The sequence below is a fragment of the Nilaparvata lugens genome, chromosome 14 (assembly GCF_014356525.2).
Source record: "Nilaparvata lugens isolate BPH chromosome 14, ASM1435652v1, whole genome shotgun sequence".
NCBI classification, from domain to species: Eukaryota; Metazoa; Arthropoda; class Insecta; order Hemiptera; family Delphacidae; genus Nilaparvata; species Nilaparvata lugens.
The window spans coordinates 5,122,284-5,194,372 of NC_052517.1; the positions used below are offsets into that span (position 1 = coordinate 5,122,284).

At 34.4% G+C, this 72,089-nt stretch overlaps 2 protein-coding genes and 2 long non-coding RNA genes across 4 annotated transcripts in view; 3 read left to right on the forward strand and 1 right to left on the reverse strand.

Annotated features, from left to right (window-relative positions):
- Positions 1 to 3,273: 3,273 nt before the first annotated feature.
- LOC120354166 lies at positions 3,274 to 7,968 on the forward strand. The gene is made up of 3 exons (XR_005572870.1): positions 3,274 to 3,397; positions 4,724 to 4,996; positions 7,815 to 7,968. It is a non-coding gene; the product is annotated as an uncharacterized LOC120354166 (long non-coding RNA).
- Positions 7,969 to 8,879: 911 nt separating this feature from the next.
- Positions 8,880 to 57,906, forward strand: LOC111049652 (tyrosine-protein phosphatase non-receptor type 4). Its single transcript, XM_039440595.1, has 16 exons — positions 8,880 to 9,052; positions 13,487 to 13,615; positions 15,832 to 16,045; positions 20,633 to 20,841; positions 22,785 to 22,937; positions 26,456 to 26,697; positions 29,938 to 30,132; positions 32,343 to 32,484; positions 33,457 to 33,621; positions 38,014 to 38,131; positions 41,103 to 41,357; positions 46,236 to 46,352; positions 49,059 to 49,324; positions 52,406 to 52,690; positions 53,831 to 53,948; positions 57,171 to 57,906. The coding sequence occupies exons 1-15, from the start codon at positions 8,906 to 8,908 to the stop codon at positions 53,927 to 53,929; spliced, it is 2,736 nt and encodes a 911-aa protein (XP_039296529.1). The 5' UTR covers positions 8,880 to 8,905; the 3' UTR covers positions 53,930 to 53,948; positions 57,171 to 57,906.
- Positions 26,768 to 47,427, reverse strand: LOC120354167. The gene is made up of 3 exons (XR_005572871.1): positions 47,415 to 47,427; positions 36,683 to 36,684; positions 26,768 to 26,893 (listed from the first exon to the last, which is right to left on the reverse strand). It is a non-coding gene; the product is annotated as an uncharacterized LOC120354167 (long non-coding RNA).
- Positions 57,907 to 68,330: 10,424 nt separating the features above from the next.
- The window catches only part of LOC111058366 (nascent polypeptide-associated complex subunit alpha), a gene marked incomplete at its 5' end in the record, with an annotated part of 7,981 nt that continues 4,222 nt past the window's right edge, over positions 68,331 to 72,089 (forward strand). Inside the window, 2 exons of the mRNA XM_039441146.1 lie at positions 68,331 to 68,574; positions 71,432 to 71,571. Of these exons, the coding sequence (XP_039297080.1) occupies positions 68,331 to 68,574; positions 71,432 to 71,571 (384 nt within the window). The remainder of the gene's footprint in view (positions 68,575 to 71,431; positions 71,572 to 72,089) is intronic.

The window sequence follows — 72,089 nt, forward strand, 5'->3', positions numbered from 1 at the left end:
AAAAAACCACAGATTTATTGATAATTAGAAAGACCGGTTTCGGTTATTACACCATTGTCAATTTCTGATAAACTTTTTATTCATAGTTAAATCATGTGAATAGTTATTTGTGCAACTAGTGCGCAAAGTGTCAGTTTGTTGCACCGAAAGAAACGTTTACGCCCGAGCCGTAGGCGAGGGCGGAATGGTTTCTTGAGTGCAGCAGAGGAACTTTGCGCACGTATTTCACATTAAGTTTTTCCTACAGTTACCATTGAATATGAAAAGTGGGTAATTATGGGTAAAATTGCCTGAAATGCATCAAATGTTTTTCTGTGTAATTTTATTATTGATAAAAACCTTAATCCTAAAATCCTAAAGTCCTCGTTGTCGTTGGTTATAATATATAATGAATAATAATTAGCGCGTTGTGCTTGGTTGCACCTCTGCTCACTATAGCAGCCACAGCAGTCACTGTTACCAACTTCATTTTGATTTTGCTGCACTGTTGCTCCATATAACCTACTAAGTATTTTGCGTTGCCATGTTGCAAATCTGGAGTGCAGAAAAATTTTTCCCGCACTAGAGCGGAAAAGTGATTCTTTGCGTTCTGTAATCAGTGCAGCAATGGCCACTTTTCAACGTAACTGTAGGAAAAATATATTTTCTTTATTACAAATAAAGTCAATTTTTAATTACGGTGGTCCCTTGCGGTGAACGGGATATCTGTTAGTAATAAATAAATTCATAACAATATTAATTTTATTCATACATAATATAGTGAGGTCTACGTTTTAATAGCAGGGGAGAAAGATAGGAGAACAACGTTGCCGATCCTCTGTCTTGTCAATGCCTCCCAGCTGATACAGATTTAACACTTTGCACAGAGATTGTGGAATTTCTCCATATTAAGGTGAAATAGAAAGATGTTGTCAATTCCACAAACTTCCACAAAATTGACAAACTTTGTGGAATTGACAACATCTTTTTATTTCACCTTGATACAGGTTTATTGATGTAATATGAACGGTTCATTATCGTTTAAAATAATCAATTATATTAAGCAAGAAATTTCTCTTTCCAATGATTTCATAATGATTTTTCATATTAAGATGAATTAATTTGTTAAATAATATTAGTTCTACATCGTTAAAAGACGATCTGGCAATAGAGCAAAGCGAGAAAGAGATAGCGCTATCCGCTTTGTTGAATGATAGACAAGGATAGCAATACCATTGCCAATCAAACATCACCATTATAACGTGGACCTCACTATAGAATATTGTCTAAGAATACAACGAATTCATTGAAAAGATACATACTACATGTTTCAACAGCTATGGTGTCATGAAGTTCCCTAAAATCTTATATATAGCAATACCATTGCTGATCAAACACTGCCATTATAACGTGGACCTCACTATAGTAATAAATAAATTCATATCAATATTAACCTTCCGGCAGTCGCGCTGTTGTAAAAAGTACAACAGTGTCAGTTTTTTTGCTGCACAAAACTATTGAATGGGGTGGTGTCAGTGAATGAGTCACCTATGCATTCCAAAACTTTGCCCCCATCACTCCACTAAGTTGCAGTATCAACCGAGCAATGGTTCAGTCTTTAGGTGCCATTTAGTCGCCACAGTGCATGAGATAGGGAAAGACTGTATACGGGGACTGTAAACGAACCAATAACACAGAATGGATGGCTTTGCTTGATGTACCTCATTGGGCTATGAATGGTAATCATCCAAATGTTCATAGGCGTAAAATAATCCAAGAAGATGAAAAAAGTAATTATACAATCAATATTTTTTGACAGTAAACAGAGTACATAACACTTGGAAAATTGGATGTTGTACAAAATACAACACGCGACTGCTCGTGTGATTGAGTAGGGCGCGACTGCCGGAAGGTTAAAAAAATACTTCAAAATTAAATTAAATCAATCACAATTAATTAGAAAATTCCAAACTTTGAAACAACTATAAAATATAGTTTAAAGACAAAAACCCTGAGAGACAAAAGATATAATCGTCGTGATGTTCAAAGGAATCTGTGGACAAAGATTGTTGCATAAATAGGATCTGAAGGTAATATTATTGTAATCAATAACACTAATTTAGTAGATATTTGATTATTCAATGCGTAACTGCTCGTGTGATTGAGTAAGACGCGACTACCGGAAGGTTAATTCTATTCATTTCTATATATTCTGTACTAAATTTATAACGTAAACTTCACTAAATTATAGTAAAAATAATAATTAGGCTCACATCTTTCTTCTTTTTTTCTTTCGACTTTCCACTGTCATTTGATTTTCTGGCATCTTGTTCAGAATACACGGCCGGTAAGCAGACCAGGTTCTTTTCGGGGTGTTTTGTTCTTATATGTCTCACTAGAGGATTTGTGTCATTCTTCTCATATGTGAGTATATCTCCACAAGCTCTACAACACACTTGCATTTATGCAGAATTGGTTGTGAAATTTTGTCGCCGAGTTTTATTTAGTCTGAAAAACACCAAAAATATAAATAGTGAGATGTTATACGTTATCAAGTTGGTATAGTTTGATTAAAACTAATAGGAAAGTGTAGGCCTGATGTATATTCACTATACCGTGCTCAGACACTAATTTTATATGATTAGAATCAAATTAAACAAGTTCAATGAGTAAGAATACTTTTGAAATCAATTTTAAATTAAATTAACAAAGTAAAACGCTTCAAACTTACCATTTTCCAAATGTATGTTGTGTTTATAGCTCGAGTAGAATCTTGTCGTGGTTAGATAAACAATTTGCAGAAGGAATTGAAGTGGAGTTATTGAAAAAGTTCAAGTTAAACACCTGTAACTTATTTGATTCAGATGTGAAAATGATAAAATTTGTTGATGTGTGAGATTTCTGTTGAAAGCTTGAGGAAAATATCATTTTCTTTTGCGATCTTCATAAGAATATTCTATTTTATAATATTGAAACTGAGGATTGATTTATTTGACTGTAGCTTGAAGATAAAAAAAAGAAACATTATTGAAAACCCCGTCGATATACAACTATTTTTGATGACTTCAGACCAAATTCTTTCAATATGAATAAAAATTGAGAACTTTCACTGAAAATAACTAATTTTTGAACGGATTCATTACATTCTTATAATTTTAGTACCGGTAGTCTACCTTATAGTAGCCGCTACAGTTTAAATGATCAGTAAAAATTGACCTGAATTATTTGAATTTCGCGCTTCTTCGTCACCGGTCGCCATTTTCTTTACGACAAAATCGAACAAAATCAAGGTGGCATGTGAGCAGTGTTGATGTTTGTGTTCTTCCGATCGTTTGATATAGTTTTTACATTTTATACCAAAATATTATGAGTTTTTCATTATATTTTGATATTAAACTGCAAATATCATCACTATTTGGTAATTTTACAACTTTTTATTCATTTTAAAATCGTTGGAAGTGAGTTAGTATCGTTCACAACCTATCAAGTTTACAAGTGTGCTCATTAATTTTTGAAGTGGTTATGTCAACTCTGTTTTGGGAAAAGATATAAATAGTAAAGTCTGGGTCTCTGTGTTATAAAATTAAATCGTCCTCTCAGTTTTTTCAAGTGATTCACGTCTACAAATTAAATCTTGTTTACAATACTGCGTCCAAATTTTGGCCGATTGTGACAAATTTGAATGTCGAACTTTTGGTGTCAAGCTTTCATTGCAGATGTGTGGACATATGCTAATTAATCAAATTAGGTGCCGTGCCAAGATAATTTTAGTACGAGTTTAGCATTGAAACGCTTAAAATTGCCGTAAAAACGTTTTGCAAACAGTCGTTTAATTACTCTTATCAGTTTGTGAGGTTATCAAATTTCCTCTGGTTATTGTCATTCTCATATTCAGTGTTATCAATAATTATAGTGTATTCTTCAACTAAAATTAAAATTGTACAAGCTACTTGAAAATGCCACTTTTTACTACCGCGTTTAGAAAATATCTTTGATATTACGAGTGTCTTGATTTATCCTACATTAGTGAATTAAATGTTAGTCTTAGTATCTATTTCTATTTAATGTAGGTAAGCCATAAATCTATTTAAAATATCGTTACTATACCAGCTACTCTCCAAAAATGTCTCTATCTTTTAATAGAGAGTTAGTGGTAAGGATATTTTGAATATTCTTTCCGAAGAATGGACATTGATATGTCCAAAGCTCCGCCAATTTATGTAGATGCATAACAATATTATCCTTAGTTATTACAAATAGCTTTTTTCGTATCATATACAGTTCAATAATAATTTTCTTAGTCTATATTATGTAAATTCATGTATAATTTTGCTGTATTGTAAGCTATTTTATATAAGTGTAGGTTATAGGCCAGTAAATATTGTAATCTACATAAATAAAGTAATCAATCAATCAATAACATGAATAATATAATTTTGTATTTGTATCCCAGAGCAATGACGTTTTTGGCTCATTACTGAGTTATTTATCTGGTCAAATATTTGTTCAAATATCTTTGATCGTCTATGGTTATAGATTAGTTGATAGTCTTCAATTAAAATTACATGATGTACAACAAAATTACTCGGTTACCTAATTAAGAATGCAACATTTCAAGTTAATCAGTTGAGTAATTGAGACGTGATGATGCGTCAAACATAATTTCCCTATCCCGTACACGCGTAAACGATTCCTTTCTTTATTATATTATAGATAATAAAACCATGATATCTCTTGTTTTCAGATTAAATCCACATAGAAAATGACGTATGAAACGCACTTCCATCCAACTCTATTCGTGAGAAATTTTACGACTCCTTCCAGTTACAATAATTCTGATTGTGATGATTCAACTAGATTGATTCTAGAAAATGATTACGCCGCATATGCCTTCCAGTGAATTTGAAATTATATTGTTGAATGTGTGACGGCGAATATCGCATAGTTGAAGTACTCATCCAAAGACAGCCGAGCTGAATTATTTGGATGTTGGGATGGTCTGATTATGTTTGGAAAGGTAAGAATCAATATTAAACCAGATTAATATTTACGTCATTAATACTAAACATTAATGTGTTTGCATTATCTTTGTTTAATTATTTCTGTACGTATTGAACTGTGTAGCATTAGTTGTCAATGTTTTTTATAATAATCATTGACATGTATGAAGGAAACCAGATTGACAATCTATTAATGAAGTAGAACATTGATTGAAGCCTTGCACACACCGGTGCGAGATGAGGTAACATATAGTGAGGTCCACGTTATAATGGCAGAATTTGATTAACATTGGTGTTGCTATCCTTGTCTATCATACCACAAAGCAGATAGCTCTATCATGTGCTGTATCAAATTATGGTGTTGTGTATCAAGTTTAGTTGATACTGTATCATATTGTCGGTGTGTCGAACACTATAGTGAGGTCCACGTTATAATGACAGTATTTGATCAACTTTGGTTTTGCTATCCTTGTCTATCATTCGACAAAGCCGGTGGTACTATCATTTTCTAGATCCACAACGATGACAATTATGTTTTTGACAGTGTAGAAATATAATTAACTAATGCAGAGAATCGGCATCGCTATTCTTCTATCTTCATCCACTGTCATTATAAGGTGGACCACACTATAATTGCTATAGTGAGGTCCACGTTATAATGGCAGTATCTGATTAACATTGGTGTTGCTATCCTTGTCTATCATTCAACAAAGCTATCATTCGATAGTAGTGACTTCCTTTTCTACCTACGCAACGTTGCAACAATGCAGAAATGTATTAATTGACACAATATTTTTTTTTCTCAATTATTATGAAAATTTATTATAAAATCATTAAACAATTTATATTCTTGCCAAATAAAATATAATTTATCAACAAGAATGAACCGAGTTAATATTACATCAGATATACTGGTATCAGCTATCCTCTATAGAAGGCAGTGGCAAGGCGGAGAATTGGCAACGCTGTTCCCCTGTATCTCTCCACTGCTATAACGTTTGTCACATTGTCGACGTTGCAGAGAAAGAAAAGGATAGTACCACCGACTTTGTCGGATGATAGACAAGGATAGCAGCAATAATGCTAGTGGCAATACAGAGAATCGGCAACGCTATAGTGAGGTCCACGTTATAATGACAGTATTTGATCAACTTTGGTTTTGCTATCCTTGTCTATCATTCGACAAAGTCGGTAGTACTATCCTTTTCTAGGTCCAACACGATGCTAATTATGTTTTCGACAGTGTAGAAATATAATTAATGCAGAGAATCGGCATCGCTATTCTTCTATCTTTATCCACTGCCATTATAACGTGGACCTCACTATAATTGAGTAACTGATTCACTGATTGACTCCCCAACTAACTGATTGATTGATTGATTTTATTGAATGATTTACCTTTCGACTAGCTGACTGACTTAGGACCGAATTCACCAAATTTTCGTTTTGGTTTGAGCGCCAGTTTATTCTAAATGAACAATAATAGTATAATAAGTCACAAGGACGGGAAGGGCCGTTTTGCAGGCGAGAATGATGTTTCTAGTCCAGGCGTTAACCGAGCACTGCAAAAGACATTCACGTCCAAGTAACTTACACATTTTTTGACATAATCTAGAAAAGAATAATTGAGAAACAGAAAACTACCTGCTTGTGCTGACATTACTACACTATTCTATAAACATAACCTAGTTTACAAGTTTCCAATCAGGAATTTCGTGATTGTAGTTCACAAAACTTCAACCTGGAGAGCTAAAGGCGGCTTTTGTACTATAGTTAGGCCCACGTTATAATGGCAGTGTGTGATTTGCAATGGTATTGCTATCTTTGTCTATCGTTCAACAAAGCAGATGGCGCTATCTCTTTCACGCATTGCGATGTTGCCACATCGTTTATCAACAATGTAGAAATTCAACTAATTGGCAAAATATTTAATCTCAATCATGAAAATTTTATTATCAGATCTTTAAAAAATATATTTTCTTGACAAATAAAATATGATGATACTATTTTCAACAATAATGAACAGTTAAATTGATCAGATATACCAGTATCAGCTGTTTGGGTGGCAAGGCTGAGATCTGGCAACCCTTTACTCCTATCTTCCTACACTGCCATTATAACGTGGACCTCACTATAGTAGTTTTGCTGTTCCAAATTCGGAACAAGAAACATACTCGACTGTAAAGAAAACATATGATTTTATTACAGTATAGTATGCTGCTTAGACCATTTATAAAGTAGACACGCTGGGAAGTCTAGCCTCTGAAGCCAACATCTACTGCCAAATCCACCCATCTTGACGTCACAACCAAGCTAAAACAATGCATTGTTCAACAACAATGTAAGTTAAACACCACAAACACTTACACAACAAACTGTTGTGACGTCAACGTGGGCGAATTTGGCAGTAGAGATGTTGGCTTCAACGACTTTTAGTATGGATATACAATTTGCCGTGTCTACTCTATAAATGGTCTAAGGTATGCTGTAACGAGAATCATATGTTTATTGTTATACAATCAGCTGTTTACCGGCTTGATTTCATGGATGTAAAATAGCTGAAATTGAATGAATATGATAAAAATCATATTACAAAATCAATTCAAAATCACCTGACTTAGAACCAACTGCCGCTCAAACCTAGTTTTCGTTTTTAGTGAATTTGAAACTTACTGACTGATTTTTCACTCCATTATTAATTTTCTGATTGGGTAATTCATTGAGAGCTTATCAAGGCGATCGTTGGGAGGGTCAAGGTGACGTTATTGATTCATCGACTGATTGATTGCTTGACCAATTGATTGATTTATTCACTGATTAATTGATTGATTGCAGAATGATTGAGAGCGTATCAAGGCGAGCATTAGGCGGCTCCAGTGGAACCTACAATGTCCGCGCCTCAGAGCTGGCTCGAGATAGGCTTAAAACCCTCACGGCTACCGTATTCTTCCTGGATGACACACAGCATACGTTTCAGCTTGAGGTCAGTATTTGAGAATTCATCTTCAAATAGTCATTAATTCATTATTAACTTTCTGTGTTAAGTCATAGAGAAAAATAGCATACGAAGATATTTCATGGTTTGTAGAATTCATTCAAAGTTTGGAAGTTTTGTATCAAATTATGGTGTTGTGTATCAAGTTGAGGTGATACTGTATCATTTGTGGTGATACTGTATCGTTTTGCGGTGATACTGTATCATTTTGTAGTTGTAGACCTCACTATAGTAGTTTTGCTGTTCCAAATTCGGAACAAGAAACATACTCGACTGTAAAGAAAACATATGATTTTATTACAGTATAGTATGCTGCTTAGACCATTTATAAAGTAGACACGCTGGGAAGTCTAGCCTCTGAAGCCAACATCTACTGCCAAATCCACCCATCTTGACGTCACAACCAAGCTAAAACAATGCATTGTTCAACAACAATGTAAGTTAAACACCACAAACACTTACACAACAAACTGTTGTGACGTCAACGTGGGCGAATTTGGCAGTAGAGATGTTGGCTTCAACGACTTTTAGTATGGATATACAATTTGCCGTGTCTACTCTATAAATGGTCTAAGGTATGCTGTAACGAGAATCATATGTTTATTGTTATACAATCAGCTGTTTACCGGCTTGATTTCATGGATGTAAAATAGCTGAAATTGAATGAATATGATAAAAATCATATTACAAAATCAATTCAAAATCACCTGACTTAGAACCAACTGCCGCTCAAACCTAGTTTTCGTTTTTAGTGAATTTGAAACTTACTGACTGATTTTTCACTCCATTATTAATTTTCTGATTGGGTAATTCATTGAGAGCTTATCAAGGCGATCGTTGGGAGGGTCAAGGTGACGTTATTGATTCATCGACTGATTGATTGCTTGACCAATTGATTGATTTATTCACTGATTAATTGATTGATTGCAGAATGATTGAGAGCGTATCAAGGCGAGCATTAGGCGGCTCCAGTGGAACCTACAATGTCCGCGCCTCAGAGCTGGCTCGAGATAGGCTTAAAACCCTCACGGCTACCGTATTCTTCCTGGATGACACACAGCATACGTTTCAGCTTGAGGTCAGTATTTGAGAATTCATCTTCAAATAGTCATTAATTCATTATTAACTTTCTGTGTTAAGTCATAGAGAAAAATAGCATACGAAGATATTTCATGGTTTGTAGAATTCATTCAAAGTTTGGAAGTTTTGTATCAAATTATGGTGTTGTGTATCAAGTTGAGGTGATACTGTATCATTTGTGGTGATACTGTATCGTTTTGCGGTGATACTGTATCATTTTGTAGTTGTAGAATTCATTAACATTTTGGAAGTTTTGTATCAAATTATGGTGTTGTTTATCAAGTTCAAGTGATACTGTATCATTTTGTAGTTGTAGAATTCATACAAAGTTTGGGAGTATTGTATCAAATTATGGTGTTGTTTATAAAGTTGAGATGATACTGTATCATTTATAGACCATAAATTATGGTGATATCATAGAGAAAAGATAGCATAAGAAGATATCCAATGGTTTGTAGAATTCATTCAATGTTTGGAAGTTTTGTATTAGTTATGGTGTTATGTATCAAGTTGAGGTGATACTGTATCATTTGTTGTGGTACGGTATCGTTTTGTGGTGATACTGTATCATTTATGGTGATACCATTGAGAATAGCATAAGAAGATATCCCATGTTATACGTCGTTTTGTTCCAAATTCCAATCCGATTTTTGTTAACTGAAGCCAACTTTTAAACTTTACACTTGTCTCAGTATCACGTTAAGCCGTCGGTCCCGGCTGCCTAAAAAGGAGTCGTTAGGTCATGTCAGAGGCCCTGAAATTGATCAGTTGCGACCTGAAAACTCTGACATCAGATCTGAGCCAGCCAGGTCACTCGATATTATTATTATTATTATTATTATTATTATTATTATTATTATTATTATAGTATCTAAAGAAATGGGTACGGTATCGTTTGTGGTGATACCATAGACAAAAGATAGCATACGAAGATATTACATGGTATAGGTCGTTCATGTTCCAAATCTTAAGCCGATTCTTTGTTAACTTAAGCTGGCTACTGTCTATTATTAGTGTGTTGTTGGGAGTGTAAGAGTGTAAGAAGGGCACAGTATGAGAGACTATCAGCGTCACATAGCTTCACCAAAAACAACTACTAGGACTATCGGCTTCAGTTAACACTCACATTTGCAACATAGACACCCTATACACTGTCTATTATTAGTGTGTTGTTGGGAGTGTAAGAAGGGCACAGTATGAGAGACTACCAGCGTCACATAGCTTCACCAAAAACAACTACTAGGACTATCGGCTTCAGTTAACACTCACATTTGCAACATAGACACCCTATACACTGTCTATTATTAGTGTGTTGTTGGGAGTGTAAGAGTGTAAGAAGGGCACAGTATGAGAGACTACCAGCATCACATAGCTTCACCAAAAACAACTACTAGGACTATCGGCTTCAGTTAACACTCACATTTGCAACATAGACACCCTATACACTGTCTATTATTAGTGTGTTGTTGGGAGTGTAAGAGTGTAAGAAGGGGGAGTGTAAGAGTGTAAGAAGGGCACAGTATGAGAGACTACCAGCGTCACATAGCTTCACCAAAAACAACTACTAGGACTATCGGCTTCAGTTAACACTCACATTTGCAACATAGACACCCTATACACTGTCTATTATTAGTGTGTTGTTGGGAGTGTAAGAGTGTAAGAGGGCACAGTATGAGAGACTACCAGCGTCACATAGCTTCACCAAAAACAACTACTAGACTATCGGCTTCAGTTAACACTCACATTTGCAACATAGACACCCTATACACTGTCTATTGTTAGTGTGTTGTTGGAGTGTAAGAGTGTAAGAAGGCACAGTATGAGAGACTACCAGCGTCACATAGCTTCACCAAAAACAACTACTAGGACTATCGGCTTCAGTTAACACTCACATTTGCAACATAGACACCCTATACACTGTCTATTGTTAGTGTGTTGTTGGGAGTGTAAGAGTGTAAGAAGGCACAGTATGAGAGACTACCAGCGTCACATAGCTTCACCAAAAACAACTACTAGGACTATCGGCTTCAGTAACACTCACATTTGCAACATAGACACCCTATACACTGTCTATTGTTAGTGTGTTGTTGGGAGTGTAAGAGTGTAAGAAGGGCACAGTATGAGAGACTACCAGCGTCACATAGCTTCACCAAAAACAACTACTAGGACTATCGGCTTCAGTTAACACTCACATTTGCAACATAGACACCCTATACACTGTCTATTATTAGTGTGTTGTTGGGAGTGTAAGAGTGTAAGAAGGGCACAATATGAGAGACTACCAGCGTCACATAGCTTCACCAAAAACAACTACTAGGACTTTCGGCTTCAGTTAACACTCACATTTGCAACATAGACACCCTATACACTGTCTATTATTAGTGTGTTGTTGGGAGTGTAAGAGTGTAAGAAGGATTAGTGTGTTGTTGGGAGTGTAAGAAGGGCACAGTATGAGAGACTACCAGCGTCACATAGCTTCACCAAAAACAACTACTAGGACTATCGGCTTCAGTTAACACTCACATTTGCAACATAGACACCCTATACTTTGTCTATTATTAGTGTGTTGTTGGGAGTGTAAGAGTGTAAGAAGGGCACAGTATGAGAGACTACCAGCGTCACATAGCTTCACCAAAAACAACTACTAGGACTATCGGCTTCAGTTAACACTCACATTTGCAACATAGACACCCTATACACTGTCTATTATTAGTGTGTTGTTGGGAGTGTAAGAAGGGCACAGTATGAGAGACTACCAGCGTCACATAGCTTCACCAAAAACAACTACTAGGACTATCGACTTCAGTTAACACTCACATTTGCAACATAGACACCCTATACACTGTCTATTATTAGTGTGTTGTTGGGAGTGTAAGAGTGTAAGAAGGGCACAGTATGAGAGACTACCAGCGTCACATAGCTTCACCAAAAACATCTACTAGGACTATCGGCTTCAGTTAACACTCACATTTGCAACATAGACACCCTATACACTGTCTATTATTAGTGTGTTGTTGGGAGTGTAAGAGTGTAAGAAGGGCACAGTATGAGAGACTACCAGCGTCACATAGCTTCACCAAAAACAACTACTAGGACTATCGGCTTCAGTTAACACTCACATTTGCAACATAGACACCCTATACACTGTCTATTATTAGTGTGTTGTTGGGAGTGTAAGAGTGTAATAAGGGCACAGTATGAGAGACTACCAGCGTCACATAGCTTCACCAAAAACAACTACTAGGACTATCAGCTTCAGTTGACAGTCAAATTTGCAACAAAACAGTCCTTCACCATGGCATATCACCATAGATGATACAGTATCAACACAACAAGATACAGTATCATCTCAACTTGATACACAACACCATAATTTGATACAAAACTTTCAAACTTTGAATGAATTCTACAAACCATGGTATATCTTATTATGCTATCTCTTCTCTATGATACAATCCTTAGCAGGAATGTAGGATAGAATGAAGGTAAAAAATCTGGTGTGGCGCACTCAAACTTTCCTTGCCGTTATGAAAATTGATCACACGAGGTCTGTTATCTCTTCATAGTGAATCATTTAATAGAATCAACAGTTGTCAATAGTTTGCAATTGGATAATCACATTTTCTAGATTTTCGAGTTTATTTTCAATTTTAGGTGAAAATGTTACTGAACATTAATTGTAGAGATTCTCATGCTCAATCTATTCTACTCGTAATTTTTGTTTAAATTGTATCTGATGCTTGATAATTAAGAATCTAAAATCAAACTTTGCATAGATGGGGCGGGACACCTGAAATTTCTACAGATATGGGACTTGTGGCAGTTGATAGAGCTTATCGATGATTATTTTAGGTATGAATTTGATCAAAATCGTTGGAGCCGTTTTCGAGAAAATCGCGAAAAACCCTGTTTTTGACAACATTTTCGCCATCTTGAATCGCATTTGATCGAAATTATTCGTGTCAGATCCTTATATTGTAAGGACCTTACGTTCCAAATTTCAAGTCATTCCGTTAATTGGGAGATGAGATATCGTGTACACAGACACACACACACACACACACACACACACACACACACACACACACACACACACACACACACACACACACACACACACACACACACACACACACACACACACACACATACACACACACACATATACAGACCAATACCCCAATACCCAAAAACCAGTTTTTTGGACTCAGGGGACCTTGAAACGTATAGAAATTTAGAAATTGGGGTAGCCTACCTTAATTTTTTTCGGAAAGCAATACCGTACTTTCTTACCTATGGTAATAGGGCAAGGAAAGTAAAAAGGTAAGCGTACTATTGTATATGTAAAAAGTATTTTTGATATAGATTAGTAATTTATCAATATTCTAAGTTAGAATTAAAACCTTAGGAGTAATTTATTATTGTGTTTCAGAAACGAGCCAAAGGACAGGTGCTTTTGGAAAATGTCTTCCAGCATCTAGAACTCATTGAAAAGGACTACTTTGGCTTGCAGTTCTCCGAGAATGGAGTACTACCAAGTCCGCCCAACTCTGATGTTATGGTAAGTGAAGATTTAGATTATACACCTATAGTGAGGTCCACGTTATAATGGCAGTATTTGACCAACATTGCTATCCTTGTCTATCATTCCACAAAGCAGATAGCGCTATCCTTTCCTAGCTCCGCAATGTTGCCAGATCAATTTCCAACAATGTATAAATATAATCAATCAACAGAATATCCAATCTTAATTATGGAAATGTATTAATAATCAGGGCAGCCCTTGGAAGACCTAGATTGTATCCCAGCAGGAATTTGTTTATTGAGTTTGGAGTATCAACAATACGGCAAGTGTTTTTCAAGAGCATAATTTTCCATATCAATAAAAATAGAGAAAGCCTTACGTTTAATGCGAACCCACACAATTTACGCCCAACAACTTATATAATAGATCATTTTTAGATTGACAGTCAATAAACGTCAGCTTCAGTATTTCATGGAATTCTTTGCAAATAAAATCCTAATTCATTTTATTACCAGTCCTTTTTCAAAAAAATTGAAAAATGAAATTGATAAATGGGTGAGAGCAAACATGTATTTCAATATTAATTTATTGCTTTTGTTGTTGTCAATGCTCTTTCTATTCTTCTTCATTCTATTTCTGTTAATTTTGTTTAATAGCTACTTAACTTTTTCAACTTGTACTCTTTTGCTCTTGTACATGTACATAATATTATATAATTACTTTAATTGAACTCACTTCTGGCGCTCAAGTGTTACTTTTGCCTGTAGAGCCAAAATTTTATTTTATTATTATTATTATTATTGATAGTTCCCTAATTTTTATGTATGTATTTTAGTTGAGTGCAGTAGCATATATTTATTTTTTGTAAAGCTTTTTTGTATTTTGTTTTTGGCAAATTCATTCATTCATTCAATCAATGGTAAGTATATGTTCGAGTCACATAAATTATAATTGATTATTTTAAACAAGAATGAACAAGTTAATATTACATCAGATATACCGGTATCAGTTATCCTCTATAGAAGGCAGTGTGGCAAGGCAGAGAATCGGCAACACTGTTCTCCTGTATCTCTCCACTGTCCTTATAACGTTTGTCACATTGTCAACGTTTCAGAGCTAAGGATAGCGCTATCTGCTTTGTCGAATGATAGACAAGGATAGCAACACTGATGCTAATTAAATACTGCAATCATATCGTGGGCCTCACTGTAATAAAGAATATTTACATTCCATTTTAAAATATTGTTAGTATAAAATAAAATATCGGTGGACCGAGCTTTGCTCTGGAGTGTAAAAGCATAGAACATTTGTAACGAAAGATTGAATTTATAGTTTATATTTACTTTTCAATTTCTCAGTCGTACAATTATTTTTACAGTTATATGAGGAGGCACAACAGGCTTATGCCCAAAACTGTCCCTTTTCAAATTCATACTACAGTCCAAATCAAAATCTAGGTCAAGCTACTATCACTCGTCAAAATAACAATTTATTCACACTTCAAACAACAAACACATCATCAATTACAAATAGATGTACTATGAATTCTATTTAGAATGATATACTATGTACTATTGTACACTAACAGCATCTAGTTACTATTTTGGACTTTCTGGAGTAAACATGTTTACTGAGAAAAGATAAATAAACGAATTTTTCTTCTCGTGAGATCAGCTGGATGATCCCACAAACATGCACTCGTTCATTCTCTTCCACAAAGACCTTAAAGATGCATAGACTCACATGCAGCGCTAGTGTCGTACTTGGAATTGAAATCCGCCATTGAGGGGGCAACCCATAAGATTATTACATACCAATGCCACCAATGCCTTTGTGATCTATAGTATTACAAATAAATAATATATAATATCTCGTGCTAAAATACCCCAATGGCGGCCTTCAATTTCAAGTAAGAGCTAAGAGCTATGCATTGGGAAGGCATAGGCATTGTGGGTCTATATCTCTTTAAGGTCTGCTCTTCCATTACGGTATTGACAGACGACAAAATTTCCAAGGACGTATTTATCCTTTTAATGTCCTTCAGCGAGTTATCCCAGGGTTGAGACCTAGTGCAATCAAATTTTCATATCATAAACCTACTTTGATCCAAATTTCGTGAGAATCGTTAGAGCCGTTTTCGAGATCCGGTCACACACAGATATATAAACATCTTAACATATAAACAGAAATTGCTCGTTCAATAGCATAGGATATAGGATTATATTTTTCTATTTCTTTGTTCTATTTTTCAGAGATGGCTGGACCCCACCAAACCGGTCAAGAAACAGATGCGGGGTCAGGGTAATTTTTATTTTAGGGTGAAATTTTACGTTTCCGATCCCAGTAAACTGCAAGAAGAATACACGAGATATCACTTCTATCTACAAGTACGCAAAGATATAATGGTGGGACGTCTTGTTGTACCTCCTAGCACCGCTTGTCTACTGGCTAGCTATATTATACAATGTGAGTATTATTTAGTTATCAACAGAGCCATACACATCATCTCTATCATAAAAATCTGGTGTGGTACACTCACACAACTTTCCTTGCTCATATTTGAAACATCGATCAGACTTCTGTGTATGTGTATGTATACTTTTTTTCAGAGTACTTTTTCCCTTGTGTAAATTGTGAAATTCGATGGATTTTTTCAAAGTCGTCAAAACAGCTGTTCTACAGATGAAATATCTCGACTATGTGTTATTTTTATAGACTGCTCTACCTACCTACCTCATGCACGAGAAGGAGGTTACAAAGTCCATTTCTCAAGGATGGGGTGAACCCCCCATTAGTTTCCCAGAAAGGAGACTCATGCCAGTTGATAGAGCTGATAAATAACTATACAGGGTATGAATTTGAAAAAATCGGTCAAGTTATTTTTGAGAAAATCGTGAAAAACATGGTTTTTTAGTAATTATCCGCCATTTTTCTCAAGAATATAACGGAGCTCCTGCAATTTTCCCAGAAATAAGACTCATGTCAGTTGATAGGGCTTATAAATAGCTATCCATGGTATGAATTTGAAGAAAATCGTTAGAGCCGTTTTCAAGAAAATCGTGAATAACATGGTTTTTTAGTGTTTATCCGCCATTTTTCTCAAGAATATTACGGAGCTCCTGCAATTTTCCCAGAAATGAGACTCATGTCAGTTGATAGAACTTATAAATAGCTATCCATGGTATAAATTTTCGAAGAAAATCGTGAAAACATGGTTTTTTAGTAATTATCCGCCATTTTTTCCGCCATCTTGGATTGAATTTTATTGAATTTCTTATTGTCGGGTCCTCATGGTACAAGGACCTTAAGTTTAAAATTTCAAGTCAATCGGTTAATTAGAAATGGAGTTATCGTGTTCACAGACATACACACATACACACACACACAGACCAACACCCAAAAATCATGTTTTTGGACTCAGGGGACCTTGAAACGTATAGAAAACTTGAAATTGGGGTACCTTAATTTTTTTTTTGGAAAGCAATACTTTCCTTACCTATGGTAGTAGGGCAAGGAAAGTAAAAATGAATGTCTGTTTGTTTGTTTGTTCCCTATAGACTCGAAAACTACTTGACAGGACGGCATGAAACTTTTGCAATATGTTGTGTGAATATTGGGGATGGTTTCTGACCATAAATTTTAATAGGGGGGCTAATAATTATTTATCAATCCATTTTACAGACCTATGTTTTCGAAATTGTCGGCCGAGCGGCTAACGTAGAATGGTAAGATCATCATGATTCGATATCATGTTGTGATAATGTGTACGTTCTGTGTACAGTAAATTGTTCCAGTTCCAATCGTAAATTGTTCCATCACGTGACTAGTGCAAAATGTTCCCATGGAACGCCATTCCAGAATCGTTGGTTCAAGCTTTTGGCGCGCACATATAAAGTTGATTTACACCAAAATGTGTCGTTTACTAGCTGCGTGAATGAAGAAAGGCTGTTTTACAAACCTACCGTCTAGAAAAGTATAAATTTCTTTTATTCCATTACTCTCAAATTTTTATAGAGAAAAATTCATTTAATGAATGGCTATCAAACATCATATTGTTGGTTATGTATTCTATGCTATGGTGAACAAACTATCAGCGCATGCGTAGAGAAGCAAGCAGACTACAATAATCGACCAATGAGAGCTCAGATAGTTGGAACTGTACCAGGTCGGACAATTTACCACACTTCGACTGTGGGGCAGGATTTTGGAACTGGAACAGGTTTCTGGAACAGAATCTGTCAAAATTCCTCCCATGGAACGCGGAACTTCTTACTTGATAAATTGTGAATCGGACAATTTACCACATTCCATGTACACCGAACGGGCACATTATGATTTAGCATCTAAACTTACCAGCGTAATAAACACGTCACTCTGTGATAAAATTGTTTACTGGCATTAAAACGGTAGTTTTAAGCATTTATAGGAAGTCCGTATTGAGATGTGAGTGAAAATATTGATTGTCAGCTAAATTTCATGATTCACAAAATTAAGTCAAGTGTGACATGGGATATATTGACTTTGGTTCAAAATTCGCCGGGTAAGCTAGTAATATATAAATATAATAAAGGAAAGACTTGGCTTATACACGTAGGGGATAGGAAATACACGAATGACGCATCATCACATCTCAACTACTCAACTCATTAACTTCACATTTTGCATATTGATACTTAATTAACCGAGGATGGTTATAGGCCTATTTTCAATTATTCAAGATTTCAGTTTGTCAAGTTTTCAATTAGACCATTTCGGTGCATATGTTACATGCCAGTATTTTATACTAACAGTGTAACCTGAACTCCGGACGGTTCTAATTGAAAACTAAAAATATTGAATAATTTAATATAGGCCTATAACCATCCTCGGTTAATTAAATATCTATATGCAAAATTCCAAGTTAATCAGTTGAGTAGTTGAGACGTGATGATGCGTCATTCGTGAATTTCCTATCCCCTACGTGTATAAGCAAATTCTTTCCTTTATTATGTTAGGCTATAGATTATTCATAATTTGATTTAGAATTTTCGCTTTCATTATTACTTTCCTTGCCCTATTACCATAGGTAAGGAAAGTATTGCTTTCCAAAAAAATTTAAGGTACCCTAATTTCATGTTTCCTATACGTTTCAAGGTCCCCTGAGTCCAAAAACATGATTTTTGGGTGTTGGTCTATGTGTGGGTGTGTGTCTGTGTGTGTCTGTGAACACGATAACTCCATTCCTAATTAACCGATTGACTTGAAATTTTAAACTTAAGGTCGTTATACCATGAGTATCCGACAATAAGAAATTCAATTCAAAATGGCGGAAAAAATGGCGGATAATTACTAAAAAACCATGTTTTTCACGGTTTTCTCGAAAACGGCTCTAACGATTTTCTTCAAATTTAAACCCATATATCAGCTCTATCAACTAGCATGAGTCTCCTCCCTGAGAAACTAACAGGGGGTCCACCCCATCCTTGAGAAATTTACTTTGTAACCTCCTTCTCGTGCTTGAGGTAGGTGGGTAGAGCAGTTTATTCAAAAGAACACACGTTGATATTTTGTTTGTAGAACAGCTGTTTTGACAACTTTCAAAAAATCCTCAAATTTCATAATTCAAACAAAGGAAAATGTACTCTGAAAGCAATAACTATAGTATAATCGTAGTTTTAATAAAATTATTTAGCCGCCAATCGGCATAATGTTATTCCCCTAGATTATCCTCGTTTAAGAATGAAGCTTATAGATCAATGAGCAAGGAAAGTTGCTCACCAGATTTTTTTTGTAAATGTCTTGTACTTATGTTTTTGAAGGGACGGATTCAAGGATCCAAAGGTTCAAAGGACCTCACACGTTATCTTTTATATTTAGAGTGAGTAAACTATTTGGGCTATGCCTGTTGGTCCTTCCCTAGTTATAATAAATAATTGTGTGTACCTTGAATCAACAAATGAATTTAATTATTTTGTGACTTCTCCTATGAATTGCAGGCTCTATTAACTTTAAAATGAATGATTGTCTTATTTGTTTGTATACTCTCATATAATTCTACTTCACTAAGCAGCTAGTTAACCGAACGAAGTGAGGTCTAAGATTTGAGACGACGGTTTGGCATTTCTCTTAATGTTTATATGTTTTAATGTTGCGCATTTACGGCGAAACGCGGTAATAGATTTTCATGAAATTTGACAGGTATGTTCCTTTTTTAATTGCGCGTCGACGTATATACAAGGTTTTTGGAAATTTTGCATTTCAAGGATAATATAAAAGGAAAAATAAGCCTTCTCCATACGCCAATATTAGAGTAAAAATCAGACTATAGAATCATTCATCATAAATCAGCTGACAAGTGATTACACAGATGTGTGGAGAAGCCAGTCTATTGCTGTATTTCCATAAGGTCTATAGTTTCAATCAGGTAATTGTGAATGAGAATACTGCGTGAAGTCTAATGTTCACAGAACTACTAGTATGAAAGGAAAAAGGAGCCTCCTTCATACGCCAATATAAGAGTAAAAACCAGACTATAGAATTATTCATCATAAATCAGCTGACAAGTGATTACACAGATGTGTGGAGAAGCCAGTCTATTGCTGTATTTCCATGAGGTCTATAGTTTCAATCAGGTACTTGTGGATGAGAATACTGCGTGAGGTCTACTGTTCACATAACTACTAGTATAAAATGAATAAGGAGCCTCCTTCATACGCCAATATAAGAGTAAAAATCAGACTATAGAATTATTCACCATAAATCAGCTGACAAGTGATTACACAGATGTGTGGAGAAGCCAGTCTCTGTTGTCTACTGTTCACAGAACTACTATTATAAAATGAATAAGGAGCCTCCTTCATACGCCAATATAAGAGTAAAAATCAGACTGTAGAATTATTCATCATAAATCAGCTGACAAGTGATTACACAGATGTGTGGAGAAGCCAGTCTATTGCTGTATTTCCATAAGGTCTATAGTTTCAATCAGGTAATTGTGAATGAGATTACTGCGTGATATCTACTGTTCATAGAACTACTAGTTATAACCATTTGATTTGATTTTCTTTTGTTTAGCCGAGCTCGGTGACTATCAAATAGACGAGCATGGACCAAAGTACATATCAGGTATGGAGCTGATGCCACATCAGACTGAGGAAATGGAGAAGAAAATTGCTGAATTGCATAAATTACACAAGGGCCAGACGCCCGCCGATGCTGAGTTCAACTTCTTAGACCACGCTAAGAGGCTGGAGATGTATGGGGTAGATCTTCATAAAGCTAAGGTAGACTTATTTCATTGTATTTTATCATAGAGAAGAGATAGCATAAGAAGAAGATAGATATATCATCTATATTTTTGAAGAACTAAGGGTACCCACACTTAGGCAGTTATATGTGATAAAGATTGTTTCGCATTTAAATAAAAATATAAGTAATTTAGAAATAAGGCATACACCATACCAAACACGACCAGCAGTATCAAACATTTTTAATATAAATTTTATTAAGTTAGTGGTGTGTAGACACCAATTCTCTTATTTTTGTAATATATTTTCGAACAAAGTTCCAATTATTTTCATAAATACAAAAATTACTAAAAAACTTCTTAAAGAAATAAATATATGGGTTGAACAGAATATTTATTATAGACTACCTAAATTCTAATAGTTTCATAATTTCGTTACCAGCTCCATTTTGGTTATGTGTTGAATGAGGTTTCTTGTTTTTTTTTGTCATTGTACTACCTATTGGATTTTTGTTACTTTTAATTTCTTTATTTATATAATTTAATTTCCTGTATGAACTCACAGCCAGCGCACAAGTTTACTTTGATGGCTGTGCCAAGTATGTGTAAAAATGTATTTCATCTCATTATTTGTATTGTACATTGGCAAATAAATATTCAGTTCTAAAATATTTTTAAAAATTTGAATATTACCAGCATATTGCCAATCAACAGCACTCGTGACGATGACGTGACAATAGCAGACGCGATGACACAGAATAGATACAGAATGGAAACTTGTAATCAAACGCCTATCCAACCAATGCTTTTTACATGACGCCAATACTAAACACGTCACATGACCTTGGGAAGTTCCAATCCTGGTCTTCTGATTGGCTCGTGGCAGTGAACGAGATCAATTGATCCGGATCATTAGAGTGATCCGAACCTACCATCAATACTATTACAATGCGGCGCTTCCTAACAAGATGGCGGATTTTGGCGTCAGGATATAGCCAAGTTTCCGTACTGTATGTATACTGTGGCGATGATGCGTCAAACATTTATTTTCCTCCACCTACTGTCTAAAGTACTTACTTTACTCCCTGAAACCTAATACTAAAGTGTCACTTTTTCGCTCTCGGTAGTAAAAAACAGAAAAACTCCCTAGGGAGTAAAAGTGACTCCATTTAAATAACATGGGGAGCATCTCTACTTTGAAACTTACATTGTAATAGGTTAGAAGGTCTAAGATCAGATGAGAAAGCATAATAGAGGTGTCTGTCATTGAGTCAACTGAATTCAATACCACAACCAGAAATTTGATCAACTCATGAAATATATGTTTGTATGATAATTATTATATTCTTAATATTAGTAGACGATAAAAATTTATACAATTTTTAAAATATTTTATTCTATTCAAAATACCAGCCAACAAATATTTTTGATCTGCAATTCAAATCTGAACCGCGTGATCTGGAGTCAGCCATTTTTGGTAGCTGCCCAGCTGATATAATTGTTACAACTTTTGCCGATAGATAGCGCAATCGGCAGTGCCAATCAGACGACAGGTTTTTAGGTTTTAGATTTAGGTTATGTTGTTAGGAATCATTGTCACCAATACGTAAGTTATTAGAATGATTTTATTTGCTGTTTCTATAAAAAAATGTAGATGGAGGAAAAATGTTGTGTACATCACGAGCGAAAAATACTTTTTCTCCCTCAGGAGAATTGCTGCCCTCGGCTTCGCCTCGGGCTTCAATCTTTTTCCCACAGGGAGAAAAAGTCGTACTTTTCACTCTAGGTATACAAATAACTATTTCTATCCCATGCATGTTAATTGATTGAATTCTTTATCCTATTAATAAAGTAGATTACCTTATAATTTGATGATTCGTTTCATTATCATGATTTTTGTTAATTTTCAAACTCAATAAATGAATAATGATCAACTCCAATAAACAATGAATTTTCTAATTCATTTTCCTTTGTTTGTAGGATTCTGCCAACAAGGAACTCCACTTGGGTGTTACTTCTATTGGACTAGTCGTATTCCAGAACGGAATTAAAATCAACACATTCTCCTGGGGAAAAATTGTCAAGATCTCATTTAAACGTAAACAATTTTTCATCCAGCTGAGAAGAGAATTGGTGAGTGAAACTTCTTCCTATCCTTCTAGAATTTTTATTTAAATTTATTTTCATTTAAAGAGAAGAAGGAAAAAAACTTACAATTATAATTTCAAAACATTATTAGCATTTGATTTACATGGCTCATGGTGTCACCCAAAATTTTCAATATCAATAAACAAATTATTATTACTAGTAGTTCTGTGAAAAGTAGACCTCGCGCAGTTATAACGACGTCCCAAACCTTAAGCACGTCCACACTGAAACACTAACTATTTATTTGATCAGATCATGCTTACACAAGATTTAATTATCATATATAACGCTTTCCGGAATTTAGCGCGAGAAAACCAGAAGACATCTAGGCGCCCAGACGAGCTGTTATAAGTTCTTTGTATCCTATTTTAATAGTGCATAAAAATTGCATTCAATGAGGCATGCAATTTATAGTCTACACAGCTGCTAATTTTTTACCAGGTTACATTGAGATATTGAATTGTATGCGTCATGGCATGCAATTTATAGTCAACTCGACAGCTGATTTATTATGAATAATTCTATAGTCTGAATTTCACTCTAATATTGACGTATGAAGGAGTCTCCTTATTCCTTTTATAATATCCTTCAAATGCAAAATTTCCAAAAACCTTGTTTATATGTCGACGCGCAATTTAAAAAGGAACATACCTGTCAAATTTCATGAAAATCTATTACCGCGTTTCGCCGTAAATACGCAACATATTTAAACATATAAACATTTAAACATTAAGAGAAATGCCAAACCGACGACTTGAATCTTAGACCTAACTTCGCTCAGTCAATTAAACGAAAATCCAAATTAAATGCTGTAATTCACCCCGAAGACTTCTGCTACTGCAAATATTGACAACAGGGTAAACAGCTAGATGGAAATTCGATGAGCGCTATTATTCAAAAATTATTCGTCAGCCCGGGAACTGACAAATTTGTTCCCGGGCTGACAAATAATTTTTGAATAGTAGCGCGGGGTAAATTACAGCATTTAATTTGGATTTTCGTTTAATAATAATAATAATAATAAAAAATTTCATTAGCATTTGAATAATTATTGCAATATCTCAATAATTTTCATCAATAAATTAGTTTTTCATCACTCTATTAAGGAGAAGAAAGCTTTACATTTATTAATATAGTGAGGTCCACGTTATAATGGTAGTGAAGAAAGATTGCAGAACAGTGTTGCCGATTCTCTGCCTTGCCACTGCCTTCTATAGAAGATAACTAATAGTGATATATCGGATGTAATATTAATTATTCATTCTTGTTTAACATTATATTTTATTTGTCGAGAAAATATATTTCTCAATGATTGAATAATAAATTTTCATAATTTGAGATTGAATATTTCGTAAATCAATTATATTTCTAGATTGTTGAAAAAATTATATGGCAACGCTGGGGAGCTAGAAAAGGATAGAGCTCTCTGGTTTGTCGAATGTTAGGCAAGGATAGCAACATCAATGTTAATCAAATACTGTCATTATAACGTGGACCTCTCTATAGCTGATGCTACCTTTAACTCTGTGTGCAGGCTGCTTCATATTGTGTCCTTAACTATAGTGAGGTCCACGTTATAATGACAGTATTTGATCAACTTCGGTTTTGCTATCCCTTGTCTATCATTCGACAAAGCCGGTGGTACTATCCTTTTCTAGGTCCACAACGATGACAATTATGTTTTTGACGGTGTAGAAAATAATTAATTAATGCAGAGAATTGGCATCGCTATTCTTCTATCTTTATCCACTCTCATTATAACGTGGACCTCACTATATACAACTTGAGAAAATTAATTGATAATTCCATTCATCCATCTATAATTTGAGAATATTTTTAATGAAAACACTGGGATTTTGCAAAATATCCCTTTTTACTTTCCTTGCCCTATTACCATAGGTAAGGAAAGTATTGCTTTCCGAAAAAAATTAAGGTACCCAAATTTCTATAAGTTTCAAGGTCCCCTGAGTCCAAAAAAGTGGTTTTTGGGTATTGGTCTGTGTGTGTTTGTGTGTGTGTGTGCGTGTGGTGTGTGTGTGTGTGTGTGTGTGTGTGTGTGTGCGTCTGTGTGCACGATATCTCATCTCCTATTCAACGGAATGACTTGAAATTTGGAACTTAAGGTCCTTACACTATGAGGATCCGACACGAACAATTTCGAACAAATGCAATTCAAGATGGCGGATAAAATGGCGAAAATGTTGACAAAAACAGGGGTTTTCGCCATTTTCTCGAAAACGGCTCCAACAATTTTGAATAATTTATACTTAAAATAGTAATTGGAAAAGTCTATCAATTGCCACAAGTCCCATATCTGTAAAAATTTCAGGAGCTCCGCCCCATCTATGCAAAGTTTGATTTTAGATTCCCAATTATCAAGCTTCAGATACAATTTAAACAAAAAATTTCAAGTGGAAAAGATCAAACATGAAAGTCTCTACAATTAATGTTCAGTAGCATTTTCAGCTAAAATTGAAAATAAGCTCAAAATTCGAGAAAGTTTGATTATTCAATTGCAAACTGTTGGCAACTGTTGATTCTATTAAATCATTCACTATGAAGATATAGCAGACCTCATGTGTCTACAGCGTTATTGTCCTGTCACCAGCTGGCTCAGATCTTTGAATAGTAGACTTGACATGTGCGGGAACACTAGCGTCAGGTGATCAATGTGCATAACGGCAAGGAAAGTTGTGTGAGTGCGCCACACCAGATTTTTTATCTATCACAATATCTGAAGAGAATATTGTTGTTGATCTGATTTAATTGTGTAAATATCGGGGACCGAGATTCGCTCTGGAGTACAAAAGCATAAAAAATTCATTACGAAAGAAGAAAATATAATAACATTCATCTAATCACAGTAAATTGAGTTTAATTCCCAAAGGAATGCAACAATTTCCCTCACAAAGGCCCGGTTGCACTAAAGCCGGTTAAATTTTAATCCTGATTAATTTCACGTGAACCAAATCAGTGAAGACCATTTCAAAAAGATGGATCTACTTGAATCTTAATCAGGATTGAAAATAGCCCGGCTTTTCTGCAACCGGCACTAAGTACCTGATTGAATGATTACAAAAGTTCAACAGCTGAGTCATAATTTTGACACAGTCCCACACACATGAACTCGCTCACTCACTTCCATCATCAACAGACGACGAAATAACTATTATCAGCTGTTTTTCCATGGATAAATAATAATTATCCTTTTAATGTCCTTCAGTAATTTTTCCCAGGGATGAGACCTAGTGCAATCGAATCTTTATATTATAAACCTACTATGTTCTGAATTTCGTGAGAATCGTTAGAGCCGTTTTCGAGATCCGGTGAAATACAAACATAAACATCTAAACAGAAATTGCTCGTTTAATAGTATATGATTGTAATTTTGTTATGGCAGTCTGAGGACTTTTTTTTTGTTTATTTTGAGTGAATGAACTGTTTGTATTTTGAATTTCACCTAACTGAAATTAAATTAATTTGAATTTAATTAAAATTTGCAGTCAGAGGACTATGACACACTACTGGGTTTCAACGTGCTGACGTATCGGTCATGCAAGAACCTGTGGAAGTCATGCGTGGAGCACCACACATTCTTCCGTCTGCACTCGCCGCAGACGGCGCGAGGTGGCAGACGGTTTCTGTCGCTTGGCTCCAAGTTCAGCTATTCGGGGCGCACGCAGCTGCAGACGGCTGAGGATGCACGCAGTAGCACGCAGCGGCTGCTGGATAGGACGTTCTTGAGGTTGGTGCATGTTTCACAGCCGTAGAGCAGGGCTGGTCGATAAGTTGAATATCACTATTCTATAGGTATTGTTAATCCTAAAAAATGTTGGGGAAAAAATGTTAAATTTACTCCTAGAAATATGGAATAAAATTGAATTTTTAGCCATTTATTATTTATGTTTCTACCTGTAAATAAGGGGAATCAATGGATAAATCTAGCGATAATAGTGAATACTGCTCCTATGGAAAGGGTGCAGATATGTCTTTTAGGTGGGTCGTCCACTAGAACCGTTTTCGTCCGAACTAGCATCGGCCGAAAACTACCGAACTCGTCCGAACGATCCCCCAACAAAGAAAGGAATAGATGCCCGTCCATTGCAACAGGTTTATACGGCCATCTCCGGCCAATCAATTTTTCGATCCGAATTGAATGGGATTTTCCGGCTCTATCCGGCCGAACTAACTATATTGTGGTCCACGTTCTAGTGGCAGTGAATAAAGATAGAAGAATAGCGATGCCGATTCTCTGCATTAACTAATTATATTTCTACACTGTCAAAAACATAATTGTCATCGTTGTGGAACTAGAGAAGGATAGTACCACCGTCTTTGTCGAATGATAGACAAGGATAGCAAAACCAAAGTTGATTAAATACTGTCATTATAACGTGGACCTTACTATAGTCGAGCTGAGACAACAAAATGTTACTAACCTAAAATTGTTTCACAGTCTTGTTTGTTTTTGTTTTTTTAGTTGTTCTGTTTTATAAAGTTTTAACTGTGGACAATGAACAGTTGATAAGTTTGGTTCAAGAGCATGATCCATTGTGGGATATGCGAGACAAAAGATATCATCTTCGTGATGTTCAAAGGAATCTGTAGACAAAGATTACTGAATAAATAGGATCTGATGGTAAAATTATTGTAATAAATAACTAACTTGGAGGATATTTGTTTATTCAATTTTCAAAATCTTAATATAATCATTGTTTATGAAAAATTTTGGTGGCTATGATAACAGTTAATTCAATATTTATTCAATATTCAATAGTTCAGCCAACTACTGAACTAGACTGACGTGAACGGTTCCAATGGATGACCATGTCAGGCCAAATTACCGGCCGGCAGATTCGTCCGATCCTACGGCCGAACGGATCGGTTGAATACGGTTCCAGTGGACGGTTACCCTAACTCCTCCTTCATCTGCTCTATATCGATACCCCAGAACCAGAGTGTTACAACTCAAAAACAGCAATTTTTCAGTAGAGAGCAAAACAAAAAATAGTGTTTTATTCTCAACCTTCTCATTTAATTTTCTGACAATCAATTGACTTGAAACTTTCACATCTTTTCTATCATAGTTCCTATTTTGAGAACATCCTATTATTTTCTTTGATCAAATGACTAATTACGAATTTTAATGGAATTTTTGAGAGAATTTTGAGTTGTAACAGTATGGTACTGGAAATTTTTGAATGTTTTTAGAGTTGTTGCGGTTCAACTCAGATAATTTTGAGTTGTATCACTATGGCACTTATATTTTATCAGTGTTTTCAGAGTTGTAACAGTACAATGTGCAAGGAGCAGACGTCAAAGAAAAACACTGCCTTCAGGAGCACCCCCTGGAAGAAATCGATTAATTTCAGTTGATTTAAAGGAAATTTTTATTTCGTAATAATTCTATGGTATTTTTCTTCACTCAAGACATCCACACATTCATTCACTGTGTATGGCGCTCTTTTTAACAGAACTTTCCTTATCCTTCTGGTCATTTTTGAAAAGTTTGAAAAAAAAATTAAAATGATGGGGAGTCTATTTATAATTTTTATTGCGCAATAGTGTGGGCCTTTCTCCAGATGGGTTAGTCTATGTGCCGGATAACCGAGGAGTGAGCCACCACTCCTCGTATTGTAGGAATGATCAAGTGCAACGGATGAGAATGCACTCCAATTTTTACTAACGTACGTGATGGTCTCCAGAAAGTAAATGGCTGGTAATGTTAATATACTCTCTCTCACAAAATAAGGCCTAAAGAAAGTTCGGGCACTGTAGTGTCTGTCAGTGGCATAGCGGCTGCTAACGGAAATTGAAAACTATATACCCACAACTTTATGTTCTTTTGTATTTTTTACTTTATAATCAGCAAACCCAAATTTCACTTTATCCACCATCAAACACCCCCATCCTCTCCCAACGTTATCAAATTAATGTCAGCAAGGTTTCTATGTGAGGACTGTATGGTGGGTGGGGTCCCTAGAAATTCAACTAATTGACAAAATATTTTATCTTGATCATAAAAATTTATTATTACATATTTCAAAAATATATTTTCTTGACAAATAAAATATGATCAACTATTTTCAACAATAATTAACAGTTAAATCGATCAGATATAGCAGTATCAGCTGTTTGGGTGGCAAGGCTGAGATCTGGCAACCCTTTTCTCCTATCTTCCTACACTGCCATTTTAACGTGGACCTCACTATAGTATTTGTGACATGTGAAAAGCATTGCTTGGATAGGCTTTTGGCTGATAGTTTCCATTGTGTATGTATTCTTTGCCTTTATACTTGGGACTGACAGTTCAACAATGACTCTTTACATAATAATAATAATAATAATAATAATAATAATAATAATAATAATAATAATAATAATAATAATAATAATAATAATTAATTAATTAATTAAAAAAAATAATTAATTTAATGCCAATGGTATGCAATTTTTAACTGAGGATAGACATGGGGCACAGATAAATAAATAGATAATTGAGACATTTTTCTTTACTCTCGATAATATTTTATAATACAGTATACATTTTTTTTCAACCTTATTTTTTTTTTGTTTACTTACGTGATTCTAAAATTTTGCCATATTTATTTTATTTATAATAATAAATAATATTTGATATAATAATATTGAACTGATGCTCACGCCCAGCGGACAGGATTTTCCTTGCTGGGTTGTTGCCTTAATGAATAGATTTTGATTTAAATATATTTAATTTATAATTTTTGTTTTGATTGTAAGCTATGTTTTATTTTTATTTCTATGAATTTCTTGAATAATTTATTGTAAATTGTATTGATGGCAAATAAAAAGAATTGAATTGAATAATATCGATTGACCTGGTACACTCGATTATCATTATATTATTATAACAGATAATAATATCTGTACAAAAACCCATCCAATGTTGACAAAGTGTTAGCGATGTTTTACATTAGTCAATTAATTCTGTTGGTGTTATTTTCAGGTCACCAAGCAAACGAGCCGTCCGTCAAACAGTTCCCGTGCCAATGGAGAAAGTGAAGCAGCAACAGCAGCAGCAGCCGGGTGTGTTGGTGAGGACACCGCGCGCGCACCATCACGGCGACAACAAAGTGCAATCATCGGCCAACAGGCAGCCACGCCGTGCTTGGGTCGACACTCCCACGCATGCGTCTGATGAGTGAGTGAACGTGCCAAAAATGGTCTTCCATAGTTTGTATAAGATAAGTTGAGACTTGGTCCTCCAACCAAAGAAATTACAGGGTAGCCAAATCGTGTGAAATTGCAACCTTCTCAAATTTATTATTTGAAAATTTCTTATTAGTCCAGTCAAATGGTCGTTTTTCAGGAAACAGCCCCGAAAGAATTTTTCTCGACGGTTCTATAGTATTTTGGGGCGCTGAATTCGAATCTGAAATTTGCTGACACGCCAGAGAGCTGCTTCACCCCCAAAACTTTCCAAACCCCCAAATTTTCATTTTCTCATTTTTTAATGAGTATTATAATGAAAAGTTTGTATTTCGGGTGTAGGACATGATTTTCTTTTTTTGGTATATTCCCCCTCCCCCCACTACTAAATTCGAAATTTCCTAAGGGATCCTGTTCATAATGAATTGTTCTTTCACGTGATGTGTGGTTTTTTATCTATACTAGAAAAATATCCATGTTGTATAGGGTAGAAGTGGTAGGTTTGCATAATTTTGAAAAACCCTTAAAAAATACCCCTTTTTGAAAATTTGTAGCTCCGGAACCAAAAATGGTAGAATCCTGCGCGACGACTCAATTTATTGGACATTTTATTCTCCTTAATTTTGTCGAGAATTAATTTTTTTTGAAAAACTCAAGGTTCACGAGATAAAATGGAAAAATTGAAAAAAGTCCGAAATTTTTGGGGTTTTGGGGGTGAAGACGCCCTCTGGCGTGTCAGCAAATTCCAGATTCGAATTCAGCGCCCCAAAATACATATAGAACCGTCGAGAAAAATTCTTTCGGGGTTGTTTCCTGAAAACGACCATTTGACTGGACTATATAGTATTTTCAAACCTCAGAACTGGATGTAGAATATCATCCGCGATATCCCAGTAGTGCTGAAAAAGTTTCAGAGTTGAGAGATTAAAAGGAATTGAAAGGATAAGACGTTGATGTTGTCAATACCACTATATTTGTTCAAATTTCTTCAGCTGAAGATGTGGTAGGTGTTACAATGAAACCTGGTTCTGTAATGTTAATTAATTTTTGAACAAATATAGTGGTATTGACAACACAATATACATAAAATAAATCAGAATACAAAACATCACAATCAAAAATAAATATTTAATAAAATACAAAAAACAGGCTTCATGTTGTGTCGTGCTGAAAAGAAAGAAATTAGGAAAAATACCTAGCCAACTATGGTTTCCCATGTCATAGGCAGGAAGAGGGTGTAAAAAAGTAAGGAAAGAAGGGTGAAGAGGAGCGGAAAAGGGGTGAATTGGAGAAGAAGGTAGGAAAGAAGAGAAAAAAATGAGCAAAAATAGTTAGCAAGTAGTACACTTTCAACTAATGTATCAAAGAAATGGCCTTGTAAATAGTAGTTAGAGCAGAAATCTCGAGAATTGGATGTAGAATATCATCCCCGATATCCCAGTCCTGCTGAAAAGGTTTCAGTGTTAAAGGATTGAAAGGAAATTTAATCTTTTTGGTGAAATTGATAACATCATGAATATTTGTTTTTCTTTTGAATGTCACTCCCCTCAGAATTATGGTATGTTGTAATGTGTAAGAATTTTATATAAAAATAACGGGGATAATGTATTCTCCCTATTGGTGTCTGGATCATTTTTATCCGACCTATAGTTATACTTTAATTAATAATTATTGTTTTCCTGAATGTCGAGCTATTTCAATTTAAAATATGGAACTTTCAACATGCTAGAAACTTTTTTGTTTTAAAAGATAAGTGGGTGGTGAAAGCGTGATAGTTTCTCAGAAAAATTGTTTATTTTTTAGACTTCTCCATAGTTTTTGATGAAGCCAATCATAGACTACTTTTCAGTAATGTAATACTCAGTGTTGGACGTGCTTCTGTAGGGTTATTCTAATTTTCTCATAAGTAGCCTATGCAGAAGTAATGTGGAGCTTGAAAGGAAGTAGACTCTAAATCGGAAATTGGTTTTCTTGGTGTTCCTCAAGGATCAGTTCTAGGCCCCCTTTCATTCACTATTTATGCAAATGATCTTTTCTCCACTGTTCTACATCCTGACTTCATCATTCAAGTTTGTTGCATAACTTCAAATGTCTTCTTCTCCTCCTCCTCCTCCTCCTCCTTCTCCTCTGACCTAAATTTGTTTTGTTGTGATTTGATTTATTTTCTTGAATTGTCATGTATTTTTTCGGTTTGAATTACAGCGAAGGTGGTTTTCTGGACCACCGTGGTACCCTGGAGGAGCCTCATGCGGCCTTCACACCAGCTTTAACCTCGGGCACAAGTCACACCCTGGCTTATGCCGACGAGGAACCAGATTTGGCAGTTACCTACGACCATCAATCTGTAAGTGCTAAAACATTCTTATATACATCTTGTACATACGTGTTTAACTTCTTGAGCAGTGCTGTCATGTATATAGTGCATTCTTCTTTTTGGGCCAATCATTCATAATAATTCATTAGAGATCACACCTTAAATTTTGTAATTTGCACTTAGAAGAATTTTCATCAGTCCATAATATACTCTTGTAGTTTATAATGTTATTAAAATTACAATCAACAAAACAGTACACTATATACTTATTTATCTGCCCACTACTTACTATGTTGTTTGTAATTCTATTTTACATGCGTTTTCCACAGAGCGATGAAGGATTAGTATCAATAGTGATAACCCTAGACAAGATCATAATTTTCATTGAAATTTCACTTAGCAAAACCGTACACCATTAGACTTTTAATCTGTCCACAATATACTCTGTGGTTTCTAATGCTGTTTTGAATGCTTTCCCCACAGAGTGATGAAGGATTTGTATCATTAGTGATAACCCCAGACTTAGATCATCATTTTCATTAAAATTTTACTTGACAAAACCGTACACTATTAAACTTTTTGTTTGTCCACTGTTTACTCTGTGATTTATAATGTTATTTCCAATCCTCTTCCACAGAGTGATGAAGGATTGGTATCAATAGTGACTCCTAACAAGCAAAGCCTTTTTTATTAAAATTTTACACCACATTATTGTTATAAAACTTTACACTTTGCAAAACCGTACTCAATTAAAATTTTAATCTGTCCACAATATACTCTGTGGTTTCTAATGCTTTTTTCAATGCTTTTCCACAGAGTGATGAAGGATTGGTGTCAATAGTAATGACTCTTCTTAACAAGCATAGTCGTTTTTATTAAAATTTTACACCACATTATTGTTATAAAACTTTACACTTTGCAAAACCGTACTCAATTAAAATTTTAATCTGTCCACAATATACTCTGTGGTTTGTAATGTTATTTCCAATGCTTTTTCCACAGAGTGATGAAGGATTGGTTTCGATAGTGATGACACCCGATGAACACGGCAGATTTGGGTTCAACGTGAAAGGCGGGGCTGATCTAGATATGCCGATACTTGTATCCAGGGTGGCTCCCAACACACCGGCTGATACCTGTTATCCGAAATTGAATGAAGGGGACCAGGTGAGTTGAAGAAATAATTCGAATAGTGTCCTTAGAATATTGACATTCAAGTTAATTCCTAGATTGATTTTATTTATTGTGGAAGTAATATTGAATTATTTATATATTTATTGACCGAGCGAAGTGAGGTCTAAGATTCAAGTCGACGGTTTGGCATTTCTATTAATGTTTAAATGTTTATATGTTGCGCATTTACGGCGAAACGCGGTAATAGATTTTCATGAAATTTGACATGTATGTTCCTTTTTTAATTGCGCGTCGACGTATATACAAGGTTCTTAGAAATTTCGCATTTGAAGGATAATATAAAAGGAAAAAGGAGCCTCCTTCATACGCCAATATTAGAGTGAAAATCAGACTATAGAATTATTCATCATAAATCAGCTGACAAGTGATTACACAGATGTGTGGAGAAGCCAGTCTATTGCTGTATTTCCATATGGTCTAGTTTCAATCAGGTACTTGTGGATGAGAATACTGCGTGAGGTCTACTGTTCACAGAACTACTAGTATTGTGGTAGTTGTCCTAACCATAGAAAAAAGATAGCATAAGAAGATATCCCACTGTAGAATTCATTCAGCTTGGAAGTTTTGAATCAAATTATGGTGTTGTGTATCTAGTTGAGTTGATCATGTCTAGTGATACTGTATCATTTACGGTGATACCATAGAGAAAAGATAACATAAGAAGATATCCCATGTTTTGTAGAAATCATTCAAAGTTTGGAAGTTTTGTATCAAATTATGGTGTGGTGTATCAAGTTGAGATGATACTGTATCATTTACGGTGATACCATAGAGTAAAGATATCACTAGAATATATACCATGGTTTGTAGAATCCATTCAAAGTTTGGAAGTTTTGTATCAAATTATGGTGTGGTGTATCAAGTTAAGATGAAACTGTATCCATGTGTGGTGATACTGTATCATTTACGATGATACACATAGAGAAATGATATCACAAGAAGAAATCCCATGTTTTGTAGAATTGATTCAAAGTTTGGAAATTTTGTACCAAATTATGGTGTTGTGTATCAAGTTGAGATGATACTGTATCATATTGTGTTGATAGTGTATCTTGTGTGGTGATACTGTATCATATTATGTTCTGGAAACATTGCGGAGTTAGAAAAGGATAGCGCTATCTGTTTTGTGGAATGATAGACAAGGATAGCAACACCAATGTTAATCAAATACTGCCATTATAACGTGGACCTCATTATACAGACCTTGCTCACAGTCAATAGAGAATAGATGAAACATAAAACAAACAATAGTTGAATAAGATAATTTTTATCGCTGTTAATTATTTTTGTTCCCTCATTAATCTTCTCGCTCACTCTCTCTCTTTCTCATCATTTCCATCTTCGTTTATCTATAACGAAATCCATCTCCCTTTCTTGTCTGTCTGTCTATCGATCTATCTCCACTCTATCTACCTTCTGTTGTCTAATAGCTTGCATCTATTTCTATCATCAGTGATTTCTTTCTCACAAGAGAAAAAAACGTACTCTTATCATTGAAACGTGTCCAAATATTATAATATTACTGTAATATTTTATGGAATTGATTATTTTGCTTCTACTCGTATATTTATGTGTCTGTCGGTGTGTTAGTGATTATTGTCGTTTAGATCAAAAATAGATTCTCACAACATTTAAGAAGCTGAAAATTTGAATTTCATTTTTTGGTTAGAAATTGAAACAGTTTTGGGATTAAGCCTGTGGCTTTTTTCTGGAAGTTGTGAACTCTGAATAATTAAATAAATAAATGATAATGTCAGCACCATATTTGAAGAAGATGAGGCTCTTAATCGGTATTGTATCTTTTATGGTAAAGTATACAGGACATAAAAACATTTCACTTGAATGAGCTAATTTTTTACAAATTAATAAGAATAATATGAAAACTTTTAGAGCCGGTTTCCGAGCTCGGGATTTAGCCAAGTCCTAGACATTAAACAGCTGGAGTCAGAAAATTGGTTTTCCAAAACGGAGCGTAGTCGCAGTCATTGTCATAGTCACGTTTGAATTAAATATCGAAAAACTAGAAAATTGAACACAAAATAAAGAGAAAAACGTTGTTTTGAGAAGATACAGAAGAGCTTCTGTTGCTTATGGAAAGATACATTGAAGCTCCTTGTGTGTCTTATCGGATGTAACACGTTGTTTTTGAGAAGATTCAAAAGAGAATCTGTTGCTTATGGAAAGATACATTGAAGCTCTTTGTGTATCTTATCGAATACTACATGTTGGTTTTGAGAAGATTCAAAAGAGAATCTGTTGCTTTTGGGAAGATACATTCAAGCTCCTTGTTTATCTTATCGGATGCAACACGTTTCTTTTGAGAAGATACAGAAGAGCATCTGTTGCTTATGGAGAAATCATTAAGGGCCGGTTGCCGAGCTCGGGATTTAGCCAAGTCCTAGACTTTAAACAGCTGGAGTCAGAAAATTGGCTTTCCAAAACGGGGCGTAGTCGCAGCTTTTATAACAGTAGTTTTATTTTCTCATTTCTATAATTGGAAACGTTTTTCCTTACCGAAATCAGACATTCCTAAATAATACAAAATAGCTTAAACTCTACACTATTTTCTCTTTATTTTATTTTGTGTTCAATTTTCTAGTTTTTCGAAAAACTTTATTATTGACCGAGCGAAGTGAGGCCTAAGATTCAAGTCGACGGTTTGGCATTTCTCTTAATGTTTGAATGTTTATATGTTTTTACGTTGCGCATTTACAGCGAAACGCGGTAATAGATTTTCATGAAATTTGACAGGTATGTTCCTTTTTTAATTGCGCGTCGACGTATATAAAAGATATATTATCAAGGATAATATAAAAGGAAAAAGGAGCCTCCTTCATACGCCAATATTAGAGTGAAAATCAGACTATAGAATTATTCATCATAAATCAGCTGACAAGTGATTACACAGATGTGTGGAGAAGCCAGTCTATTGCTGTATTTCCATAAGGTCTATAGTTTCAATCAGGTACTTGTGGATGAGAATACTGCGTGAGGTCTACTGTTCACAGAACTACTAGTTTAAAATAATTACAACGACTAGTTTCGACCATGGTCGGAATATGGTTGTAATATTTTAAATAATAAAGGGTACTAAAAGTTTTCATATTATTCTAATTTATACAGGACATTTTCAATAAATAACTGAAATTAACATAGATGTAAATATCTGAGATGAATATTGGTGTGAAAGTTTTTTGAATAGTATATTACACTATAAGCCCAGAAAGTTAGTGTTTACGGTATGAGGATAGTTTACGGTATGATAGTTTCGGGAATATGTTATCCGAATACCGTAAACACCTTTCTGAGAGAGTCGCGTACGATATTTTTCGCTACACTACAGGTATAGCTGACGCCAAAAAGTTAGGCGGTTTCGTGGGTCTCTTGTGCGTTCCAACAGCTGATGTTGTCAAGTAGAGTTGTCATCTAGCTTGGCAATAATAATAATATAATAATAATAATAATAATAATAATAATAATAATATAATAATATATAATAATAATAATAATAATAATAATATAATAATAATAATAATAATATTAATAATAATAATAAATAATGCTTTATTCAACCAATAAAAATAAATAAATCACATTCAAGAACACAAATGCATTTCACAATCATCAAACATTCAATAATAAAGCAATAAATAAACAGAACCCTATGTGTAGATAAAATAAATAAAATAATACAATATTTTAAAAATAAAATAAAATAGGATATAATAATGAATGATAATAACAATGAAAGGTAAGTTCCCTTGAAGAAATATTAATGGTTCATCCCTCTTTAAGCATAATGCTTGTGCTTTAATAGATAGATGCATTGCATCAGCTGTGAGTAGGTAACACCATGTGACCCACGAAGCCGCCTAACTTTCTGGCATCAGCTATATAAGAATAATAAATTGAATAAGAATGTTTTATGAGGGGGGGGGGAAACTATGATGACCCATATCTTAAGAACCAGACGTCGGAGGGTACTCAAAGTGGGGTGGAAATTTCCGATCTCACCCTCCTGAACACAATGCACCATATGGCACAGTTGTCCAAACACATTTTCAAAAATTTTCAAAAAGCGGCCAGAAAGGGTACTCTTTCCGGCCTTAGCCGGAAAGAAACTTGTTCTGACGTCAGACGAGAGTCGTCTGCAAACAATGTCTTTCAGATCTACGTAGGGACTGGAAAACAGCTGCTTTCTGTGCAGTGTAGCGAAAAATAATAAACGGTACTAAAAGTTTTCATATTGTTTTTATTAATTTATACAGGACATTTTCAATAAATAACTGAAATTAATATAGATGTTGTAAATAACTGAAATAAATATTGGTGTGAAAGTTTTTTGAACCATATTTTCTGTTGCAGGTTCTTTTAATAAACGGTATCAATATAAGTGGACTTCTTCATGACCAAGTTGTCAACCTAATCAGAGCTTCGAGAGATTCTAATTCTGGTCAACTGATTCTGACCGTTAAACCAAATGGTATGAACATTTTCTATACAACGTTTTCTATTTTTTGACCGATGCGAAGCTGAGGTCTTAGTTTCGACTCGATCGGCTTTTGTCTGTCTGTTTGTTTGTACCGCAGTTACAGTCGCAGTTATTGTCCGATTTGGATGAAATTTGGTATACAAGCTCTTTGAAACAAGGCGCAGGAACGTATGTGTAACGATTTATGATAAGACCTCCGGTTTTAATATAAATTGTGCCGCTCTAAAATGTGCTGTATTGAATGAATGGTATTGTTGGAATGCTATCGATAGAGGACAAGAGTTGTCAGCGGGGAACCTTGAAACGTCTGAGCCGCTCCAAATCATACTGTATTTATTAATTGAAGAAAACTTCTCACTTGATTGCACCATTTCTTCCCTTTTCAACACGATATTTCCCTGTTTCATAGATGAATAGTTTCTAGACCTACCGAACCGGCCGGAGACATCACAGCTTAGTCCTTGTTTTCGCTTTAGTATGAGATCGGAAACCGACTTGTGACCATAACATTGAATCCACTTTTCATGAAAAACATTATTAGCAACCTCCTGTCATTCTCACCAACATACCCATGTTATTTAGAATCATTTTCGTCTCACTATCGTCTGTGAGACGATTCATTGTCTAAATTGCCTACTGCATATTCCATTTTTCTGTCAGTTGACCGATTTCTTATAATTAATTGTTAGAACATTTGTAATATTGTAAATATGGGGACGATATGAAGGTACCTCCTTGAGAGACATTTATAAGTCCGGTGTTCCTGGAAACAATGTCTTTAGCACTTTCAAAGGAGAAATAATAGTAATAATGACGGATGAAAGTATAACTAAAGATTGTGACCACTATTTTCACAATATACTGTACTTTCTTAATGGCCCTTCTCATTAGTTTGAAAGTTGTAGGCTTCTCATGAGCGAGGTCTACTGTTCGCAGAACTACTAGTATAGTGAGATTCAAGTTTCAAAGTCGTTGAATTTCTTTTCAATGCTTGAATTACGACATTGCAGTCTGATTTTTATAATTAAAAGCTATTAGCTCCTACTTACACTTGTGGAATGCTTTCGAACGCTGAGTCCTTGAGTTGTTTACACGTTTGCGTGTTGAAAAATGATTAATAGCTTTCAATCATAAAAATCTGGTGTGGCGCACTCACACAACTTTCCTTGCCGTTATGAAAATTGATCACTTGATGCTAGAGTTCACGCGCATCTCAAGTCTTCTATTCAAAGATCTGAGCCAGCTGGTGACAGGACAATAACGCTGGAGACACACGAGGTCTGCTATCTCTTCATAGTGAATGATTTAATAGAATCAACAGTTGCCAACAGTTTGCAATCTAATAATTACATTTTCTCGAATTTTGAGCTTATTTTCAATTTTAGGTGAAAATGTTACTGAACATTAATTGTAGAGATTTTCATGCTCAATCTTTTCCACTTAATGTTTTTTGTTTAAATTGTATCTGAAGCCTAATAATTTGGAATCTAAATTCAAACTTTGCATAGATGGGGCGGAGCTCCTGAAAGTTTTACAGATATGGGACTTGTGGCAGTTGATAGAGCTTATCGATGACTATTTTAGGTATAAATTTGATCAAAATCGTTGAAGCCGTTTTCGAGAAAATCGCGAAAAACCCTGATTTGGCAACATTTTCGCCATTTTAGCCGCCATTTTGAATCGCATTTGATCGAAATTGTTCGTGTCGGATCCTTATAGTGTAAGGACCTCAAGTTCCACATTTCAAGTCATTCCGTTAATTGGGAGATGAGATATCGTGTACACAGACGCACATACATACACACACACACACACACACATACAGACCAATACTCAAAAACCACTTTTTTGGACTCGGGAGACCTTGAAACGTATAGAAATGTAGAAATTGGGGTACCTTAATTTTTTTCGGAAAGCAATACTTTCCTTACCTATGGTAATAGGGCAAGGAAAGTAAAAATAGTGAGTACCAAACTTTTGTTGTTTTCGTATTATAGCTCAAAATTCAGTTACATAGAATGGCCGAGGCCCGAATGCAGCAAGTTAGCAAGTTCCCAAGTGTAGAAATTGAATATGCCTTCTGTCCTAAATCAATTACTGGATAAATTTGTTTAAAAATGTGAATGTTACATGACTTTTATTAATTCGTTCGATTTAGAATCAAATAAACCTGAAGTTAAATTTTAAAAGTATTTAAAATTAAGTTCCTGGCTCGTAGCTACTATAGTTGCTAGAATAGATGAAATTCGAATAATGATGATAATCTGTGCATTTGAATGGACGAATTCACTATAAGCTCCCAACCATTCAAGGATTCAAACATCAGTTTAGTAGTATAATTTCAGCAAATATTATAGAAGATTATAGTAGAAACACCCCCTCCGTTTACATTTGGTGGCGTGCCGTGAGATAGTCTCCAAGAATGACTATGGAGCCCTTTGTTTTCGAATATTTCACGTATAAGATTCATATTTATTCATTTATAATTTTCACAAAGTAGCACTGATTGGGAGAGAAAAACTAAGGATACACCTTGTACTATTTTTCTCCCAAATTTAGATAACATTTTAGTCCGAAATAGGGTTATGGTTTCACTTTTTTATTTTGGAAGATTAACCAAGTCGTGAGACAAATATATCCCCTATTTCAGAGGATATATGATGATGATGATGATGATGATGATGATGATGATGATGATGATGATGATGATGATGAAAAGTTTAAATTAATAAGAAAAAATGAACAAGATCATGTCAATATTCCAATGGCTTTATTATGGCTTTGTTTTTGGCAAAATAAAATAAATAAATAAATGGACAGAAATCAAGACAATATTTGTGTGTAGGAAGCTTCCTCCATCTACTGATCTTTCAGATTCTCTGAAGTCTGATGTTTTTGTAAAGCTCTATTATAATGTAGATTATAACACTGTTCAATTGTATTTTATGTTTCTTTTTTGTAGCTGATTACGAAGCCGAAGCCGACAGACTTGTGCTAGAGGAGGAACCCGCCTATCAGTTTGTACCCGACACCCCGCAACTGAGGCCCGGAACGGACGCGTTGGCTCAATCGATGCTATTGCTGGCAGACGGGTTGGCTTCGGGGAAGTTGGTGGCTCAGTTCGAGAAATTGTATCGAAAGAAACCCGGATTGACTACCAACATCGCTAAGCTACCTGAAAACCAGGCGAAGAATCGGTACAGGGATATATCGCCTTGTGAGTATTTGCTCAAAAAAATTGATTAATTACTGTAATCTGTTACTACTCCTCCTCCTCTCCTCTTCCTCCTCCACCACCTCCTCCACCTCCTCCTCCTCCTCCTCTACCTCCTCCTCCTCCTCCTCCTCCTCCTCTACCTCCTCCTCCACCTCCTCCTCCACTCCTCCTCCTCCTACTCCTCGAATACTTCGAATATTCTTCCCGCAGAATGGACATTGATATGTCCAAAGCTCCGCCAATTTATGTAGATGCATAACAATATTATCTATAGTTATTACAAATTGTTTTTTTTTTCATATTATACAGTTCAATAATTATTTTTTCCTCCACCTACTGTCTAAAGTACTTACTTTACTCCCTGAAACATAATACTAAAGTGTCACTTTTTCGCTCTCGGTAGTAAAAACAGAAAAACTCCCTAGGGAGGAAAAGTAACTCCATTTAAATAACATGGAAAGCATCTCTATTTTAAAAACTTACATGGTAATAGGTTAGAAGGTCTAAGCTCAGATGAGAAAGCATAATAGAGGTGTCTGTCATTAGTCAACTGAATTCAATACCACAACCAGAAATTTGATCAACTCATGAAATATATGTTTGTATGATAATTATTATATTCTTAATATTAGTAGACGATAAAAATTTATACAATTTTTAAAATATTTTATTCTATTCAAAATACCAGCCAACAAATATTTTGATCTGCAATTCATATCTGAACCGCGTGATCTGGAGTCAGCCATTTTTGGTAGCTGCCCAGCTGATATAATTGTTACAACTTTTGCCGATAGATAGCGCAATCGGCAGTGCCAATCAAACGACCTTTTTTTAGGTTTTAGATTTAGGTTATGTTGTTAGTTATTAGAATGATTTTATTTGCAGTTTCTATAAAAAAAATGTAGATGGAGGAAGAATGTTGTGTACATCACGAGCGAAAAATACTTTTTCTTCCTCAGGAAAATTGCTACCCTCGGCTTCGCCTCGGGCTTCAAACTTTTTCCCACAGGGAGAAAAAGTCGTACTTTTCACTCTAGATATACAAATAACTATCTTAGTCTATATTATGTAAATTCATCTATAATTTTGCTGTATTGTAAGCTATTGTATATAAGTATATAAGCCAGTATATATTGTAATCTACATAAATAAAGTACTCAATCAATCAAATCCTCCTCCTTATCTATCGCCTCCTCTTCCTTCAACTCCTTGTTCTCCTCTTCCACTCTCTTCTCATCTTTCTCCTTCTCTCCTTTTTATTAATTTCTATTATTCTTCTCTTCTTACTCTACCTCATCCTCATCTTCTTGTCCGTCTTCCACCTTTTGGTAGAGAGTTAGTGGGGAGGATATTTTTAATATTGTTTCCGAAGAATGGACATTGATATGTCCAAAACTCCGCCAATTTATGTAGATGCATAACAATATAATTATCGACAGTTATTATATTACAAATTGCTTTTCATATCATATACAGTTCAATAATTATTTTCTTAATTTATATTTTGTAAATTCATCCATAATTTTGCTGTATTGTAAGCTATTGTATAAGTGCATAAGCCAGTATATATTGTAATCTACATAAATAAAGTACCCAATCAATCTATCCTCCTCCTTATCTATCGCCTCCTCTTCCTATCTTCTTGTCCGTCTTCCACCTTTTCCACTTTCCCTCTTCCTGTTCTTCCTCTTCTTCTCTTCACCCTTCTCCTTCTCATCACAATAATTCTTCTTCTTCTCTTCCTCATGCTCTTCTTCCTTCTCCTCTTGTCTTCCTCTTCCATCTTCTTCTCGTTATCCTCCTTCTTCTCCTCCTTATTCTCCCTCCTTTTCATCCTTCTCCTCCTCCTTACCCCTCCTCCCTCCACATTTACCTCTTCCTCCCACTCATCCTCTTCTCCGTCTTCCTCTTTCTCCTCCTGTACTTCCTCCGCTATGCCTATCCTTCTTTCTTCTTTTCACTCTTTCCAATCTTCACAATTCTTCTCCTTTTCTTCTTCCTCCTACTCCTCTTCCTTCTCCTCCTCCTCATCCACTGCCCCACACCTTCTCCTTATCATCATTCTCTTCTCCTCCTTTTCTTCCTCCTCTTCTTCCTCTCCTCTTGCACCTTCTCTTCTGACTTCTCTTCCACTTCCCCAACACAATATTATTCGTTACAAGTGGTAATTTAGTGGAATATTTCAAATTAATTTATCAATCTAAGCCATCTAAATTCAAAATTAATAGTTTTAATGTTTATTTTGGACTAAAATTTTATAAAAATTGTACAAGTGAAGTTCTAACCTTATCTTGGACTTTGTCACCTATAAATTTGGAAGAAAAATAGCACAAGGACTACCTTATTATTTTTTCCTACAGTTACGTTGAAAAGTGGCCATTGCTGCACTGATTACAGAACGCAAAGAATCACTTTTCCGCTCTAGTGCGGGAAAAATTTTTTCGCCCCACTTGGATGTAATGAGCTGGTTTACGTGCGTCATATGGGGGCCGAAAGTGATTGTTTTCTGACCAGGCCGGTAAAATTTTTACGGCCCTAGGGCTGTAAAATAACCTTGAAGTCAGCTGATACTTCTGATTTGATGTGAACTTGTTTACAAAATAGTTTATGAAACGGAATCTGTTTATGCTTCTAGAATTGAATAAAGTTTTTGCAATAAGATACTATCATTTTATTTGGATGGATAAAATACAAATGAGATATTATATATAAACTATTCAAATTCAATTTTCAGAGTATAATAGAATCTAACCTCAAACTTCCTAGTGAAGCGTTTGTCACGGAACATGGTGGATAAACGGAATCATTTTATGCTTCTAGAATTCAATAAAGTATTCTGTAATAATATACTATCATTTTATTTAAATGAATAAAATACAGATAAGATATATATTATAAACTATTCAAATAATTAGATTTTCAGAGAAGGATAGAACGTCTAACCTAAACTTCCATTGACATTCAGATCACATCAGATTGGCCAAATTTCAAGTGTGCTAAAACAGCTGATCAAAAACTTTTTAAGTGTGATAAACCAGCTGATCAATAACTTTTCATTATTTGTGTTTATCATTCAATAATTAAAACATTTATAATAATATCATCTTATTGTCATTTGGAAGAATAAAAAGTATAAACTCAACCTCTTACATAATTGAACATAATCTTTTAGGTTATTTAGACAAATCAGAATAAAAAATAAAAATACTTGGACAATTTCTTGATATTCATTCAGATTACCTCAGATTTGCTAGAGCTATGACCTTCCACTTTTGCTTTCGGAAGTGCTTATAGTAGACAATGAGAATACTTATTAGTCTCATATATATATATATTGTTTATTTTTCAGTGTGGCGAAAAATAACGTTCTCACCATGGGCAAAAATGTTTTTCCGGCTCTCAATCTTTTCTAGTCCTCGGCCTACGGCCTCGGACTTGAAAACCGATTTCGAGCCAGAAAAGTCTCATTTTCGGCCCTAGGTGCGAAATATACTTTTCTGCACTCCAGATTTGCAACATGGCAACGCAAAATACTTAGTAGGTTATATGGAGCAACAGTGCAGCAAAATCAAAATGAAGTTGGTAACAGTGACTGCTGTGGCTGCTATAGTGAGCAGACGTGCAACCAAGCACAACGCGCTAATTATTCATTATATTATATTATAATCAAGGAAAGCGACAGCACAGCCGCACCCACCCACAACACACACCACACAGCCGCCCCGCCATTCAAACACATACATTATTCAGGCAATTTTACCCATAATTACCCACTTTTCATATTCAATGCTAACTGTAGGAAAAACTTAATGTGAAATACGTGCGCAAAGTTCCTCTGCTGCACTCAAGAAACCATTCCGCCCTCGCCTACAGCTCGGGCGTAAACGTTTCTTTCGGTGCAGCAAACTGTCACTTTGCGCACTAGTTGCACAAATAACTATATCTTTCAATGTTAGCCTACTACTTTAGTGTCATTTGCATTGTAAATAATATCATTTATAGTGGGGTGTATATTTATTAATTGAATTATCTATGTCTATTAAGAAATTATTCAATGCATAAAACATCATTGTTTTAATTGTATTAAAATGTTATAGTATTCTAATTTGTATTGAAATTGTTTTTTTATGTAAAAACTTTGACTTCTTCCTCTTCTCTTCCCCTTTCTCGTTCCTATCAATACTATTCATAAACTGTATTAATTTTAGTGTGAATTTCTTCATCTATTCAACGTCTGTTTAGTATTTTTAGTTTCAAATTTGATAAGAAAATGATTTATTTATTGATTTTGCTTTACAGATGACATTACCAAAGTAGTTGATTACCAGAATTTGTTTATCTATTCAACGTCTGTTTAGTATTTTCAGTTTCAAATGTGATTAGAAAATGATTTATTTATTGATTTTGCTTTACAGATGACATTACCAAAGTAGTTGATTACCAGAATTTGTTTATCTATTCAACGTCTGTTTAGTATTTTTAGTTTCAAATTTGATAAGAAAATGATTTATTTATTGATTTTGCTTTACAGATGACATTACCAAAGTAGTTGATTACCAGAATTTGTTTATCTATTCAACGTCTGTTTAGTATTTTTAGTTTCAAATTTTGTAAGAAAATGATTTATTTAGTGATTTCTCTTTACAGATGACATTACCAAAGTAGTTGATTACCAGAATTTGTTTATCTATTCAACGTCTGTTTAGTAATTCAGTTTTAAATTTTGTAAGAAAATGATTTACTCATTGATTTCTCTTTACAGATGACATTACCAAAGTAGTTGATTACCAGAATTTGTTTATCTATTCAACGTCTGTTTAGTATTTTTAGTTTCAAATTTGATAAGAAAATGATTTATTTATTGATTTTGCTTTACAGATGACATCACCAGAGTGGTGTTGATGGGAAGGGAGGATGGAGACTACATTAATGCCAATTATGTTAATATGGAAATACCTGGCTCGGGAATCGTCAACAGTTATATTGCTACTCAAGGTATGACATTGTTTATATCAGTCTCTTGAAAATTATAATAGGACTCACCCCCCAGTTTTTCGTACGTCGGTTAATGTTTTAATCACGATTAAATGCTGTACTTTAATCGAGATTAGTGCTAACCGATGCATTTTGGTTTCACAAAACATAAATTTCAAGCGATAACTCCGATCAAACTAACCGGCGTAAACAATTTTTAATTCTGATTAGTTGGCACCATTTTAACCGCGATTAGTTGAAACGAAGAAAATTTTGTTGCACAAAGGTAAAAATCGAAAAATAACGTTGGTTAAACTAATCGACGTAAAAGATTTTTAACAGGCCATTCACTTCTTCTGTTATAGCTCTACAGCCCATTGTGGGCTTTGGCCTCCTCCACAACATTCCTCCAAACGTTTCTGTCCATTATAAATCCTCTCCATCACCTATAACCCATCCTTATCAAATCATCCCTTATCTCATCTTCCCATCGTATTCTTGGTCTTCCTTGTTTTCTTCTTGAGTGAAGCTTCTCTTTAAGCACTATTTTTGGCATTCTGGTTTCCTCCATCCTATAAATATGTCCGAACCACCTTATTCTCTGTGCCTTTATGAAGCGTACTATACTACGGCCTTTTATTAATAGTTCAAGTTCAGCATTGGTTCTCCTTCTCCACTCTTCTCCTTCTTTTACAGGACCGTACACTTTTCTAAGCACCTTTCGTTCAAATACACTTGAATTATGTTGGTCTTCCTTAGTCAAAGTCCATGATTCAGAGTCATAGGTAACTACAGGTCTTATAAGGGTTTCATAAATCTTAAGCTTGCTGCTTTTACTGATGAGCCTGCTCTTTAGAAGCTTCATGTTGCTGTAGTATGCTCTATTTCCCGACAATATTCTTTGTTTGATACTGGTGCTCATCATATTCTGATTATTCAATTCAACACCCAGATAGCTGAAGTTTTTCACTCCCTCAAACAACCTATTATCGATAACAGGCCATTCACGGGGAATTAAATCCAAATAACGCCGGTTAGGCACCCACTGATAGCTGTCTTCCAATTAGTTTTTGGTAAAAAAACTTAAAAATTCAAAGTATGGGCTAAATTTATGAATGAATTTCATTCATTAATAAAATAGAGAAGTGTATTTAGCTGATATTAGCATTCAAAGTTAGATTCTGATTTTTGAGGTTAGTTCTGTTGTCGTCGGTTAGCAGCATAGCACTTGACACTGGCGACAGACAGAGCATTCTAATGGCGCATGCGCGCATGCCTCTGTATTGAATGGTCAAATTCACCGCTTCAATAACATAACCTCATTTTTACCTTGAAACATACCCATCATTATCAGTTTTCTATTATGTAAATATTCTCTCTTATTAGAATTGAAATCAAACTCATTTTTTCTTTGTCTAATAATATTGGACCATGATCTCGTTTGTTAATATTTTTTCAGTTTTCAAATTCATCGCTTAAATAACATAACCTTAATTATTTTGTGTCAGTTAAATTACAGTGTTGCCGGATTGTGAAACCGTTAAAAAAATCTTGGTTAGTTAACCGATAAACTTAATCGGGATTAGAAACTAACCGATCTTGGTGGAACGGAAATGAATCCGTAAAACTAACGCTGATTTGTTAATCGACGTTAATGTCCATATTTAACAGACGAACGTGCAACTGGCCCTCAGAGTACCCAATTTTCATATTTGCACTGCCTTCTATAGTAGATAGCATGATTCAAGTCGAACTGATCTTGGGCTTATTTCATAACATTTACAGAGCTTGTATTACAAAAACTTTTGGTTACTTGTTGGTATATTGGTTATAGTTATTTGTGCAACTAGTGCGCTAAGTGACAGTTTGCTGCACCGAAAGAAACGTTTACGCCCGAGCCGTAGGCGAGGGCGGAATGGTTTCTTGAGTGCAGCAGAGGAACTTTGCGCACGTATTTCACATTAAGTTTTTCCTACAGTTACCATTGAATATGAAAAGTGGGTAATTATGGGTAAAATTGCCTGAAATGCATCAAATGTTTTTCTGTTTAATTTTATTATTGATAAAAACCTTAATTTATTGTCAAATTGAATAAAAATGTTGTCCTTGGTTATAATATCTAATACTAATAATTAGCGCGTTGTGCTTGGTTGCACCTCTGCTCACTATAGCAGCCACAGCAGTCACTGTTACCAACTTCATTTTGATTTTGCTGCACTGTTGCTCCATATAACCTACTAAGTATTTTGCGTTGCCATGTTGCAAATCTGGAGTGCAGAAAAATTTTTCCCGCACTAGAGCGGAAAAGTGATTCTTTGCGTTCTGTAATCAGTGCAGCAATGGCCACTTTTCAACGTAACTGTAGGAAAAAATAATTTTCTGTTTCAGAAAATTTGACAATATTGTAAACAATTTACAGGGAATCCACCTAAATAAGCAGGAGGAAATCCGAAGAATGAAATTTTCCAAAAACAGTAAAACAGACAATCGTAATTTGAATGGACAGAAAATTGGCCCTGAATTATGGAACATAACCTACTTTCTAGTCCTTCCCCAATCATTTTAAAGAATTGTGTTCTGTTTATCAATAGTTTATAAATAAATAACGAGCGAAGTTCGGTGCTGCGATATTATTTTTTATTGAACTATTTATTTGCTTATTTTTCAATTATTGAACTATGATCTAACCTAATCTGATTCTCGATTTTGTTTCGGTTTGTGTGACAGGCCCCCTAAGCAACACGGTGGTGGACTTCTGGGACATGGTGCTTGAAGTGGAAAGCACCCTGATCGTAATGGTGACCACCCTGATCGAGAGGGGGCGTGGCAAATGTCACCGTTACTGGCCTCCCCTTATGGAGAGCATGCAGATTGGGGGTGGGGGTGAAAATGGCGGCCAGGGGGAGTCGAGGATTAGCATCACCTGTACGAGAGAGGAGGCTGATCCAACGGGTACCTACATCACTAGGGAGTTGGTGGTGCGCGACCTGTTTGTGAGTATCCATCCAAGTGATGTACCGTGAGGTTGTTACTAGACATAAAATACAGCATAAGAAGATATCCCATGGTTTGTAGAATTCATTCAAAGTTTGAAGTTCTGTATCAAAGTATGGTGTTGTGTATCAAGTTGAGATGATACTGTATCATATTTGGTGATACTGTATCATTTACGGTGATATCATAGTGAAAATAATCATGATACTGTTGTAAATGTGTCATTGTAATTAACACTTTATTTTCTGTTAGGAATAGATATCTGATAATTTTTTAGACTATTTTCCAAGTAACAACTGAATAGTATGATGGTTATACTACTGACCTATATTTTATATAAAGATATCTTTATTTTACGCTACAGCATCTTCTTTTGGGGGAATAGTAAAAATCATTTATATAAAATATTTAAGATGCAAAAGAAAGCTGTTCGTGTTTTGGAGGGCTTGCGGCCATCCAATTCATGTAGGCCCATTTTTAGAAAATACAGGTTTCTCACAGTCCCAGCATTGCACTTCCTTGAGACTGTTAATTTTGTCTTCAGAAATTCAGAGAGATTTGAAGCAAATGTAGTTTGCCATGGCTATAGCACAAGAGCAAAGAGTTCAGCTGTATATCAGTACCCCGCTCACAGACTGACACTTTTGGAAAAGGACCATATTATTCGGGACTGAAGCTCTTCAATTGTCTACCTGAAAGAATACGGTTATGTGGTAGTCATAGGCTTTTCTTGTCTTCAATTACTAATGTACTTGTGGAAGCGTGTCCCTATACAATGGAGGAATGTTGTGGTGCCTTCATACTTTGAGTTGATACAGATGCATACACTTTGCATAGAAAAATGTTCATGACATGTTACATGCCACTTGAGCTCTGCTCAGATTTGTGGCTTCACGTAACAAATGACAATAATAATAATAATAATAATAATAATAATAATAATAATAATAATATTATAAAGATAAAACAAAATGGTTCTTTGCTGTGCTCTGAAAACTTCAATTCTGTGAAGTTCATTTCATTCAGATTCTTGAATGGTCCTGTTCCTGACATTCAACCACAAGTGATGCCCTACCCCTATTTTAATAGAATTATCGAAAACTTTTTTATATCCTTTAAAACTTGTATAATCCTTTTAAACTTAAAACTTGTATATACCTTTTTAATTTAAGGGAAATATAGCATTTAGCATTGAATAATATGTGTTTTCTAGTTTATCAAAACCCAAATTTGTACAGAATAAATTTGTCTTTGGAAAAAGGGCATATACAAATAATTTTTCAAACATATTTATTGGAATAAATATTGGAACTACGTGGAGACAGTTTGTTGGTGCGGCCAAATATCAACTTGGATATAGATGGCCCTGGGAGTAAGTAAGTAAGTATTTATTGGAATAAATTAATAATCATATATCATTCTTAATCAACATGAGATCAATATATTGAATTTCGATTTGGTACTAACAGAATGTTTAATTCAATTTTAAAATACATTGATCTATCCAAACTAAAAACTTAAATGCGATTTTCTCAAAACACAATTTTGCTCTATGTACCCTTTTTCCGTATACCGCCTTAATTATCACTTTTTTATTTATTAACAACCTTTTTCTTATCCACCCTTTTCTTCTTCTGCATGTCTACTGTGAAATCCATAAGAATATTGTTATTACATTTAGGAAAAGTGGCTATTCCTGCACTGATTACAGAACGCAAAGAATCACTTTTCCGCTCTAGTGCGGGAAAAATTTTTTCTGTACTCCAGATTTGCAACATGGCAACGCAAAATAGTTGGTAGGTTATATTATGGAGCACCAGTGCAGCAAAATCAAAATGAAGTTGGTAACAGTGACTGTGGTATAGTGTTGTGGTGCACGTTATAATAATATTAAGGACACCGAGTTCGAGGACAGCCACCACATCAGTGACAGCCGCCTTCATTCATTTCTTACTTACTTTACTTTACTTTCAATTTATTAAAAACACACAAAACAAGACAAAACAAAATTACAAAGATTTACGAAACAAATAAAACACAATAAAATGTTACAAATATAAAAAACAATGGGCTTAGTGTTTGGGTGTGTTGGAGAAGAGAAAAAAAAAAGAGAGGAAGGTACCTAGCCAACTATGGTTTCCCATGTAATAGGCAGGCAAAGAAGAGAAGAGAAGTAATGAGGAAAAAAAAGGAAGGGAGAAATGGGGGAAATGAAGTAAACAGAGGAATAGGTACTCAAAATAAAGGTAAGCGAGTCCACTGAAAAATGAAAAAAAACTAATGAAAAAACAATGCTGGAGCAGAAATCTCGAGTCATATATTATCTAAATGGAAGAAGAAATTACTGTATGTCCAGTTTTTTATATCCAGTTTAATTTTTCCGCTGATCTTATTGTCCATGAGAAAGTGATTTGGAATGAGGTTTATTATTTTAGTACCTATGTAAATTAATTTCCTCCTTATACATTCAATATTAGTGTTATAGGTTACATATTTGTTAGCAGTGGCCCTTAGATTATAATAATTAAGAGTAGAGTTTATTGTGAGAGGAAAATCGGATCTATATTTTATTAAGTACTCAATTACGGTTTTTATGTAAAGTTGACGTATAGTCATGACCTCAAAATCACTAAAAACCATATCCGTTGGATAGAGCCTGGGTTTGCTTAATATAGTTTTAATTATCAGTTATTGTGCTACAATATTTACTACTACAATATGTACTATTTATTTACTACTACATTATTCAATTTTAAATAAATTAAGGTTTTTATTAATAATAAATTTACACAGAAAAATATTTGATGCATTTCAGGGAATTTTACCCACAATTACCCACTTTTCATATTCAATGGTAACTGTAGGAAAAATTAAATGTGAAATACGTGTGCAAAGTTCCTCTGCTGCACTCAAGAAACCATTCCGCCCTCGCCTAAGGCTCGGGCGTAAACGTTTCTTTCGGTGCAGCAAACTGTCACTTTGCGCACTAGTTGCACAAATAACTATTAAATTCATCAATTCAAGTATATAATTCAACCAATCAGCTTCCTAATCCAATTCTTGTGTCCTCGTGTCACCAGGAGGGCGAAGAACGCGACATCACCCACATGCAGTACCTCTCCTGGCCGGACCACGGGGTGCCCGACAACGCGGCTGCCTTCCTGGCATTCGTGGCGGCCGTCAGAGCGAGCCGTGTCGGCATGCAGGAGCCGGCCATCGTGCACTGCTCGGCGGGCATCGGCCGCACCGGGGTGCTAATATTGGCCGAGACGGCCATGTGTCTAGTGGAGGCCAATCAGCCAGTGTATCCGCTCGACATTGTCAGGCAGATGAGGGACCAGCGGGCTATGATGGTGCAGACGCCGGTCAGTGACACTCCTGTCTTCTTATCCTCTTTTCTTCTTCTTCTTCTTTTTTTATTTTTCTTTGTCTTCTTTTTATTTGTCTTCTTCTTCTTCTTCTTCTCCTTCTTCTTCTCCTTCTTCTTCTTCTCCTTCTTCTCCTTCTCCTTCTCCTTCTCCTTCTCCTCCTTCTCCTTCTCCTTCTCCTTCTTCTCCTTCTCCTTCTCCTTCTCCTTCTCATTCTATATAATTATTTTATTCTATCAATTTTCTGTTTTTTTTCTCTTAAATATTTATAAAACTTTCACAATATTCCCATTAATAAATAAATCCTTAGTTTAATCAATTAAATTAACGTTCTGGTAGAGAGTTAGTGGGGAGGATATTTTTAATATTGTTTCCGAAGAATGGACATTGATATGTCCAAAGCTCCGCCAATTTATGTAGATGCATAACAATATAATTATCTATAGTTATTATATTACAAATTACTTTTTCATATCATATACAGTTCAATAATTATTTTCTTAGTCTATATTATGTAAATTCATCTATAATTTAGCTGTATTGTAAGCTATTGTATATAAGTGTATAAGCCAGTATATATTGTAATCTACATAAATAAAGTACTCAATCAATCAATCAATCTCCTTCTGCTTCTCCCCCTCCTCCTCATCCTCCTACTACTCCTCCTCCTCCTCATCCTCCTCCTTCTTCTTCTTTTTTTATTTCTCTTTGTCTTCTTTTTTTATTTCTGTTTGTCTTCTTCTTTATATTTTTCTTCTTCTCCTGTTTTCTTCTTCTTTTTCTTTTTTATTTTTCTTCTTTTACTCCTCCTCCTCCTCCTCCTCCTTCTTCTTCTCCTACTCCTCCTTCTTCTTCTTCTTCTTCTTCTTCTTCTTCTTCTTCTTCTTCTTCTTCTTCTTCTTCTTCTTCTTCTTTTTCTTCTTCTTCTTCTTCTTCTTCTTCTTCTTCTTTTCTTCTTCTTCTTCTTCTTCTTCTTCTTGTTCTTGTTCTTCTTTTTCTTTTTCTTCTTCTCCTCCTTCTTCTCCTTCTTCTCCTGCTCCTCCTCCTTCATCTCCTATTCTCCTCCTCCTTTAATTGATACATATTTTTCAAAACTCATTTCAAATGTATTGATTGATTTTATCGTGTGTTTTCTAGTGTCAATACCGTTTTGTATGCAGCTGTATCCACCACGCTTACACCGAGGGACTTGTGATGCCTCTGCCACAGTTCTCGAACTCTTCAACCATCGCGTGAAACGAGGAGCCTTACTCAGGTAACGCTAATCTACGATTTCATGTAGGTATGGTCGCATTCAATAGTTATTTGTGCAACTAGTGCGCAAAGTGACAGTTTGCTGCACCGAAAGAAACGTTTACGCCCGAGCCGTAGGCGAGGGCGGAATGGTTTCTTGAGTGCAGCAGAGGAACTTTGCGCACGTATTTCACATTTAGTTTTTCCTACAGTTACCATTGAATATGAAAAGTGGGTAATTATGGTTAAAATTGCCTGAAATCCATCAAATGTTTTTCTGTGTAATTTTATTATTGATAAAAACCTTAATCCTAAAATCCTAAAGTCCTCGTTGTCCTTGGTTATAATATATAATGAATAATAATTAGCGCGTTGTGCTTGGTTGCACCTCTGCTCACTATAGCAGCCACAGCAGTCACTGTTACCAACTTCATTTTGATTTTGCTGCACTGTTGCTCCATATAACCTACTAAGTATTTTGCGTTGCCATGTTGCAAATCTGGAGTGCAGAAAAATTTTTCCCGCACTAGAGCGGAAAAGTGATTCTTTGCGTTCTGTAATCAGTGCAGCAATGGCCACTTTTCAACGTAACTGTAGGAAATATAATGAGTATCATTCCAGGTTTAAGCTAACAGCTGATCTATCTGAACCGAGATATTAAACTGAGATCCTACCCATTTAATCTAGATTATCAACCAATGATCAGGTGACTCAGTGAGTGAGTTGGTATGGCTCAAAAATGTCAATGTTTATTCAATATTTTACAAGTTTTTGACTTGATACTATATAAAGTGGATTGTTTTAGTTAATTTCCTATATTACCATTCTAAATTCAAAATCTTATGTGATTATTTTGGGATCAAAATGTATGTTTTTTTTAAAACTGCTGAAGAATCATAGCCTCTTTTGGACTAATATGCAATCAAAATTCGGGAATGGAATAGTAAGTGCCGGTTGCACAACAGCCGGTTAAATTTTAACCGTGATTAATTCTACGAGAACCAATCAGAGAAGCCGTCTTATCAAAAAGGCCTTCTCTGATTGGTTCTCGTGAAATTAATCACGGTTAAAATTTAACCGGCTGTTGTGCAACCGGGACTAAGGGATATAAGCCTGTTTTTTCGATCCCAATCACTTCATGATTCAGTTGTTTTGTCATTGTTGTTAAATAAATAAATAAATAAAAATTATATACGCTAATCTACGATTTCATGTAGGTAGTATGGTAGCATTAAATATAATCTATCAGCTTCTGGGTTAAAACTAACAGCTGATTTATCTCTATTAAAAACGAGATTAAACGGAGACTATATCCATTCAATCTAGTTTATTTTTAAGGAAAATATAACCACGATTACATAAATTTAAGCTGCGTTTACACCAAAGTTAATAACAAAATGTTAATAACTTAATCCTTATAGATTCTATTAGATTGAACATAACTTATCATACACATGATGAACATGTGTGTTTGTCAACTTGCGTTCAATCTAATAGAATCTATAAGGATTAAGTTAACATTTTGTTAATAACTTTGGTGTATCCCCAGCTTTAGTTATGGTTGCATTTATTATGATGAGTTCCATTCTGGGTTAAACTTTCTTTTTTCGATATTATTTATGTAATTACTATAGTCTGTACCATTTTTAATTTCCATAATTTATTACTATCATTTTTCATATTAATTATTATAAACTATAGATGGAATTAGAAATGGGAATTAATTTCCATCTGAAGATTGGCTGATTGGCAATGGCTTCGTATAAAATAAGCGCTGCTATCCAGAGATTGTCAGTTTGGTTTAAGGGTAAGCATTCCTGACCGACAATTAGGAGGTACTGGGTTCGATTCCCGGGCTGGCAAATAATTTTTGAATAGTAGCGCTCATCGAATTTCCATCTAGCTGTTTACCCTGTTGTCAATATTTGCAGTAGCAGAAGTCTTCCGGGTGATTTACAGCATCCAATTTCGATTTTCGTTCAATAATAATTATTATGAATCATAAAGATATAACCATGGTGAAAATTATAGATTTATTATGATTGATCTTATGATACTGTAATAAGCGAGATAGATAGGTAGTGATACTTATCCATAATGAAAACTCAAGAATATTGTCTTATGCCACAAATTTATCGTGATAATTTATTTATTTATTTATTTATTTATTTATTTATTATTTATTTATTTATTTATTTATTTATTTATTTATTTATTTATTTATTATTTATTTATTTATTATTTATTTATTATTTATTATTTATTTATTTATTTATTTATTTATTTATTTATTTATAATAAAAATAAAATTAAAATTTACATATTTGAGGGCACCAGGAACTGAATCCCATTATTGCCCTCATAACACACATTGAGCATACAATTTGAAAATATAATACATTAAAATGAAATAGTTATTTGTGCAACTAGTGCGCAAAGTGACAGTTTGCTGCACCGAAAGAAACGTTTACGCCCGAGCCGTAGGCGAGAGCGGAATGGTTTCTTGAGTGCAGCAGAGGAACTTTGCGCACGTATTTCACATTAAGTTTTTCCTACAGTTACCATTGAATATGAAAAGTGGGTAATTATGGGTAAAATTGCCTGAAATGCATCAAATGTTTTTCTGTGTAATTTTATTATTGATAAAAACCTTAATCCTAAAATCCTAAAGTGCTCGTTGTCCTTGGTTATAATATATAATGAATAATAATTAGCGCGTTGTGCTTGGTTGCACCTCTGCTCACTATAGCAGCCACAGCAGTCACTGTTACCAACTTCATTTTGATTTTGCTGCACTGTTGCTCCATATAACCTACTAAGTATTTTGCGTTGCCATGTTGCAAATCTCGAGTGCAGAAAAATTTGTCCCGCACTAGAGCGGAAAAGTGATTCTTTGCGTTCTGTAATCAGTGCAGCAATGGCCACTTTTCAACGTAACTGTAGGAAAATAGAATAACTTAACTATTAAGCTTTAATTAAGCTTTAAGTCTGTTGTTCCTTCCCCAATCATTCATAGTTGAGAATTATATTGTATCTATTAATGAATAAATAAATAAATGATAAATTCAGTGATCACTAAATTCATCATATTGGGCAATATTCTTGTATTTCGTGATTTATCTCTTGATTTGATGACTAACAGTTCTTTAAATTTCCGTGATATTGGATAATATACTTGTATTTCGTGATCTATCCACTGTTTTCTTGTGATATGATTACTAACTTTTCTCAATTTTCTTTACAGATGAAGGTCGCTAGTATAGAGCTGAAGAACTTGGAAATTGATTTCTAAGTTTAAGTACGACTTGAACTCCAGGCCGACCAGTTCTACTTCAGCTGTAGATAAGTCGACTGAAGTTTGAGCAAGATTGCAGATAAGTTGGTTATCTATACACTGGTACCTTTAACTGAGGATAAATTATCAAGATTAAAAAAAATATTTTGGTAATATAATACAGATTGTAGTCCATTAGATTATAGATAGTAGATAGTGTCGAGATTATGTGATAATCATATGTATATTTTCAATATTGTATAATTTCATAAATTTTATACAGAGTTCTTCATGAAAAATTCACAAGCGAACCTTAATATTCAGCGAAAAATGAACAAATTCGACAACGTCATCTTGAATTAGATTTTTGATTATTAATAGACGAACGTCCAAAATTCACAAGCTTGATATTTAGCTAAAAAAAGCTGAACAAATTCGACTACGTCAACTTGAGTTAGATATTTGATTACTATTAAATGAAAGTCCAAAGTTAGATACTTGATTATTGATAAACTAAAGTCCTAAGTTGAATATTTCAAGTTGAAAATGTTTAACTTTCAACATGAAAATGTTCAACTTTCAACATGAAAATGTTCAAATTTCAACATGAAAATGTTCAACTTTCAACGTGAAAATGTTGAAGTTGAATATGGCCCATATTATTGATGAACGAAAGTTCAAAGTTGAATATTTGAAATTGAAAATGTAAATTTCAATCCAAAATTCATCTTGACCCTTAAACTTTATTTTTTCAAATTTATGTAGTCTTCATATTTTTCATCATTGAAACTCCTGTATTCTCTCCTGAATTATATATAACTTACATGAATACAGTTATATCAATAGGTTAATAAATGAAAAATATTATTGATTCAAGTCTTCTGCCTTCATAATTTGTTTAAAAAAGCGACTCTTCGCAGATTTGTTTAAAAAAGCGACTCTTCGCAGATTTTTTAAACAAATTTCGAAGAATTGTGGCTCTCTAAAAACTAGTATAATTGAACATTTTTTGGAAGGTGTTAACAATAATTTTAGTATGGACGACTACATCTTCAGGGACTACCTCCGTAAACAAAGCCATAGTGCATTCTGGTGACGTCAGCACAAGTAGGGCTTCTACCAGTAAAAATCTGTTGATTTCAGCTGATCTATATCAGCTAGTGTTCTTATTGGTGTAGGAGCCCTACCTGTACTGACGTCACACGAATGCACTATTGATTTGTTTGCTTCAGGTTGACTATCAAAAAATCAGTAATTTTGACAATTTTTTGTAAAGGTGTTACATTTTTAACATCAGTTACTTCATCATTATAATGGGCTCTCTAAAAACCAATAAATGTGGCAATTTTCAGTTAAGGTGTCTAAAATTTTAGCACCAGTTACTTCATAATTATAATGGACACTCTAAAAACCAATGAATTTGGCAATTTTTATTGATGGTGTTTAAAATTTGACCATTGAAATTCCATCCTTTTGAAACTTGAATATATAACATCGGCAGCCTTTGAAGAACTTTTTCATACGTAATATATTAGTATCATTTCATAATGCACATCGTGTACATAACATTATTATGTAATACTTGAACAATCTTTATCTTAACATATCAGATCTATAATATTATTTATAATATTATCACAGTAAATGGTTAGATAAGGTTATGAAAAGTGTCTTTTAGCAGTTTACCAGAGAGTAGGTAAAACATTTCAGGTTTTGAAATCTGTTGAATTTTATCCTCTGCAAAAAATCTATTCTCATTGACAGATAGATTAATGAATTAGTATCTTACGTCACAAGGATGGGAAGGGGCCTTTTGCAGTCGAGAATGATGTTTCTAGTCGAGGCGTCAGCCGAGACTAGAATTTCATCCGAGCACTGCAAAAGACATTCACGTCCCAAGTAACATACACAATTTTTGTCATAACAATCTAAAGAAGAATAATTGAAAAATAGAAAACATTACCTGCTTGTGCTGAAGTTACTACATGCATTCTACAAACATAACCTAGTTTACAAACTCTGAATTGTTGACAAAACTTCCACCTGGAACGTTGAAGGTGGTTTTTTTTTGTAGCAGTTTTGCTGTTCCGATTTCTGAACTAGGAATTAATATACTCGGAATATTAATAAAGAAAACATATGGTTTCATTACAGTAGGAGTATGCTGCAATGAGAATCATATGTTTCTTTGTTCTGTAAAAAGCTGTTTACCGGCTTGATTTCATGCATGGAAAACAGCTGAGATTGATTGACTATGACAATAAATAATTTATTTATGTTCATGCCTATTCAGTTATGAAGGTAATACATTTTTTGTCAGAAATTAAATGAAAGGATATATTATGACAGTTTATAATGGTATCATAGCCTAAAGCATGGAGTGTCTAAAAAACAAGTTGAATGATACTATAGTGGGGTCCTCGTTATAATGGCAGTATTTGATTAACATTGTGTTGCTATCCTTGTCTATCATTCCACACAGCAGATAGCGCTATCCTTTCCTACCACTGCAACGTTGCGAGGTCGTTTTTGAGCAATGTAGAAATATTATTAACAAAATATTTAATTCCGATTATGAAAATCTATTATCAAATCACTGAAAATATATTCTCTTTACGAATAAAATATAAATGTCGGGGCACCGAGCTTTGCTCGTTATTTTTATTTATTGATAAACAGAACACAATTCTTTAAAATGATCGTGTTTATATTTTACAGTTGGCTATACGTCAGCTTATGAATTTCGGGGATGCGATATTTTGATTTTCCACAGACGCACTTCTATTATCCACAGACGACGAAAGTTTCAGCTGTTTTTCCAAGGATAAATTATCCTTTTAATGTCGTTCAGCGAGTTTTCCCAGGGATGAGCCCTAGTGCAATCGAATTTTTATATCAGAAACCTACTATGTTTCAAATTTCGTAAAATCGTTAGAGCCGTTTTCGAGATCCGTTGGACTTAAATAAATATAAAAAACATAATATTAAAATACAGAAATTGCTCGCTTAATATAATAGGATTTATCATTTTCAACAACAATGAACAGTTATATTTCATATGCCGGTACATAAATAACCATAAATAAATATAAAAAAAAACAAATTTATAAAAATACAGAAATTGCTCGCTTAATATAATAGGATTGATCATTTTCAACAGCAATGAACAATTATATTTCATATACCGGTATCAGCTACACTCTATTGAAGGCAGAGAGTCGGCAACGCTGCTCTTCCATCTTACTCCACTGCCATTATTACATGGACCTCACTATTGTTCAATTTTGGGTTAAACAATTATTTTTCCGTGTCTAAAATTCAACAGATTTCAAACAAAAATGTATACAGTTTAAAACTTCGAAGCGAAATTTACAGAGTGCATCCAAAATGTAGTGGGACAAAGACTTGACTGTTTTTTCAACGTAGGTTAAAATTTAAGATAGGTTAAAAATTATCATCTCAGAAGACTAGTGTCAGCCTTTTTCTACTAAAATAAGTTTAATTACGATCAAATTTAATTGGTGATTAAAAGTTTTGATCAAAATAATAATAAAATTAGTGGTTTATGGAAGAATCAGTGTTTATTGTAATGATATTCACTTTAAACTGTCAGTATTCCTAATGTATAACAGCAATGCTTCCCATTCAAACAATACTGACAGTTTGAAGTAAATCTCACTATAGTGAGGTCCACGTTATAATGACAGTATTTGATCAACTTTGGTTTTGCTATCCTTGTCTATCATTCGACAAAGCCGGTGGTACTATCCTTTTCTAGGTCCACAACGATGCCAATTATGTTTTTACAGTGTATAAATATAATTAATTAATGCAGACAATCGGCATCGCTATTCTTCTATCTTTATCCACTGTCATTATAACGTGGACCTCACTATATAGTAGTTGATGAAAATAAGTCTGAATGGTTCAAATAGTATGTAAATGTAGAATACATATTTATGTAATACACAATAATTTATGTAAAATGTAGAAATGTAGAATTGGTAAAATTGAGTTTGAAAATTAGTCGTTAAATGGTAGAATGATTAGTCATTGGTTAAAGAATAACGTCAACTGGTCTGATCGTTAACTGGTTTCTGTAACGTAATCAATTCTAATTTTTCAATCTTATTCAACTTTTTCTATTTTTTAGGCCCGTTTGCACAGTCAAAGCTTAAACTGAATTTAATCAGCTCGTGGCTTAAACTCAAAATGAATCTCATGATAACAAACGAGACTTGATACGGATTTAATCCAGTTTGAAATAAAATTTAGTTTAAACTGTCACAGTGCAAACGGCCCTAAGGTTTGAATCATGAAATAATAGTTGATTATGAAACAATGGTTAATTATAAGATAAACGTTTTTAAATAACAGGTGACTGGTTTGGATAATATCCACAATTTATTACCTGTTTGCATAGTTAATTATGAATTTTTTGAACTGGTTTGCATAACGTAATTACCAACAATTTTCAACGGGTTTATCGTGAAAAATATCGGTTAATTATAAAAAAGTTGATTTTCAACTGGTTTAAAGTAACAGTTGACTGGTTTGCTTACGGTATTATCCACAATTTATTAACTACTATTTAACCATTAATTTAAAGAAATATCGGTTAATTATGAATTTTTTGAACTGGTTTTCATAACGTAAGTACCAACAATTTTCAACGGTTTTATCTTGAAATAACGGTTAATCATAAAATTTGATTGGTTTGAAATAACAGTTGACTGGTTTGCTTACGGTAATATCCACAATTTATTAACTACTATTCAATCATTTTTATAGAAATACGGGTTATTATGCATTTTTTGAACTCGTTTGCATAACGTAATTACCAACAATTTTCAACGGGTTTATCGTGAAATAACGGTTAATTATAGAAAAGTTGATTTTTAACTGGTTTAAAATAACAATCGACTGGTTTGCATTGCATACGGTAGTATCCACAATCTATTAACTACTATTTAACCATTTTTATAGAAATAACGGTTAATTATGCATTTTTTTGAACTGGTTTTCATAACGTAAGTACCAACATTTTCAACAGTTTTATCGTGAAATAACGGTTAATTATAAAAGTTGATTTTTGACTGGTTTAAAATAACAGCTAACTGGTTTGCATAATATCCACAATTTATTAACTACTATTCAATCATTTTTATAGAAATACCGGTTAATTATGAATCTATTTCAACTGGTTTGCATAACGTAACTATCTTTAACTTTCAACTACTCTACTGCCCTAGTTTACTAATTATTATTGTAAAATAGTATTTTTTGCTAATATTTGTTAGTAGAATTTGTGATTATAGCCTAAATTTGCTGTCTATTAACCAGTTTAATTGATAAATTCGTGTTTTGTGATAGTTTTCTAATCTTTGAATATTATAAAATTAACGTTTTCTTCCCCAACCTAATCTTTGAATATTATAAAATTAACTTTTTCTTCCCCAACCTTTTAAAAGTAGTGTGTGGTTTCTATACTAGACATAGTAGCCAACTAATTCTTTATTGTTTTTTCTTATAATGTTCAATTATTGTTTAATAACAATATTATTCTTTAAAAAATGTAATAGGGATACTGAATATTCAATTGTAGAAATTCACTAGTACCTCTTGTTATCTTTAATATAATGATGGAAAAAACTGGCTTATACAGGTAGGGGATAGGAAATTCACGAATGACGCATCATCACGTCTCAACTACTCAACTCATTAACTTCACATTTTGATTATAGATCCTTAATTTACCGAGGGTGGTTATAGGCTGGTTGGTTAAATTTTTCAAGATTTCAGCAGGTCAAGTTTTCAGTTTGTCAAGTTTTCAATTAGACCCTTTGGAACATGGGTTACCTGCTTGTATCTTGAAAACACAGAAAAATATAACAAGGGAACTGGTGATTTTCTATTCTTGATACTAATTCATTTTCCCAAAATTATTGCATTGAGAATTATCGTATAGATTTCTATCAAATAATTTTTCAAGCATACCTATCCCAATGTAAATATTTCATTTAAAATTTGATATTTCTCCTTTTTAAAAAATCTTAATTTCCCCTAATAATCGATTATTTCACCCGCGTTTATGTGATATTTGTTTAAACAATTACTCTCAATTTCATTGTAAATATTATATATTATTTGTGAACATAATATAAATAAATTATTTATTCCACCTATAGAGAAATACTATATAAATCTATGTTTGTTACATACATATTTATGTGTTGTTTGGTTCTAAATATGTATTAGAATTAAGTTAATAATGTGTTAAGTAGGCTTTAACATAGAATAGACTATAACAGTCGAACTGTAGAAAATTATAAAATTATTACTTGATCAAAATGCTTTCAGATTTCATTGCTTTAATTCGTGATAACAGAGATGAAATGTGTTTTACTTCTAAATATCATGTTTTTGTATTCATAATTTCAAACTATTTCTTGTGTAATATTTATTTATGTTTGAATATTTACGGAAACATCATCAATTTTTTGAGTAAATTAATAAAAATTGTTTATGATTTTAAATAATTTTGATGATCAACTAAAAGTTTATGTTTTTGAAATTCATAATTATTCTTCAGGTAGTCGCACCCTACTCAATCACACGAGCAGTCGCGTGTTGTATTTTTTACAACATCCAATTTTCCAAGTATTATGTACTCTGTTTACTGTCAAAGCATATTAATTAATTGTATAATTACTTTTTCCATCTTCTTGGATTATTTTACGCCTATGAACATTTGGATGATTACCATTTCATAGCCCAATAAGGCACATCAAGCAAAGCCATCAATTCTGTGTTATTGGTTCGTTTACAGTCGCCGTATACAGTCTTTCCCTATCTCATGCACTGTGGCGACTAAATGGCACCTAAAGACTGAACCATTGCTCGGTTGATACTGCAACTCACTGGAGTGATGGGGAGAAAGTTTTGGAATGCATAGGTGACTCATTCACTGACACCACCCCATTCAATAGTTTTATGCAGCAAAGAAACTGACACTGTTGTACTTTTTACAACAGCGCGACTGCCGGAAGGTTATACTTATATAAATATAAGTTGTATATTAACGAATTCATCATCATTTTTTTTAAAAGTAAACTGGTAAAGATTAGAATATTTTGATGATCAACTAAAAATCATATTTCTCCATGGTAGCTCACTATAATCCAGCTCCCAGTAGTTCCTTAATAATCTAGTAAAATTCACTTCTAGCCTACTCATTTTTAATAATTCACTCAAGTATTGAGTTTTTGTAATTTTCGAAATAATTTGAATTTATTAGCGATCTACTATAGTTATTTGTGCAACTAGTGCGCAAAGTGTCAGTTTGCTGCACCGAAAGAAACGTTTACGCCCGAGCCGTAGGCGAGGGCGGAATGGTTTCTTAAGTGCAGCAGAGGAACTTTGCGCACGTATTTCACATTAAGTTTTTCCTACAGTTACCATTGAATATGAAAAGTGGGTAATTATGGGTAAAATTGCCTGAAATCCATCAAATGTTTTTCTGTGTAATTTTATTATTGATAAAAATCTTAATCCTAAAATCCTAAAGTCCTCGTTGTCCTTGGTTATAATATATAATGAATAATAATTAGCGCGTTGTGCTTGGTTGCACCTCTGCTCACTATAGCAGCCACAGCAGTCACTGTTACCAACTTCATTTTGATTTTGCTGCACTGTTGCTCCATATAACCTACTAAGTATTTTGCGTTGCCATGTTGCAAATCTGGAGTGCAGAAAATTTTTTCCCGCACTAGAGCGGAAAAGTGATTCTTTGCGTTCTGTAATCAGTGCAGCAATGGCCACTTTTCAACGTAACTGTAGGAAAATCATATTTCTCCACGGTAGCTCACTATAATCCAGCTCCCAGTAGTTTCTTAGTAATCTAGTAAAATTCACTTCTAGCCTACTCATTTTTAATAATTCACTCAAGTATTGAGTTTTTGTAATTTTCGAAATAATTTGAATTTATTAGCGATCTACTAAAATTTAATCTGAACAATAATATTTGTTAACTTTTTAGTGGGTACCGTAATCTTTTTTTAAAGGGTTTTTCAATTTTCAGATAATTAGTATTTGTGTATGAATTTTGGTAGAAATTTGTGTGCTTCTTAATAGTCAGTATTGAAAAATTTTTAGTCTTCCTATCATATTTAATATTTATGATAATAGTGGTAGGGTGAATTTGGAGAAAATTTAGGTAGTAAAATCCGACTTGATCGTTAAAAATCAGAGTAGGGTTGTCCATTACATTAATACATAATTGATAAATATTATCAATCTAAATATTAAATATTATATTGTCTTGAATTCTTAGTTATTTTTTTCACAATAATTGTCAACAACATTTATGTTGTCATATTTCTGTATTGCAGTATCATGTCTGTCCATTAATTATCGTCCATATAAAGTCCATAAAACAAAATATGTGATCAAAACCATTGGAAAATATATAATATATGTATACATTATATTTACTTATAAATTTAATATTCTGTTAGTATTCATTCATACATTGTTGTATTCAGTAACATAGATTACATCCACCCATTACAAAGTAATGATAGTTTTGATCAAATTTGTGTCCAAAAATTTGTCATTTAGGAAATTTTTATAACAGTTGTTTGTACTGTAATAAAACTGTAGCAACTTGTTTGAATTAAATGTCTCTTTCCATTAAAGAAATTCTGATATTTGTATTTTGTTTATTTTAAATATTAAGATATGACGCAGTTTTAGGCGAACGCCTGTCATTTTTATCTGGATTGTATCTTTAGTCTACCAGTAGCTCTGTGAACAGTAGACCTCACGCAGTATTCTCATCCACAAGTAACTGATTGAAACTATAGACCTTATGGAAATACAGCAATAGACTGACTTCTCCACACATCTGTGTAATCACTTGTCAGCTGATTTATGATGAATAATTCTATAGTCTGATTGATTTTTACTCTAATATTGGCGTATGAAGGAGGCTCCTTTTTCCTTTTATATTATCCTTGAAATGCAAAATTTCCAAAAACCTTGTATATACGTCGATGCGCAATTAAAAAAGAAGCATACCTGTCAAATTACACGCACATCTCAAGTCTACTATTCCAATATCTGAGCTAGCTGGTGACAGGACAATAACGCTGGGAACACACGACGTCTGCTATCTCTTCATAGTGATAGTGATTCAATAGAATCAACAGTTGCCAACAGTTTGCAATTGAATAATCACATTTTTTTCAATTTCAAGCTTATTTTGAATTTTAGGTGGAAATGTTACTGAACATCAATTGTAGAGATTTTCATGCTCAATCTTTTCCACTTGATTTTTTTTGTTTAAATTGTATCTGAAGCCTGATAATTGGGAATCTAAAATCCAACTTTGCATAGTTGGGGCGGAGCTCCTGAAATTTTTACAGATATGGGACTCATGGCAGTTGATAGAGCTTATCAATGACTATTCGAGGTATGAATTTGATCAAAATCGTTGTAACCGTTTTCGAGAAAATCGCGAAAAACCCTGTTTTTGACAACATTTTAGCCGCCATCTTGAATTGCATTTGATCGAAATTGTTCGTGTCGGATACTTATAGTGTAAGGACCTTAAGTTCCAAATTTCATGTAATTTGTCATACCGGTCTCGAGAACAATGGTTTTCTAGCAACGCTCAAGGCCGTTTAATGTTTCAAATTTTGAACATCATTTTTTGTTTCAAAAAATCTTGTTAATATTACAGTACCTTATAAATCTTTTACTTTTTTTGAATGACAACTCATTCCTTGTAGGCTATTTAACTTGTTTAAGTAAGGTGACTCTCATTTACATATCAATGATTTCAATCTTGTTTAATGAAATTTTAACCCTAGTTGGTTCCAAACTGTTTTGAGTTGAAATTGTCATCTAAGATGAAATTAGCATTCTATTACATGGAAATTGGGCTGGCCTCTAAAGACCCCTATCTAAGATCAAACAAATTTGTGCTAACAAAAACCTATTTATAATACAACTCAGTTTGTGCAAACTTCACTTTCGTAAATAGATTATCTAATATTTATATCGGAACAGTTTCGCATCTGTTGTAGCCTACGTATTATCGATATTACTTCCGTAATTTTTCAGAAGTAAGACACAGTTTCGACATGTTACAAAGGGAGATTTAACAGTTTTGGACTTTGGTAAAAATAATCTCTTTCAACTTGACACAGTTTTGAGCCAAGCGATAACATTCCATTAAATAAAATTTAAACATTGTTTTGTGTCAACAATTAAAATGTTGATAATGTTATATATTTATGACTCAAATCAATTCAAGTGGATAGCATAACCTATAATTTTTATTCATTCATAACTCTACCTTTATTGTATTATCAATCATCCCATCATCATCACCTAAAATACTTCTAGAAATTCGTCTTTGTAAAATCATAAATAAAAATATACATTTTAATCATATCTTTCTCTCTAATCCATTGCTCAGTTGATGTAATTAATTAATCATGTTGAAGCTTTACATTGGGAATCACCAGTAATTATTATCGGCTTATCAATATCGTCTCCTCTTTATCATACTCCTTCCCATCTTCCAATTTCTATTCTCTTTGTCCAACCTTCTCTTAATTCTCCCCTCCTCTTCTTCCTCCCGTCTCCTTCTTTATCTTCTTCTTTTCCCTCTACTCCTTCAATCGTTCTTCCTTTGTCCTCTTTCCCCCATCCACCTCCTAATTTTTACATTTGTTCTGTATCATACCAACATTGGTGTATACGGCTCCGAAACATTGACGTCACCTCTAATTGCTCCCTTTGTGAAAAAGTACCAACTTGAAACTGATCTACCAACCCTTGAAACTCTTCTTGCTCTCTTTTCTCAACTTCCACATTTCTTGATTAGTTTCTCTTTTTTGGTCCCATTTTTCCAACACTTCTGACACCATGAAGAAATGCTTCAATACTTAGAGCCATAAATATAAAACTGAACTTCAATTGTCTTGGATACAACACATATTTAGCATGTGTCAAACTGAATTAACAGCTGTCACTACAACTTCTATGGTTGTGATTTCATTCCAATTACTATGTACTAACACTGTTCTACGGATGCGAAACATGGACTCCCCCCACTAATTGTGTCGTTGTTTTTGCAGCAGCAAGGCGGCAGCAGAGAAGGACAAGCAGGCGGCAGCGACGTCAAAGGTGGCGGCCGAGGATGCGGGGTCTGGGTCGGACACAGATTCTGATGGCTCCATTCCCGACCTGGAGGAGTCAGCGGCCGGCGGTCATCCCATCGACATGGTCAGCAAGGCTAAGCAGTCGCGCGGCGAAAAGAAGGCGCGCAAAATCATGTCCAAGCTTGGGCTCAAACCTATCCAAGGTACAATGATTTGATAATCCTTTCGATACAATATCAAAAATATCGATACTGCTTCGATACTCTTTTCGATACAGTATCAAAAATATCGATACTGATTCGATACTTCTTTCGATACAGTATCAAAAATATTGATACTGATTCGATACTCCTTTCGATACAGTATCAAAGATATCAATACTGTTTCGATACTTCTTTTGATGCAGTATCAAAAATGTTGATACTGATTTGATACTCCTTTCGATACAGTATCAAAAGTATCGATACTGATTTGATACTCCTTTCGATACAGTATCAAATATATCGATACTGATTCGATACTCCTTTCAATACTGTATAAAATATCGATACTGATTCGATACTCCTTTCGATACAGTATCAAAAATATCTATACTGATTTGATACTCCTTTTGATACAGTATCAAAAATATCGATACTGCTTCGATACTCCATCAAATGTATTATTGATACCAACCTACAAGTATAGTACGTGTCCCGTAGCTTTGCCTCGGTGACTTTGAAACGGCATATAGGCAAGGTATGGTTGGCGGGATGATATTTATTTATTTATACATTAATAGATACAATCATTCTTAACTATGAATGATTGGGAAAGGAACAACAGGCTTAAAGCCCAAAACTGTTCCTTTCCCAAATTTAGATAGAAATTGTCCAAAAATAGGTTATGTTTACACTACACGTTTTATATTCACGGCCTTGCAAGAACATCAGGCTTCAGAGACCCTATAGTGAGGTCCACGTTATAATGGCAGTGAAGAAAGATGAGAGAACAAAGTTGCCAATCATCTGTCTTGTCAATGCCTTCTGTAGACGGTAGCTGATACATGTTTATTGATGTTATATTAATTGTTCATTCTCGTTTAAAATAGGTAATCAATTATATTTTATCAAGCAATAATTACATTTTCCAATGGTTTCATAATCAAGATATAATATTTTTGTTAACTAATTGTTAACTACATTGTTAAAAGACGATCTAGCAAAAGAGAAAAGCGAGAAAGAGATAGCCTTATCCGCTTTGTTGAATGATGGAAAGGATAGCAATATCATTGCTAATCAAACACTGCCATTATAACGTGGACCTCACTATAGATGGAGGAAGCTCCCTACACACAGAGATTCTTCATGAATGAGAGAGTTGCAACGTATCACCAACAATGGAGAGAGCATGTTGAACGAATGTCAGCTGATAGCCTGTGTTGTGCTAGAAGGACCCAACTCTAAAAAGCTCCTTGTGTATCTTTTCGGATGCAACACGTTGCTTTTGAGAAGATACAAAAGAGCTGCTGTTGCTTATAGAGAGATACGTTTTCAAAAATGTTGGATGTTTTTGAACGAGTAGTATTGTAGTCTAGTGGCCCTCCACCGATAGGCAAAGCTACAGCACCCGCGGACTGGATAGATAATATATTAAAAATTAATGCTCCTTGTGTTTCTTTTAGGATGCAACACGTTGCTTCTGAGAAGATACAAAAGAGCAGCTGTTGCTTATGGAAAGATACATTAAAGTTCATTGTGTATCTTTTCGGATACAACACGTTGCTTTTGAGAAGATACGAAAGAGCATCTGTTTAAATTCTAACAAATTTTTAGCTTTATTTTACATTGTATAATTAGTGTGTTATGAAAGCAATCATGAGGTCTCCCTGGTGCTCATAAGCTGCGTACAGATGTACGCGCCTCCAACCCGCTCCGCCCTCGTTCCGCCATCGCTCCGCCCCCGATCTGCAGTCGCACCGATCATGAACGTTATGTGAGATGTTAGCTCTTCTCGCGTTCCACTCTTGCTCCCCGGTCGATCATCAATTGCTCTGCTCGAGTGACGTTTGGTTGCGGAGCAGAGCGAAAGTCTGTACGCACATTTATATACAATACTGTACCTTTTCAATAATCTATATATATAAAAGCGAAATGGCACTCACTCACTGACTGACTCACTCACTCACTCACTCACTCACTCGCATAACTAAAAATCTACCGGACCAAAAACGTTCAAATTTGGTAGGTATGTTCAGTTGGCCCTTTAGAGGCGCACTAAGAAATCTTTTGGCAATATTTTAACTCTAAGGGTTGTTTTTAAGGGTTTAAAGTTCGTCTTTTAGCATGTATATTCTTCTTCTCCCAATCTCTTGATTATAATTGAAATTTCCATATCATATGTTACTATAGAACTATAATCTAGATAGAGTACCTCTTCGAAATAGTTGTTAACTGGCAACTAAATTAATAATTTTGTCTGGTTGGCATTAAGTTGAGTTGACTTTGTTAGGTTGGCACCAAGTTGAAGATTTAAATGCATTTATCGCGGAAAAATTGATTGGGCACTGCCACTTCAATCCTGGGAATATTATATTACTAGCCGTCAGGCTCGCTTCGCTCGCCATATCCGTTTAGCCAGACGTTTAGTCTGGTCCCCCGACTGGATTGTTCTAACATATGATAAAAATGCTCAAATGAAAAATGCAGGCGAGCGAAGCGAAAAATGTGGCTAGACGGATATGGCGAGCGATGCGAGCCTGACGGCTAGTGATAATATATTTGTATTATTATTGTTTGCCTTTTATTGGCTTTAATTGGTGGGGAGAATCCCTGACGGAAGTTCCATCCCGTCTGAATATATCATTTAAGCCGTCAATGGGCCGTGCGACTGTCATACTTCAGCCAGGACCGACCTTTAACGTGCCCATCCGATAACATGGGAGTGACCAGTTCAAAAACTTTTGGCAACGAGCGGGGTTTGAACCGGGGACCTCTAGGTTGCTACGCAAGCACTCTATCCACTAGACCACGGATCACTTCGTACCTTTTCAGTAAATAAATGAATATGTTTTGTCCGCAGGTGTTTCACGTGTTACCATTCGCAAATCGAAGAACATTTTGTTTGTGATCAACAAGCCAGATGTCTTCAAGAACCCCGCCTCTGATACCTACATTGTTTTCGGCGAGGCCAAAATCGAAGATCTCAGTCAGCAAGCACAGGTAAATTAAACAATTACTTATAAAATTGTTTATTCATATTTCTCTACCTCAGAGCTAGAGGAGCATAAGTCCATTTTTTGACAAAATGATGTTTTTCGAACTCTATAGATTCATGATCGCGTAATTCCTCTGCAGTTGATTGTTTTGAAGATAGCCTGAGCTGAAAGAGTGTACGTCCATAAGCATTGATACTGAAACAACGTGAGTCCAATAATTGACAAGTAAATGTAATGCTGATTCGACATACGCTCTTTTAGCCCCGACTGGGTGTATAATACTTTTCCTACAGGTACCTTGGAAAGTGACCATTTCTGCACTGATTGCAGGCCGCAAAGAATCTCTTTTCCGCTCTAGTGCGCAAAGTATTGCTTTGCGTACTCTTAATACTTTGCGTATTATCTTGCAGCCATCCCAATCAACTGTTGACATTGTTGGCGTTTATTTTGAATGTGAATTTGTTCTATCTATATTTTTTCTGATTTTCAAATAAATAAAAATGAGAACTCATTAAATTATAC

What these genes read in the sequence shown, in the direction of transcription:
- LOC111049652 (XM_039440595.1), top strand. Translation starts at nt 8,906, where the DNA reads ATGATTGAGAGCGTATCAAGGCGAGCATTAGGCGGCTCCAGTGGAACC. An exon ending in GGCTAGCTATATTATACAAT is followed by an intron (nt 16,046 to 20,632) that starts GTGAGTATTATT and finishes TCTTTTGTTTAG; the next exon opens with CCGAGCTCGGTGACTATCAA. An exon ending in TAGATCTTCATAAAGCTAAG is followed by an intron (nt 20,842 to 22,784) that starts GTAGACTTATTT and finishes CTTTGTTTGTAG; the next exon opens with GATTCTGCCAACAAGGAACT.